The sequence below is a fragment of the Amphiura filiformis genome, chromosome 13, assembly GCF_039555335.1.
Source record: "Amphiura filiformis chromosome 13, Afil_fr2py, whole genome shotgun sequence".
Lineage (NCBI taxonomy): Eukaryota > Metazoa > Echinodermata > Ophiuroidea > Amphilepidida > Amphiuridae > Amphiura > Amphiura filiformis.
In genome coordinates, this window is record NC_092640.1 from 57,838,326 (window position 1) to 57,901,679 (window position 63,354).

The 63,354-nt window shown below is 38.9% G+C and overlaps 3 protein-coding genes across 3 annotated transcripts; all 3 read left to right on the forward strand.

Annotated features, from left to right (window-relative positions):
* Positions 1-1,348: 1,348 nt before the first annotated feature.
* LOC140167781 (protein mono-ADP-ribosyltransferase PARP4-like) lies at positions 1,349-5,625 on the forward strand. Its single transcript, XM_072191074.1, has 5 exons — positions 1,349-1,405; positions 2,032-2,208; positions 3,580-3,740; positions 5,122-5,259; positions 5,592-5,625. Exons 1-5 carry the CDS (start codon positions 1,349-1,351, stop codon positions 5,623-5,625), a joined length of 567 nt encoding a protein of 188 aa, XP_072047175.1.
* Positions 5,626-11,001: 5,376 nt separating this feature from the next.
* Positions 11,002-17,252, forward strand: LOC140167782 (protein mono-ADP-ribosyltransferase PARP4-like). Its single transcript, XM_072191075.1, has 6 exons — positions 11,002-11,028; positions 11,522-11,736; positions 14,952-15,033; positions 15,607-15,741; positions 16,401-16,587; positions 16,984-17,252. The coding sequence occupies exons 1-6, from the start codon at positions 11,002-11,004 to the stop codon at positions 17,250-17,252; spliced, it is 915 nt and encodes a 304-aa protein (XP_072047176.1).
* A 33,488-nt stretch (positions 17,253-50,740) lies between these two features.
* On the forward strand, positions 50,741-60,588 carry LOC140167783 (protein mono-ADP-ribosyltransferase PARP4-like). Its single transcript, XM_072191076.1, has 6 exons — positions 50,741-50,857; positions 53,176-53,349; positions 55,456-55,551; positions 56,362-56,544; positions 58,557-58,667; positions 60,403-60,588. The coding sequence occupies exons 1-6, from the start codon at positions 50,741-50,743 to the stop codon at positions 60,586-60,588; spliced, it is 867 nt and encodes a 288-aa protein (XP_072047177.1).
* Positions 60,589-63,354: the final 2,766 nt, after the last annotated feature.

Sequence of the window (63,354 nt, forward strand, 5' to 3'; positions counted from 1 at the left end):
TGAAATACACAGGAAGTCCACCCGCTGTGCCAAAGGTCACTTGTCTAGATGCTGTAATGTCAGCACCCATCTGGTCACGTGGGCATTAAATTAAGTGCCTTTATTTAAATGCCCTAAGACGACTGATGAAAAGCGAGCGTGACATTGAACAACGCGAGCTCAGTGGAGTCATGCTAAAAATAGATCGTATAGTCTACGCAAAGTCTACGCTTGGTCGCATTTCACTGTAATGCGAATTATGCTGTGCCATATAGACTGTGACTAAGACTAGCAGACCCAGCGAGTTATCGAAGGGACTAGAATTGACTTCTGATTAGGGGTACCCATAGTTTTTGTATGCGGCGAGACTAAATTCAGGTCTATCATAACCATTTTTAGATGACCATTAGGGAAAATGTCTATACAGTCGATTAACCCGAGGACATTTTTAATAGTGTAGCGCTATTTCGTAGAGTGACTGTTGGAACAGGGCAGGTTTGACAGGAAAACCCACAAAAACTTGATTCCACGCAGGGAAAGGAACACAATTTAGTGAAAACATGGAATAAATAAAAATTCAGGCGGGTTCATGGAAGCACCTACAGCTTCAAAAAAAATAATTTTAGGGTTAAGGAATATCTCAAGGTAATATAAACGTGGGAACAGAATTCTGAGTTCACTAGTTCGAAATTGATGGCGATTTAAAGAAAAATTTGGCCATTTTTAGCCAGTTTTCTGTTGCGTTTTGAATGGCCAAGTCTGTCGTGGATTCACTGATTCTGAAATGTTACTAAAGGTTTTGATATGATCCTTTGATATCCATGATTTATCCTTGCAAATTTATAGCATCGAACCTTCAGCCAATGTTCCTTACCAGTGCTAGCCACGAAACAAGGTCACAACTGTAGCCACTCCTTCAATGGTCGCCATTTCAGTGATTGACAGTGATGTAATGCAAATATGGCGCTGGCCATCTGGTCACGTGCGCATTTATAAAAGCGCATTTATATATACAACCGAAGTCTACTGGTTACTATGATTTCAAAGTTGATGGTTTTGCTCACAGGAGCATAAAGGTACATCCATAATATTATACCCCCTGCACAATATTGATTTTAATTGCTATTACATTGGTAATTTCGCATGGTTTATTTTAGCACATAAATTTATACTTCTTCCATCCCCCCCCCCAAGAAAAAGCTAAAATGTGATGGTTTTTAACAAATTACTGAATGTCCCTATTAATTTTTGGTAATGAGAATAATTAGTACATTATTTTGTTGTATAGAGGCTGTTGCAGTCTCTTACTCAGACTATGGAGTTATCAGAACAGGTGGAATATTTAGTGGATTATGTGTGGAGAGAGGCAATGGGAACACTGTCAGCAATCTTACGGGTTCCAGTACGGTCTGTGGCAATAGAAAGGGTAAGTATTCAAATACATGCTGGGATTTTTCACATCTGAAACCATACCTCGCGATCGCACTCACTTAAAGTTTTACAATCCAATCACAATCTAACCCTAGACCGGCAAACTACACATATCCTTTGTTACTGGGTGTCCACTGTTTGGTGAAGTGTATTCTTGTTAACATCCTCTGTTTAAAGTTTTTACCAATGCATGGAGGAACCCAGCAAATGCAAAACGTTTTCAACATTATTTGCAAAAGGTTTGTGTTCCCTTCAAGAGAGCCACTCTGCACCGTACCGACCAATCGTTTGACACGTTATAGGTCAATCAGATTATTGGTTTGTTGTTATGACTGTCAGACAATTGAATCGGTCATTCACAATCTGAACCCCACTTATAAGTGTATGTTGTGCACTTTCTCAAAATGTAAACATGTGCCGTCTTCTCTGCCGGCAAATATAGTACAACACAACATTAGTCTAACATAGGATTACTGCTGAAGAATGCTGAACATCAGGCCCAAGGTAGATCGGATTGGAGACTTGGAGGAGGTCGAAAGGTCAAATGCACACTGGCTTGTGGAGATAAGTCAAGTTACATTCCAATTCATTCTAAATTGTTGGGATTCTTTTAAATTCTAGGTAGAGAAAGCAGAAGCCATCTTGTTGGAAATCAGAAAGGCCATTGACAGCAACCGTGATGAAGACTACATCAAGACTAAATCGGACATGTTCTTCAATCTCATCCCTCATAGACTAGGATATGATAAGCCTATCTTGACCAAACAGATTATAGCGAGGAAACAGGATGTTTGTCAGGTGGGTAATTAGTGTACACACTAAAAACTACGGGGTTATATTTTCCGTGGTCATTTTGAATTGACCACGTTTGGGGTTGTTTTGACCCTTCAAGGGGGTTGTACTGTTTTAATTTGACCACATTCACGAGGTCATTTTAGCCACGACGAACGTGGTCAAAAACTTAGTGGTCATTTTGCCGATACCGTCGCGCATTGATATCAGTTTCAATCTTCCGCTTTGAAAATCTCAATTCATAAATGAGTTTAAACATGAGCTGCAATTAATGTTTGTTGATTAATAAATAAAACTAATTTTTTGACCGAAGTTACCCAATTTGTCAACTTTATAATGACTTGCATTTCGGAACTATTTGCACACACGGTGTGCATCGGCTCACATGGTCACATCAGCGCCATATTTGTTCTGATTGTGCAGCTCAGCGGATTGTCGTGTGTGCTTGTCTGCATGATGGAATATGAAAAGTTAGTTGAAAAGTGAGACTGCAAGGATGCATAGACCCTTGTCTATGCACGCAGATTCATTCCAATTTCATGCTGTCGTGGCTGGTGTCTTGGCTGCAGTTGTTATAAGCTTATATCATGTAAGCTTATAATACGTGAACTGTCATAGGCGATGACTGACTGTGTGTGAGTGTGATACACAGATGCATTTTGCAGTTTGCTGTTTATGTAATGCTTTCTCTGTGCAGAAACACACTTATGTCCTGGTGGGACCAGCATGACCATAGGCCTACTAAAAAAATCCAAACAACCCCTAAATGTGGTTATTGAGTAACCCTATAAAATAACCCTTTCAAATGGGTCATTTCATTTGACCCCGAAATGAGGTCATTAAGTAACCCAATAAGGCAACCCTTTTGAAGGGGTCATTTCATTTGACCCGAAATGTGGTAATATTTTGACCCCAATGGGGTTACTATTTGACCCAAATACGTAGTCATTGCAATGACCCCGACCAATGGGGTCAAAATGACCCCGTTAGTGGTATGGTGTTTAGTTCATAACTATGCTGGGGTCAAAAATGACCCCGTTTGGGTCATTTTTTGACCCCGTAGTTTTAAGTGTGTAGCAACTGAATGGATGCAGCCTGGAAATTGCACTGATCCTTCAGAATAATGACAACAAAAGGGATGATGACAGTTTTGATGGTGATGATGATGACAATGGTTGTGACTTCAATAGTGATGTTGAACATGAAGATGATAATGATGACAATAATGACAATAATAATGATGATGATATTTATAAGAGGAATGATGATTATGATGATGGTGAGGACAATGCGGGATCAGAAGATGAAGACAAGGAAGATGAGGATAATAAATACATGTTTTGTGTTATACCTATTGATCTCATTCTTATACCATAGCTGATCAAAGACATTGTCAATGCTAACGAGTCAACCGGTTGGTCCCAGTTATCGGATGCTGCATCCAAATATAGAGCACTGAATTGCATGATAGATTGGTTGAAACCTGGCCATGTGGAGCGAGAACAGGTTGAAAAACTTGTCATATCAACTCAAGATGAGTAAGTAAATGCAGACATCCCAGCAAACACAAAACGTTTTTAAAACGTTTTAAATAAGTTATATTTTGGGTTTTGGTTTAGGTAAAAACGTTTTAATAACATTAAAATGTCGGGTTATATAAAGGTCATGAAATCGTTTTAAAACGTTTTGTATGAAAACACACTACAACAATATTTTTAAAATGTTTTCGAAATGTCATTGTAAACTATTTTTGCAAACATTTTTGGCCAAATATTTTGTCAACACTTAAATAACATGTTAAAATATTTGCACCCAGCAAACACAGAAATGTTCTTAAAATGTTTTTTACAAAACGTTTTAATAACATTTAAATGTCGGGTTATATAAAGGTCGTGAAAACATTTTAAAAACGTTATCGTAAATATTTTGTGCAAACATTTTTTGCAAAATATTTTTTCAACCCCAAAATAACATTCTGTTTAGAATGGTTTGTACCAAGTTTTCAAAAATGTTTTTGGAATGTTATTAAAACATTTTTATACCCTTTATATAACCCGACATTTAAATGTTTTCTGTAAAACATTTGTGTTTGCTGTGCAGTAAATTACCAACAAATGTTTTTTAATGTTATGAAAACGTTTTCTACCATTAATGTACCCTTTATATAACCCGACATTTAAACGTTTTCTGACAACCTTTTATAACCTTTTGCGAATGATGTCGAAAACGTTTTGTGTTTGCTGGGATGCGATACAATAATAGTAAATTACAATTTACCATAGTCTTTTGTACATCATAATAATAATAATGGTCCATACTTGGAGCAATTAATGCAGGTATTTTGCCATCGTAGTGAATACGCCTTACCTTAGTTACTGGGTCTGGGTCATGCTTAGTTTGTACACATGTTAGCAACCCATTGACTTTGTGCCCGGGACTTTGTGTTGTGATCATTTTGACTGTGGTTCCAAAAGCTTCCAAACACAGATAGTATGAACCAGGTGACCTGGCAAGAATCATTTTTGACACCACAGTAGGATGGTGAATTCCCGGGTGAATTACCATCAAGTAAGCATGTACATAAATTCTACACTGATTGCTATAGAGGCCATCAGCCTTTTCCGCGGGAATCGCCATCTTGTGGGTACTGCCGTTCTGCATGTCATGTGTTAGACATTACGCCCCCGATTAGCCGGACGCACCTCTTCAGTCAAGTGTCAACGTGGTGATCTTAGCAACAAGGCACTCCATACCTACAAGATGGTGGCGTTGACGTCACAATGACTACCTCACTACCATCACTCTGAAGATGACCATCGTCCAAGATGGTCGAAACTGTCAGGTCTGTAAATCAAATTGGTTTTGTGAAGATGAAATATTGTATTCAAGTGTAAATTGTTTGAAAATTTCCCATTTCAGAGATTGTCCTGTAACAATTCACAATGTATTTGCTGTGAGTCGTAGCATTGAGGAGGCTGGATATAACCATTCTGTAGGCAATGATAAGCTGCTACTACACTGCTCAAGACCAGCTAACTTCCTTGGCATTCTCTCACGGTATAAATATTTTTTTCCTTGGGGATATGGGGCAGGTGGGGTTTACAATACAATTTCATACACTTTTAGATAGCGATAACCAATCAGAGCAAGCGTTAGAAAAATCCAAACCATGCATTGATTGTGTCTAATGTGCACTCCGCACAGTGCTTTTGCACACGTTCGCATCGCGTAGGCTTGATTCATTTTTCGGCAGGTTGATGCATTTATATTTGGTTCTATTTTCCAATATTTTTAGTGATAATTTTGTTATAAAAACATCCAAAATCACATGTATTTTTCTTCTCATGTATGAAATAGATTAATGAATGCGTATTACTCTTTTGCTCCAGCATCCATTTCAATAAGTTGATATACATTCCATGATGCATTGACAAATAAATCATTTTCCAAAAGATTTTTCATGTAAAAATGACATTTTTTGGTCAAAACTGCACAAAAATCTCCAAAATAACATTTTGACTCATGAATCAAATGCATTGAATGAAGTTATGATTTTGTTTTCACATTTAATTCAATGCTATCAACAAGCTCAGTTGTGAATCAGTGGATCACTGATCAGTGGCTCAGTAGCAGAAAGATGTATCTCCATTAGCTGTGGCATGATCCACCTACAATGTGTGCCAAAAGTGTTAGGACTCTTTCAACAGGGTAATATAAATGACCCTACCACACTTGCGGAACACCTTCAATGTGTCCGAATGCTGTTGTTCAAAATGTGTTCTATAATATTCTAGAACAGGCCTTCTCAACTAGTTTATTTGAAGTGCCAACTGGAAATTTTTCGTGATCATGAAGTGCCAACATGTCAAGGGAGGGCTCTTCGAGGTAGCGAGTGTGCATAGCGGGTAAGGTGCAGTGGTGCTTTATCAGGGGTGCAGGGGGCAGCGCCCCCGGAAGCTCATGGATTTTAAGGGACCGTTCACAAACACTTGTAAGGGGGGCCTGATGCAAAAAAAATTTATCGTGAACATTTTTCGGGCCCCCCCCCCCCTTTACAGGTCTCAAAAATTTTAGGGCCCCCCTTTTTGACATTAAAATTATCGGTCAACCGCATAGAAAAGCATATAAACTCAATTTTTCCAGGAAAATTTGTGGTCATTTTTTCAGGACCCCCCTTAGGCGGGTAAAAAGTTTTCAGGGCCCCCTTTTTGCATCAGGCCCCCCCTTACAAGTGTTTGTGAACGGTCCCTAAGGTTTTTAAGGCCCAGATTTGGTATTTTTCACCCCTTTTTTTTTTGTTCAAGATTTATGTGAAAAAAATATTAAAATTCCCGTGCGCCACTTTGTGCGCCACTTCGACATACTCCAAGCGCCACAAGTGGCGCGCAAACCGCCAGTTGAGAAGGCCTGTTATAGAACATTCAGAATCAAATTTTAACAATGTTTTACTAATTTTTTTATCAATACAACTGCAGAGGTTTACTCCTTCCCAAAATTGTAACAAGTGAGCTTGGTATCGGACGACGTGATGCTGGATTGCTGGGCAGCGGATTGTATTTTGGTGATAGAATAAGGTAAAGTGGCAAGTTTTCTATTGCATAATATGCTAAAAAATATTTATATTTAAATGGCTCAAGCACACATGTGAACTCCTTGCCAGGGAATTTGGATGTGCTTTATTCTATGAGTAGGCCTATGCACCGGTTTCAATCTCAGTGGGTGTACATGGTGTATGACAGGTGTGTCATACCAGATTCTAAACTACACCAGTTCTTGTTAACAAACAGATGGCCGGTTCAAGGTAGAAATCAACTTCTGAGAATATGAAGAATGCGGGGATGTGCTGCCCAAATGAGTCTGTTTTTCACAACAAATTCAAAGATAAGGGGACAGACTTTTTTGACAGAAAATTCCTAGACCTGTCTATGTTTTGCAACATTGTATCATTCACAAATGGCAAAAATCGATTTGATTTTTACAAAAAAAATCCTTTAAAAATGGGTCTATATTTGTCAAAAAATCACCCAAAAAGAGCAAAAGTTAGCTGTGGAGTAAAATTACCTTTAGAAATGGGGTATAAGGTTTTGATCTCAGGCAGCACACCAAGTCAAATAATAATTCAATCAAGCACCCCTCTGGGGGAGCTTTTGGGCTAGCTGAAGTTGAATTTAGTTCAGTCTTTTTTTTTTGGGGGGGGGGAGCCCCTGTTCCAGCCTCATTACAAGAATATTTCAACAAAATTAAACTTCTTTTGTAACCTATTTCATGAATTGCAAGCGTTTTGTAACACATTCAGGCATGGACGAAAGAGAAACAGACCGCGTACCATCAGTCAAAGTCCCCGTGTATTGTATGGTACCAGTTCTCGCATATTCATGAGGGCCGATTGTTCGATCGTGCTGTGTCAAACAATCACGCCAGCGCTATGTGCGTGCTTCAGCGTATACGATAGAGCGTTGCGTGCTTTTCGCGATTACGCGATAGACCATGAAAATACTGCTGTAATTGCGTAGCAGTCTCGCCTGTCGCATTTCATGGAACAATCGGCCCTCATTATCGGATGAGGCGGAGACTTTGACTGGTGGTACGCGCTCTGTCTTATCTTACTCCTCTGTGCATTCAGGGCTTTCAACTTTTTGGAATTGCTTAGCGTGAGACAGAGACGTACCGGGATTTGCCGACTCCAATGTTCATTTTATACCATGATTATTTGAGCCACGGCGCTCGAGAATGTGAAAAGCGGGGGGGTTAGGAGCAACAAATTATTCATGACGATGCGTGAGATTTTACTCATTTTTCAGCTTTTTATGTGAGCTTTACTACCTTGGCGTGAGATTATACTACCTTGGCGTGAGACCGTGAGAAAGTGACCCAATGCGTGAGACTCACGGCCAATGCGTGAGAGTTGACAGCCCTGACACATTTCATGTTAGTGACTCGCTTTGTTTTCTTGACACACAGCACAGCCAGCCTGTATTCATCACCAAGTGAACTGACTGGTACCAGACTAATGGTGGTTGCTAAGGTAGCCTTGGGAACCGTCAAGGAGATCTTTGAGCATGATACTTCTATTGAGACACCACCTGAAGGATGCAACAGCACACATGGAGTTGCAAGAGGTGAAGAGGTTCAGTCAGAATTCACAGTAAGTGGTCAATCTGAGGCAGCCTTTGAAAACATGTGTACTACCTCAGTAAGAGGGGATGATGGATGTTCAGTCAGAATGAAAAGTGGTGTCCTGAAGTGTTAGCGCTACAAAGGTTTGCGCATGTAGCATGCATGATCAGCACAATGCTTTCTTGCAATTTATGTGAATTGAAGTTTGCTGGACGCATTGCAAAACTATACGTGAAGCTGCATGCGCGTATTTTGGGGGCTCCGGGGTCAAAGCAGGGGCAAAATCGAGGGCGGCGGGAAGAAGAAGGGCGGCAAAAAGAGGGGCGGAAGAAGAAGAAGGCGGCAAAAAGAATTAGTAAAGAAAAGAGGGCGGAAAATGTGAAAAAATTGTACTATAGGCTACATCAAAATGTGTTGCTTTTGGGGCGGTGCGCCTATAAATCCTTCTATAACGACCGTAAAAAAAATTGGGGCAACCTTTTCGGGCTGTTGAGGAAGGGGCGGCAAAATTGGCTTTTCTTCAGCCCCTCGGGGAAGGGGCGGCCACGGTACGCCACTGAGCTGGGACTCTGGGTACACTATTTTATACTCTATGAGCGATACACAAACATACATTGTAGAGTCAGAAAATTCATAGTTTAATCTATTTGGCACTGCCGGACCTACACATATTACAAAACTTGTTAATAAGACTGTATCATTTTCATCCTGTAGGAAGACGAGTTTGTCATTTATTCTGCTGACCAGCAATGCATCCAGTATGTAGTAGAGTTTACATTTCCTGAGGATACACTGGAGTCATTTGAAAGACAGGTGTCTGTTGAAGAGACTGATTCATACCACCAGAGTATTGTGAAACCAATAACGAAGATAGGTAAGTTTGACCTCTGGTGTCTTTTTGAGAGACTTTCATACTGCCAGAGCATTGGGAAGATAACGGTGAAGATAAGTAAATTTGGAGCTCAGGTTCAGATGTTTGTTGAAGAGACTGCTTGACACCATTAACTACCGTAATATTGAGAAACACTGATTAGAATATATAATGAGAACAGAGCTGTAACCAGCAGAAGTGTAATGCCCCCACCCATGCCAATCCCACGTTAAAAAAACACATTGCAAATCATCTTTTTTTTTTGCAGGCCTCCCCAAAATAAATCTTGGCTATGGGCCTGGACGAGAGGCTAAGTTACGGTAACTCATAAAACTGACAGTTTAGTAATGTTTCATTCAATAAATGTTTTCATCCTATCATAGATGTATCTGATGTGCAATGTTCATTCAATCCTGCTGCCAGGGTCCATTCTGGTTTAGTTGCTGCCAAGGCTGCTAACCAGCAGACTGTAGAGTTACAAGCTGTTCATGTTAGAGCACAGATTCAGGATTTAGCTGCACAAGTAAGTAGAAAGCAGATTAATTTTGTCAGATTCGATGGTGGGTTAGCCCCCCATGGCAGGATCGGGATCCATCCTTGTTTGAACTCATAAAGAACTTATTAATACTAAAACACCTGACCCTAATACTGAATTAGATTTGAAACTGTTTTCTTTATGTAAAATAAAGTCCTCTTACATAAATGGCATATTATTTAATGTTATATAGGACTGCCAGTCTGCCATCATACACAGGTATTTTTTTTTACATTGTTCACTTTTCTCCTTGAAATGAACTTGTGAAACTTTTTCATGTGAAAAGCTCCAAGTCTTTGTTTCCATAAAATGATGTCAACATTGAAATATATTTTTGCTGGCAAAATGAGTCTGTATATTCCTTTTTACAATCGCTGTGTGTCAATTTGAGCCATTTTAATGTGACACTTTTGAACTGAAACTGTAGTCATGTAGTCACAGGCATTGACAGCCACAAGGGGTGGGTATTGGTGAAATGCTTGCTGTACTCTCAGGCTTTGCCCCTCTCCCCATGTTTAAATATAAGAAATTGGTGAATTTCCGCTTTTAAAGCAAATTTGCAGTTTGCCCACGGCCCTGAAATTTACTTTCCCCTCCCCATCTGAAAAAAGTGGTTACACCCCTGATGGTGACACCACTATGATGAAATCTGTAAGTTTGTTTTCAGGCTTGGATTGTGTTTATTTTTCTTCCATCTTGCCAGGTACTAGTATTTCAGTCCTACAAGAACCATAGCAACACCACTATAGAAGCCAAGTATGTGTTCCCACTCAATGACCAAGCAGTGGTGTGTGGCTTTGAAGCTTTCATCAATGATAAACATGTTATCGGAATTGTCAAGGAGAAAGAAGAAGCTAAGCGAATATACAGGCAGGCTATCACAGAAGGACATGGTGCTTATCTGATACATGAAGAAGCTCCAGTGAGTAATGATAGTACTATTATGAATCATCTTTAAAAACACAATCGTCAATTAGTTCTATAGACGAATCCAACGAGCCAAGTCATGGTCAGGATTTGGTCGGCCATCTTTGGGTCCCCACAACACCAAAAAGCCGCTTAAAAATCGATGTTACATTCTTTTGTGTTGTAAACTGTCATCATTCTTTTGTCTACATGTAACACGGGTGATATAATGCAGTTTAAAATGCCCTCCAAGGCTGCATTATTTCACATTTTAGGTAAGACTGAGCGGACGGGGACCCAACTTTGGCAGCCATTGAGGTATAGGACTGCGTGGTATTGGATTCGTCTATAGCCATGATCATGATGAAGAATGGGAGCATTTACTTCTGAAGTGATGGTTAGTGGCTGCCAGCATCTGGAATTGAATATATTTTGGTCGAAATGTTGTGAAAAAAGGGGAGCATAGGTTAGAATTTTGTAAAAGAGGGTCAATTGTTGGGAAAACAGGTGATCATTAGGTAGAAAAATCAAGCTTGTGCTGCAATTTCACATTTACTTTTTAATCTATAATATAAATTTGCTGAAATAAGAGAATTCAAAAGATCAACTGGTGTCTTTTAAAATATTTTAGCATATTATCTGATCTTCGTGATCTTGTTTACTTGTATTGAAATTCTGTAACTCTTGAAGTTGCCTTTAATACCAGAAGAAACAGTAATTGTACAAGACGTTGCATGTGACTATAGGTAAGGTAAATTAATTCTCACAAGCAAAAGTTTCTACTCACAATAAATTTTGAGTCACATCCATGAAACTCTCCTTTAGTTTTTATTGGAGATGTTGGTTGACCAGTCACATAATTGTATAAACTTTTATCTTTTTTTTTTCAGAATGTGTTCTCAGTCAGTGTTGGGAATCTGCCTCCCGATGCTAATGTCCTCATCAAAATCATGTATGTCACCGAGTTGAATGTAGAGGGCGGCAAACTAGCATTCGCCCTCCTAGGAAGCGTTGCACCATGGAAACGAAAGCAAATCAAATCCAAAGATGAATTGGAAAGTGATGTTGCTGCTGCCATCCATGTGGACGCTAGCACACACTCAAGGTAGGCTACAACCTTGGCGAAAAATGTTGCCACACCTGAGCGTTAATTGGCCAACATCCTTCCCCGCTCCCCTATTGCAATGTTGATTTGGACAAAATCGTCATCATTTCTACATTACAGTCTCCCAACATTGGAAAATGGGGGGTGGGGAAGGGGCAAGTGTAATCTGAATGTGCATTTGCAACTATTATACAAAATAATATGGAACTATCACATATTTAGCTTCGATTGCGTGCTTTTAACACCAGAACGTGCTGGTGTGGCAACGAATTTCCACCAGAGTTGTCTCTAATAACATATAAAAAAATCATCTGAAATTACGTTTTCGTTCATATCTTTACTAAATATAATTATTTTCATGTAATTTATACATGGCTTGGTCTATGTGTCCTATTATTTATAAAGATGCCAAAATAATGCAAAATATGTGAAAAATATCAATCGCCATTACATGCTGTCTACTGAAGATAGTACACGCAAAATGTTAAAACTATTTTAATGATGACGAAATAGCGTGAAGTTTAAGTATTAGACCTAATAATAATAATAGCAAGAATCAGAAGAGGAAAATTATAATCATAAAAAAGTCATCAGACGGATTCGAACCCCTGATCTCACTGATCTATAGATTTCAAGGCGGCGACTTAACCGCTGAGCCAAGAAGAAGTCGTTGAATTTGTGAGCATTTCTAATGTATTTTAATATGTTAATTTTAAAGTTATGCAATGCGTATATGTACACTAAAACAGGTGATTTAATTCTCATTCACCTACAATTTCAATTGTTATGCCGTTCTGGTTGGTTTAACCTAATACAGAGATGTTATAACCTCATAGTAGAATTAACATGTCATACGTAAAATGCATTTAAGATCAGTAACCCATTGCACATATGGAGATGAGGTTGATGATTTAACGGTGGACGGTCGACACAAACAAATTAAAAGAAATTTAGATTATTTTCTTTATTTAAGATTTGTCCAACGTGGGGAAAGGTGGTGAATCAAAATTCCAAGTTTATTTTATAACCCTAAATACATTGCCAACATATATAATCGTTGTAAATCGATGAAATTATGTGTATTGGAGACGTTTCAGGTCAATTTGATACCAAATGCATTGCATAATTTTAAACTAACATTAATATATTAGATATGGCTCGGAATTCATTCACTTTGCCGTGGCTCGGCGGTAAAGGCGCCGACTTCTAAACTACAGGCCACGGGTTCGAATCCCGCTGTTAATTTTGTTAAAATTAATATTTTTCCTCTCTGAATCCTTCGTATTATTGTTGGCCTAATAGTTAAACTTCGCGCTATTTCATCATCATTCAAAATTGATGAAATTTTCGGTGTACTATATTCAGTAAGACAGCATGTAATGGCAAATGAGAAGGTTTTTTGACACATTTTGCATTCTTTTGGCATCTTAATAATTAATAATATACATAGGCCGGTCCGCGTGAAAATGATATGAAAAAAGTTATTTACGCTTAATTGTAACATGGATAAAACGGACAGTATCCACTAAAAACCTGTGTGTAGCAGCAACTTGATACGATTTTCCGTTACTGATATTTAACAGAAAATCATGCAGTTTAGAGCCCTAATTACGATATGTGTGTAATTTTGCATAAATGGTGATTTGAGGGACCACTCCCTAAATAAACCAAGTACTTTGTCCAAAATTTTATTATGATTCAAAGAATATTATCTACTCCCAAATCGTGTGCAATATGAAGATCATACGACATTCCGTTTTTGAGTTATGAGACAAAAACGAAATTTAGATGAAATATTTTGCATTCGGCAGAGACAACCTTGGCGAAAAATGTTGCCACACCTGAGCATTAATTGGCCAACATCCTTCCCCGCTCCCCTATTGCAATGTTGATTTGGACAAAATCGTCATCATTTCTACATTACAGTCTCCCAACATTGGAAAATGGGGGGTGGGGAAGGTAATCTGAATGTGCATTTGCAACTTTTATACAAAATAATATGGAACTATCACATATTTAGCTTCGATTGCGTGCTTTTAACACCAGAACGTGCTGGTGTGGCAACGAATTTCCGCCAGAGTTGTAGGTTATGTTTTAATTTAAAACAAATTATCCAATGTCACTTTACAGACCCGATTGGGTTCTATATTACCTCATTTGGTTCTGTCAAGGAAACAAGATGCGTAGTCATAAGGCCAAAAAAAAAAAATTATTGTGTTGCCCTCACCCGACCGGTCCGATTTTTGAAAATTCTGGAAAAGTTTTTTAGTGTACAAAAGAATACCGACCCTAATTTTTCAAATTCAGATTTTTTTTGATTTTTAAAGTCAGATTTTTAACATTTTCAGTCACAACAAAAGTGCATCTTCAACAATTCTTTGGCATTTTAAATGCTCATTCTTTAATTTTTTGTGGAAATTTTAGTGTACAATACTATTAGCCACTCATTGTAACCTTAAAATAGTAGAAATAGCATGTTATAAAATAAAAAATATAATAAAAAAAAAAAAAATCCGACCGTCCGGTCCTCTTGATTTTTGCCTTGTGAGGGCAACACAACAATTTTTTTTTGGCCTAATATGTGTGCAATGCTGCCTTTTGTCATTTAAAATTTGGAGAGACTTTAATCACCTGATGAAGTAGCCCTACCACAGGGCCTTTTTATACAAAGGTCCTCTCCGCCCTTTTTTCTCGGATGGAGCAGTCATTGGGTTTTGGCAGTTCTCAGAGTATAGCATATCTCGAAGTATAACATGTTTAAAAAGGCCCTGTGGTAGGGCTATGATGAACAATCTCAAGGCTATTTGACTAGCAAAATGAGATACATGTAGCACCAACTTGAGGTGCCTATTAATACGACCTTCGTGCACATTTTACACTATTTTACACTATAACTCATAATACAATTTGCCAACTTTACGGTTGGTTTGTAGTGGACAGTCACATTTGAGAAATGTACCCCAATTTGACTGATTTTTCATGTTTTTGATGTTAATTGTAATAATGTCAAGTATGAAATGTACCTGTGCATAAAAATTTATTTTTTTAGTTACAGGCCTTTAAAAAGTATTAATTTTGTGAAAATCACATGCCACAATATGATGGTTTTTTCCAAATAACAATTTGTGTTGTACTTTATGGTAGTACTGTGCATGATGATAGATTTCACAATGGTAACATCATCTGCCCATCTTTAAACTTGTATTTTTATCAAGGGAGGAATCGCTTCAAGTTTCTTTACAAATGGCAAGTGCTATTCGCAGCATAGAATCACCAACACATTCCATTAAAATGAAGGTAAGACATCCTCTAAAGACCGTAATGGATACAAAATATCATGATTATTTTTATACACACACTCAATGTGTGATATTCCAGATGATATTTTGTGTATTTTGTTGTTTACCTCACATAAAGCACAGCAGCCAAATTTGTTAGATCGTGGAATCGACCATTAGTGCAGCTTTGTTACTTAGAAAATAAATGACAGTAACTTAATTTTTGCTAAATAAAGCAGTGTTTAGTTATTAAAATAATATTGATCTGACTAAGAATGAGAATAAATAGAAATTTTTGTTTTTACTATCCTCTCCTGTGTGATAGATGACAGGCAAGTCCAATTTTTTGAGTAGAGGATGCAGGCATCACAAATTGGTATATTTACCATTCCTTTCATGCCCTGTGGGGCTCTTCTATATTGGAACTCCATTAGTTGCAATTCTTTACCATTGAGGTCAGCGGTCTTAGCCTAGCCAGGAGTGCGGCTTTTATTTTAGGATGGAGCATTAAGACATAGTGGGCTGTAACAGGGTTTTCCCACACATAACACAATAATTCTATAATAGGACATCAACATAATTCTATTTATAGTACCAAGACACACATGGATGTGTGAAGCTATCAGATGGTGCAGGACTTGGAGATAGTTTCCAACTTCTCATTGGATTAGCAGAGATTCATTCACCAAGACTTTGGCTGGAAACTGACCCAGAAAGAACAAGACAAGTGAGTAGACCATTATATTGGTGCAATTTTAAGGCATGAGAATCCAGGTATCATTTTAATTGATCAAAAGGGCGTTGGCTTTCATTCAAGTTGTTCCTTGTTATGCAAATGAGACAATTCATGCTCCATAGCTTTTACACTGAGATTTTGTTAGGGACCAATCGTTATTTACGGCAGGGGGGGATGGGCATTTTGGAAAAAATATGGACAAAAAAATTTGCGTTCCCCCTTCGCATCCGCTCAACATTTTCGGATTCCTCCCTTGTTTTCCCGAATTTCTCCATTTAAAATTCAACAATCCCCCCTCCTGGTTCAAACTAAAATTTTTGTGTTCCCCCTCAAAATTCCCATTCCCTCTTGTCGTAAATAACGACCGCTCCCTTATATCAAATCATTTCCCTGTTTTATGTGCTCAAGGTGAATGAGCATGAAAAAGTCTATCGCACGACTATTTGGTGCCAACTTAATGTCACATTAATGTACTCAGGGAATGTAATGGACAGCGCAGGGGAGTAAAGATAACTTTTTCAATAACATTATAATATGATCAGTGAAGCATCATGCTTCAATTCTACTCTAAATTCTAAAAACAGTAAGCTTACAGGTTAAAAATATGTAGAACTATATGTTACTGTTTATTTGATTTGGTATGATTTCAGGCAGTCATGCTGGTATTCTACCCAGATTTTGTCACCCATGTCATCCGTGATCCTGAGATCATCCTCATGGTAGATCTGTCCAATTCTATGCAAGGAAATAACCTACGCGAAGCAAAGACACTGTCACAGCTCATACTCAGACAACTACCTGCTGCATGCACATTCAATGTGATCATCTTTGGCACAGGTGAGATTGATTGGTTGGTTGATCGAGTGAGTGATTGGTGAATTGCAGGGGGGGGGGCTTTGTTAAAAATCATGTAAAATCAGCCGTTTTGGGCGATTTTAGCCTTTAAGCCCCCCGCATAATTCTGGAAGCCCCTCTGAGCCCCCTGCAGGAACAGATCCTGGACACACCGGTGAATTGGGTGAGTAAGTGAGTGAGTGAGTGGTGGATTACTGAATTGATTGTTGCTTCATTTATTGATGATTGGTTTATTGATTGGTGGTTGATTTGTGGATGGATACCTGTTAATTGATTGATTAATTGATAGATTGATTGTGGATATCAATTAGAATATGTATTGATAGGTTGTAAATAAAGAGTAATCATTCTCTGTTTGATTTCTGTTTTTTCTTACAGAATATGAAGAGCTGTTTCCATCCAGCCGAACCAAAGCAAGATCCACCTTGGACAAAGCCCTAGAATTCATCCAAAAAGCTGAAGCCAACCGAGGCAGCACAGAAGCCTGGAATCCCCTGCATGCATACTTCCTACTCAAGCAAGGAAATACTAAACCTTGTAATATCTTCTTAGTTAGTGATGGTCATGTGTCTAATGAGACGGCTACACTGATGGCCATTAGTCAGTATAGAGAGACATCAAGGATCTTTACATTTGGAATAAGGTAACAACATATGACCTGTTCCTGTTAAACCTATAGAACATGTCCGTAGACCTAATTTTGAGATAAAGGAAACATACAATAAAAAATGTGTGAAGTGGTTTGGGGGCCCTTAAGCTCTCGTCACACGGTCAATCTTTACATCAAACTTGGCTTTAAATTTCGTTTTGACAGATATTTGATGATCCTAACCAAACCCAGTCACACTATCAAATATTTGCATCAAATGTTTTTGAACTATTGTGGTATTAGCAGGGCCACTGTATTAAGAGAAAGGGACAATATGTCTTTATATACTCATACTGTTGATTTTGCCTTTATGTCTTGTTCTGTAAAATTAAATTAATATTATAGGCCTATTAGATTAAAAAAAGAAACATGTTAAAATAAAACATTTTAAAAAACCATTAAAATATACAGTTTCCTTTCTGTTAAAAATCTAACTATTAAAGTCGAAGGGCCTATACAATGTATTAGTATTAGGTTTTACATTGTTTTTCATACAGATGTTTACGCATAGCCCTTAGCATAATGCTATACCATCAAATTAGGCCTACACTTTAAAAATAAAAACGTGTGGATCCTGAGGAGGATCTTTTTATTTTTTATCAAAAGATAAGAGTAAATAGCCATATAGGTGATATAGGCCTATGATTTGAACATATAGACATATAGCCCGAGTTTAAGGAGGAGGCCTTTTTACAAGCCGACGTCAAACGTCGGCTTGTGCTGTCTCTTTCCAATTCTTCTTCTTACAAGCCGACGACGAACGTCGGCTTGTTCTGTCTTCTTCTAATTCTTTCTTTCTTTCTTTCTTTCTTTACAAGCCGACGACGGATGTCGGCTTGTTCTGTCTCTTCTCAATTCTTACAAGCCGACGACGAAAGTCGGCTTGTTCTGTCTTCTTCCAATTCTTTCTTTCTTACAAGCCGACGACGGATGTCGGCTTGTTCTGTCTCTTCTCAATTCTTCTTTCTTCTGGCAACTCGTGACATTTTGCGTGACTTGCCACGTTTCGCCCTAGCTCTCTTATGCTTCGACAGATTTCAACCATACTTGAGTCAAATGACCACTGGACTAGGCCAAACCTTACATTTGACTTTGACCTGACTGTGACCTTTGACCTTGACCTTATGGCCAAAAATGTTGATTTCACAAAAATGCTACTCCTTCCACAAATTACATGCAATGATCATGTGACTCATGCATATGAATCAACATGTGGCAGTGCTTAAAACTTCCTAAAAAGAATTGAGGTCAAAGGTCATTAAGGGGTCATTTCCGGTCAAAATCTGAAAAATTTGTAAAAAATATTCAAAAAATCACTGTCTTTACAAATTACATTGCAGAGAGTCGCCATTAGCACACATGCATTGCTACTAGCCAGGGTCTTTAGGATGCCTACAGTTTTGGGGTCAAAGGTCATTAAGGGGTTACTTCCGGTCAAAAACCAAAATTATCAAAAATGTTCAAAAATTTTTTATCTCAAAATGTAAACAGACCAGAATAATATAACCAACATACATAAATTAGTGTTCCCTGATGTATGCATGGTATTTTTTATTTTGGGGGTCAAAGGTCATTAAGGGGTCACTTCCTGTTTTTAGCTGAATAACTTCAAGAATTTTTATCTCAAGAACTGAACATGTTAGAATTTTTTATTTAAAATTGGAACAATACATTTTGTCGGTGTACATAAGGTTTTTTTTTTCATTGAGGTCAAAGGTCATTAAGGGGTCAAAAGGTCAATCAAAATTTTCAAAAATCAAAATCCATGTATAAGTTCCGATTAAGCTGAAATTCACCAGGAATATTTCTTATGACATCCTAAGCACAATGTAAGAGCAGTTGACCCCATCCGTAACCCAGGGGTCAAGTTATAGGGTCAAATTATGGCTTGTACTCAGCGCCTGTTGACTCTAGTTTCTTTCTTTCTTTCTGGCAACCAGCTTCTTCTCTTGCATGTTACATGCTACAATGACGTCACTTGCAGATATGCATCGTCTATATCATGTGTCTATAGGGTGTTCACAGATTTGGGGTCAAAGGTCATTAAGGGGTCATTTCCGGTGCATAAGCAAAAAAACCTTCAAAATGCCTCTAACACGTGACATTTTGCGTGACTTGCCACGTTTCGCCCTAGCTCTCTTATGCTTTGACAGATTTCAACCATAGTTGAGCCAAATGACCACTGGACTAGGCCAAACCTTACATTTGACTTTGACCTGACTGTGACCTTTGACCTTGACCTTATGGCCAAAAATGTTGATTTCACAAAAAATGCTACTCCTTCCACAAATTACATGCAATGATCATGTGACTCATGCATATGAATCAACATGTGGCAGTGCTTAAAACTTCCTAAAAAAGATTAAGGTCAAAGGTCATTAAGGGGTCATTTCCGGTGAAAGTCTGAAAAATTTGTAAAAAATATTCAAAAAATCACTGTCTTTACAAATTATATAGCAGAGAGTCGCCATTAGCACACATGCATTGCTACTAGCCAGGGTCTTTAGGATGCCTACAGTTTTGGGCTCAAAGGTCATTAAGGGGTTACTTCCGGTCAAAAACGAAAATTATCAAAATGTTTAAAAAATTTTATCTCAAAATGTAATCAGACCAGAGTAATATAACCAACATACATGAATAAGTGTTCCCTGATGTATGCATGGTATTTTTATTTTGGGGGTCAAAGGTCATTAAGGGGTCACTTCCTGTTTTTAGCTGAATAACTTCAAGAATTTTTATCTCGAGAACTAAACATGTTAGAATTTTTTAATTAAAATTGGAACAATGCATTTTGTCGGTGTACACAAGGTTTTTTTTCCATTGAGGTCAAAGGTCATTAAGGGGTCAAAAGGTCAATCAAAATCTTCAAAAAATCAAAATCCATGTATAAGTTCCGATTAAGCTGAAATTCACCAGGAATATTTCTTATGACCTCCTAAGCACAATGCAAGAGCAGTTGACCCCATCCGTAACCCAGGGGTCAAGTTATAGGGGTCAAATTGCGGCTTGTATCAGCGTCTGTTGACTCTAGTCTTCTTCTTTCTTCTGGCAACCTCGTGACATTTTGCGTGAATTGCCACGTTTCGCCCTAGCTCTCTTATGCTTCGACAGATTTCAACCATACTTGAGCCAAATGACCACTGGACTAGGCCAAACCTTCCATTTGACTTTGACCTTGCTGTGACCTTTGACCTAGCTATAATGGTCAAAAGTGTGATTTCACAAAAAATGCTACTCCTTCCACAAATTTCATGCAATGATCATGTGACTCATGCATATGAATCAACATGTGGCAGTGCTTAAAACTTCCTAAAAAGAATTGAGGTCATGTCTCCCATGACTTTCTAATATAGCTCTTGTTTCTTCTTTCTTCTGGCAACCGCAATTTCCGGTCTGAAAGCTAAAAATATTCAAATAATTGAGGTCAAAGGTCAATAAAGGGGTCAAAAGGTCAATCAAAAATTTTCAAAAAATCAAAATCCATGTATAAGTTCCGATTAAGCTGAAATTCACCAGGAATATTTCTTATGACATCCTAAGCACAGTGCAAGAGCAGTTGACCCCATCCGTAACCCAGGGGTCAAGTTATAGGGGTCAAATTGCGGCTTGTATTCAGCGTCTGTTGACTCTAGTTCTTTACCTAGCCGGGACACCGGCTAGGTCTTGAAATGCTACCGGATCTTTAAGTTAGGCGTGCAGCCTAACTTATTTCTTTCTTGCCATTTCTTTGTTTCTTCTTCTTCTTCTTTCTCACAATTTGCTACTACTCCCACATCCTTGATCGGATTTCGTCCAAACTCAGTCACAAGCAGTATTGGGTAGCTGGCTACAAAAGTTATGGATTTGTTTAACGTCCGAGGTCATCCAGGGGTCACAGGGGTCAAAAAAGGTCATTTTAACCGAAAATGCTCCAATTGAGCTGAAATTTAAATGCAATGATCCTTATGACATTCTAACCATGTTTAAAACATTTATAATTTATTTAAGGTCATTAAGGGGCCATAAAGGGGTCAAAGGTCAAGTTATTCAAAATGCTCCAATTGAGCTGAAATTTAAATACAATGATCCTTATGACATTCTCAAGATATATAAAATATTTTTAAATTCATTAAAGGTCATTAAGGGGTCATAAAGGGGTCAAAGGTCAAGTTTTCCAAAATGCTCCGATTGAGCTGAAATTTAAATGCAATTAGCCTTATGACATTCTAAACATGTTGAAAATATTTTGAAATTCATTTCAGGCCATTAAGGGGGCAATAAAGGGGTCAAAGGTCAAGTTTTCAAAATGCTTCAATTGAGCTGAAATGTAAATGCAATGATCCTTATGACATTCTTAACATGTTTTAAATATTTTGAAATTCATTTAAGGTCATTAAGGGGTCAAAGGTCAAGTTTTCAAAATGCCAGCTTTCCACGATCAAGGTATATTAAAACGGCAATTAATGAAACAGTCTTATTAATTAAAATTAATACTATCCAGCACAGTATTGCTGCTTGATCAGATCGTCACAATCATCCGCCTAACTTACCTCGTGCCCTTGCAAAGGGCACAGTTGCTCTAGTTCTTTCTTCTTTCTTTCTTCTTTCTGGCAACAAATTTCAAAATGCTTCTTCTCTTACATGTTACATCGTACAATGACGTCACTTGCACATATGCATTGTCTATATCCAGTGTCTATAGGGTGTTCACAGATTTGGGGTCAAAGGTCATTAAGGGGTCATTTCCGGTATAAAACCAAATATCTTCAAAATGCTTCTTCTTCCACAAATTACATGTGATGGTGACATGCTTAGGTCATGTGACTTGACTTTGGTTGGTGTCTATAGGGTGTTCACATATAAGGGGTCAAAGGTCATTAAGGGGGTCAGAATGCTAAAAATATTCAAAAAATCACTGTCTTTACAAATTACATAGCAGAGTGTTGTCATTAGCACACATGCATTGCTACTAACCAGGGTCTTAAGGGTGTCTACAGTTTTGGGGTCAAAGGTCATTAAGGGGTCGCTTCCGGTCAAAAACCAAAAATCATCAAATATGTTCATTTTTTTATATCTCAAAACGTGACCAGACCAGAGTGATATAAACTTCATATATGCATTAGTGTTACCCGATGTATGCACGATATTTTTATTTTTTTTGGTCAAAGGTCATTTAGACGTCATTTCCGGTTTTAAGCTAAATAACTTCAAGAATTTTTTTCTCCATAACTAAGCATAGCAGATTTTTTTAATTTAAACTGTAACAATGCATTTTCTCGGTGTATATAAGGTTTTTTTTTATTGGGGTCAAAGGTCATTAAGGAGGTCAAAACGTCAAATTTGCAAAAAAAATGTTTAAAATTACGGAAAAGTAGCTGTATCTCAGCCTGTGGAAGACGGATAAAGCCCCTACATGCTACAGTGATGCACCATTATGTGAGATGTCCATAATAGCCGGTCAAAGGTCAAACTTTAAGTCAAGACTGGCATTTCCGGCCCCGGCTAGGTCCAGATCTGTAACCAGATCTAGTTCTTACAAGCCGACGACGATTGTCGGCTTGTTCTGTCTCTTCTCAATTCTTTCTTCTTCTGGCAACTCGTGACATTTTATGCGACTTGCCACGCTTTCGCCCTAGCTCTCTTATGCTTCGACAGATTTCAACCATAGTTGAGCCAAATGACCACTGGACTAGGCCAAACCTTACATTTGACTTTGACTTGACTGTGACCTTTGACCTTGACCTTATGGCCAAAAATGTTGATTTCACAAAAAATGCTACTCCTTCCACAAATTACATGCAATGATCATGTGACTCATGCATATGAATCAACATGTGGCAGTGCTTAAAACATCCTAAAAAGAATTGAGGTCAAAGGTCATTAAGGGGTCATTTCCGGTCAAAATCTGAAAAATGTGTAAAAAATATTCAAAAAATCACTGTCTGTACAAATTACATAGCAGAGAGTCGCCATTAACACACATGCATTGCTATTAGCCAGGGTCTTTAGGATGCCTACAGTTTCGGGGTCAAAGGTCATTAAGGGGTTACTTCCGGTCAAAAACCAAAATTATCAAAAATGTTCAAATCATTTTTATCTCAAAATGTAAACAGACCAGAATAATATAACCAACATACATGAATTAGTGTTCCTTGATGTATGCATGGTATTTTTATTTTGGGGGTCAAAGGTCATTAAGGGGTCACTTCCTGTTTTTAGCTGAATAACTTCAAGAATTTTTATCTCAAGAACTGAACATGTTAGAATTTTTTAAATAAAATTGGAACAATGCATTTTGTCGGTGTACATAAGTCTTTTTTTTCATTGAGGTCAAAGGTCATTAAGGGGGTCAAAAGGTCAATCAAAAATTTAAAAAAATCAAAATCCATGTTTAAGTTCCGATTAAGCTGAAATTCACCAGGAATATTTCTTATGACATCCTAAGCACAATGCAAGAGCAGTTGACCCCATCCGTAACCCAGGGGTCAAGTTATAGGGGTCAAATTGCGGCTTGTATTCAGCGTCTGTTGACTCTAGTTACAAGCCGACGACGGATGTCGGCTTGTTCTGTCTCTTCTCAATTCTTTCTTCTTTCTTCTTTCTTTCTTCTGGCAACCAATCAACTGCATCTAGCTTCGTAAAGGATTGACAGATTTCAACCAAAGTTGACCCAAATGACCACTGGGCTAGGCCAAACCTTCCATTTGACTTTGACCTCGCTGTGACCTTTGACCTAGCTATAATGGTCAAAAATGTGATTTCACAAAAATGCTACTCCTTCCACAAATTTTATGCAATGATCATGTGACTCATGCATATGAATCAACATGTGGCAGTGCTTAAAACTTCCTAAAAAGAATTGAGGTCAAAGGTCATTAAGGGGGTCATTTCCGGTCTGAAAGCTAAAAATATTCAAAAAATCACTGTCTTTACAAAATATATAGCAGAGAGTCGCCATTAGCACACATGCATTGCTACTAGCCAGGGTCTTTAGGATGCCTACAGGTTTGGGGTCAAAGGTCATTAAGGGGTTACTTCCGGTCAAAAACCAAAAATGTTCAAAAAATTTTTATCTCAAAATGTAAACAGACCAGAATAATATAACCAACATACATGAATTAGTGTTCCCTGATGTATGCATGGTATTTTTTTATTTTGGGGTCAAAGGTCATTAAGGGGTCACTTCCTGTTTTTAGCTGAATAACTTCAAGAATTTTTATCTCAAGAACTGAACATGTTAGAATTTTTTAATTAAAATTGAAACAATACATTTTGTCGGTGTACATAAGGTTTTTTTTACATTGAGGTCAAATGTCATTAAAGGGGTCAAAAGGTCAATCAAAAATTTTCAAAAAATCAAAATCCATGTATAAGTTCCGATTAAGCTGAAATTCACCAGGAATATTTCTTATGACATCCTAAGCACAGTGCAAGAGCAGTTGACCCCATCCGTAACCCAGGTGTCAAGTTATAGGGGTCAAATTGCGGCTTGTATTCAGCGTCTGTTGACTCTAGTTCTTTCTTTCTTCTTCTGGCAACCGCAATCAACTGCATGTAGCTCCGCAAGGGATTGACAGATTTCAACCAAAGTTGACCCAAATGACCATTGGGCTAGGCCAAACCTTCCATTTGACTTTGACCTCGCTGTGACCTTTGACCTAGCTATAATGGTCAAAAATGTGATTTCACAAAAAATGCTACTCCTTCCACAAATTTCATGCAATGATCATGTGACTCATGCATATGAATCAACATGTGGCAGTGCTTAAAACTTCCTAAAAAGAATTGAGGTCAAAGGTCATTAAGGGGGTCATTTCCGGTCTGAAAGCTAAAAATATTCAAAAAATCACTGTCTTTACAAAATATATAGCAGAGAGTCGCCATTAGCACACATGCATTGCTACTAGCCAGGGTCTTTAGGATGCCTACAGGTTTGGGGTCAAAGGTCATTAAGGGGTTACTTCCGGTCAAAAACCAAAAAAAAAAAAAAAATTTTATCTCAAAATGTAAACAGACCAGAATAATATAACCAACATACATGAATTAGTGTTCCCTGATGTATGCATGGGATTTTTATTTTGGGGGTCAAAGGTCATTAAGGGGTCACTTCCTGTTTTTAGCTGAATAACTTCAAGAATTTTTATCTCAAGAACTGAACATGTTAGAATTTTTAATTAAAATTGGAACAATGCATTTTGTCGGTGTACATAAGGTTTTTTTACATTGAGGTCAAAGGTCAATAAAGGGGTCAAAAGGTCAATCAAAAATTTTCAAAAATCAAAATCCATGTATAAGTTCCGATTAAGCTGAAATTCACCAGGAATATTTCTTATGACATCCTAAGCACAGTGCAAGAGCAGTTGACCCCATCCGTAACCCAGGGGTCAAGTTATAGGGTCAAATTGCGGCTTGTATTCAGCGTCTGTTGACTCTAGTTAAGTTAGGCGGGCAGCCTAACTTATTTCTTTCTTGCCATTTCTTCTTTCTTTCCTCTTTCTTCTTTCTCACAATTTGCTACTATTGCCACATTCTTGATCGGATTTCGACCAAACTCAGTCACAAGTAGTATTGGGTAGCTGGCTACAAAAGTTATGGGTTGTTTAACGTCAGAGGTCATCCAAGAGGTCACAGGGGTCAAAAAAGGTCATTTTAACCGAAAATGCTCTGATTGAGCTGAAATTTAAATGCAATGATCCTTATGACATTCTAAACATGTTTAAAACATTTTGGAATTTATTGAAGGTCATTAAGGGGTCATAAAGGGGGTCAAAGGTCAAGTTTTTCAAAATGCTCCAATTGAGCTGAAATTGAAATGCAATGATCCTTAAGACATTCTAAACATTTGAACAATATTTTAAAATTCATTTAAGGTCATCAAGGGGCCATAAAGGGGTCAAAGGTCAAGTTTTTCAAAATGCTCCAATTGAGCTGAAATTTAAATGCAATGATCCTTAAGACATTCTAAACATGTTGAAAACATTTAAAAATGCATTTAAGGTCATTAAGGGTTCATAAAGGGGTCAAAGGTCATGTTTTCAAAATGCTTCAATTGAGCTGAAATTTAAATGCAATGATCCTTATGACATTCTTAAAATGTTTTAAACATTTTAAAATTCATTTAAGGTCATTAAGGGGGTCATACAGAGGTCAAAGGTCAAGTTTTCAAATTGCAAGCTTTCCACGATCAAGGTATATTAAAACCGCAATTAATGAAACAGTCTTATTAAAATTAATACTATCCAGCACAGTATTGCTGCTTGATCAGATCGTCACAGTCATCCGCCTAACTTACCTCGTGCCCTTGCAAAGGGCACAGTTGCTCTAGTTCTTTCTTCTTTCTTCTGGCAACCGCAATCAACTGCATGTAGCTCCGCAAGGATTGACAGATTTCAACCAAAGTTGACCCAAATGACCACTGGGCTAGGCCAAACCTTCCATTTGACTTTGACCTCGCTGTGACCTTTGACCTAGCTATAATGGTCAAAAATGTGATTTCACAAAAATGCTACTCCTTCCACAAATTTCATGCAATGATCATGTGACTCATGCATATGAATCAACATGTGGCAGTGCTTAAAACTTCCTAAAAAGAATTGAGGTCAAAGGTCATTAAGGGGTCATTTCCGGTCTGAAAGCTAAAAATATTCAAAAAATCACTGTCTTTACAAAATATATAGCAGAGAGTCGCCATTAGCACACATGCATTGCTACTAGCCAGGGTCTTTAGGATGCCTACAGGTTTGGGGTCAAAGGTCATTAAGGGGTTACTTCCGGTCAAAAACCAAAAATGTTCAAAAAAATTTTATCTCAAAATGTAAACAGACCAGAATAATATAACCAACATACATGAATAAGTGTTCCCTGATGTATGCAAGGTATTTTTATTTTGGGGGTCAAAGGTCATTAAGGGGTCACTTCCTGTTTTTAGCTGAATAACTTCAAGAATTTTTATCTCAAGAACTGAATATGTTAGAATATTTTAATTAAAATTGAAACAATGCATTTTGTCGGTGTACATAAGGTTTTTTTTACATTGAGGTCAAAGGTCATTAAAGGGGTCAAAAGGTCAATCAAAAATTTTCAAAAAATCAAAATCCATGTATAAGTTCCGATTAAGCTGAAATTCACCAGGAATATTTCTTATGACATCCTAAGCATAGTGCAAGAGCAGTTGACCCCATCCGTAACCCAGGGGTCAAGTTATAGGGGTCAAATTGCGGCTTGTATTCAGCGTCTGTTGACTCTAGTTACAAGCCGACGACGCATGTCGGCTTGTTCTGTCTCTTCTCAATTCTTCTTTCTTCTTCTGGCAACCTCGTGACATTTTGCGTGAATTGCCACGTTTCGCCCTAGCTCTCTTATGCTTCGACAGATTTCAACCATACTTGAGCCAAATGACCACTGGACTAGGCCAAACCTTCCATTTGACTTTGACCTTGCTGTGACCTTTGACCTAGCTATAATGGTCAAAAGTGTGATTTCACAAAGAATGCTACTCCTTCCACAAATTTCATGCAATGATCATGTGACTCATGCATATGAATCAACATGTGGCAGTGCTTAAAACTTCCTAAAAAGAATTGAGGTCAAAGGTCATTAAGGGGGTCATTTCCGGTCTGAAAGCTAAAAATATTCAAAAAATCACTGTCTTTACAAAATATATAGCAGAGAGTCGCCATTAGCACACATGCATTGCTACTAGCCAGGGTCTTTAGGATGCCTACAGGTTTGGGGTCAAAGGTCATTAAGGGGTTACTTCCGGTCAAAAACCAAAAATGTTCAAAATAATTATATCTCACAATGTAAACAGACCAGAATAATATAACCACCATACATGAATTAGTGTTCCCTGATGTATGCATGGTATTTTTATTTTGGGGGTCAAAGGTCATTAAGGGGTCACTTCCTGTTTTTAGCTGAATAACTTCAAGAATTTTTATCTCAAGAACTGAACATGTTAGAATTTTTTAATTAAAATTGGAACAATGCATTTTGTCGGTGTACATAAGGTTTTTTTTACATTGAGGTCAAAGGTCATTAAAGGGGTCAAAAGGTCAATCAAAAATTTTCAAAAAATCAAAATCCATATATAGGTTCCGATTAAGCTGAAATTCACCAGGAATATTTCTTATGACATCCTAAGCACAGTGTAAGAGCAGTTGACCCCATCCGTAACCCAGGGGTCAAGTTATAGGGTCAAATTGCGGCTTGTATTCAGCGTCTGTTGACTCTAGTTTCTTCTTTACCTAGCCGGGACACCGGCTAGGTCTTGTGATGCTATCGGATCTTTCTTCTTCTTTCTTCTGGCAACACGTGCGTGACTTGCCACGTTTCGCCCTAGCTCTCTTATGCTTTCACAGATTTCAACCATACTTGAGCCAAATGACCACTGGACTAGGCCAAACCTTACATTTAACTTTGACCTGACTGTGACCTTTGACCTTGACCTTATGGCCAAAAATGTTGATTTCACAAAAATGCTACTCCTTCCACAAATTACATGCAATGATCATGTGACTCATGCATATGAATCAACATGTGCCAGTGCTTAAAACCTATTTTAAAAAATTGAGGTCAAAGGTCATTAAGGGGTCATTTCCGGTTAAAGTCTGAAAAATTTGTAAAAATATTCAAAAATCACTGTCTTTACAAATTACATAGCAGAGAGTCGCCATTAGCACACATGCATTGCTACTAGCCAATGTCTGTAGGATGCCTACAGTTTTGGGGTCAAAGGTCATTAAGGGGTTACTTCCGGGCAAAAACCCAAACTTATCAAAAATGTTCAAAAATGTTTTATCTCAAAATGTAAACAGACCAGAGTAACATAAACTTCATATATGCATTAGTGTTACCCAATGTATGCACGGTATTTTTATTTTTTTTGGTCAAAGGTCATTTAGACGTCATTTCCGGTTTTAAGCTAAATAACTTCAAGAATTTTTATCTCCATAGCTAAGCATAGTAGATTTTTTTTTATTTAAACTGTAACAATGCATTTTCGCGGTGTGTATGAGGTTTTTTTTTATATTGGGGTCAAAGGTCATTAATGAGGTCAAAACGTCAAATTTGCAAAACAAAAGTTTAATATTACGGAACAGTAGCTGTATCTCAGCTTATGGAAGACGGATAAAGCCCCTACATGCTACAGTGAAGCACCATTAATGGTGTGAGATGTTCATAATAGCCGGTCAAAGGTCAAACTTTAAGTTAAGACTGGCATTTCCGGCCCCGGCTAGGTCCAGATCTGTAACCAGATCTAGTTCTTCTTTCTTTCTTCTGGCAACCGCAATCAACTGCATGTAGCTCCGCAAGGGATTGACAGATTTCAACCAAAGTTGACCCAAATGACCATTGGGCTAGGCCAAACCTTCCATTTGACTTTGACCTCGCTGTGACCTTTGACCTAGCTATAATGGTCAAAATGTGATTTCACAAAAATGCTACTCCTTCCACAAATTACATGCAATGATCATGTGACTCATGCATATGAATCAACATGTGGCAGTGCTTAAAACTTCCTAAAAAGATTGAGGTCAAAGGTCATTAAGGTGTCATTTCCGGTAAAAGTATGAAAAATTTGTAAAAAATATTCAAAAAATCACTGTCTTTACAAATTATATAGCAGAGAGTCGCCATTAGCACACGTGCATTACTACTAGCCAGGGTCTTTAGGATGCCTACAGTTTTAGGGTCAAAGGTCATTAAGGGGTTACTTCCGGTCAAAAAACCAAAATTATCAAAAATGTTCAAAAATTTTTTATCTCAAAATGTAAACAGACCAGAGTAATATAACCATCATACATGAATCAGTGTTACCTGATGTATGCATGGTATTTTTATTTGCGGGTCAAAAGTCATTAAGGGGTCACTTCCTGTTTTTAGCTAAATAAAATTCAAGAATTTTTATCTCGACATCTGAACATGCTAGAATTTTAAAAATAAAATTGGAACAATGCATTTTGGCGGTGTACAGGTTTTTTTTTTCATTGAGGTCAAAGGTCATTAAAGGGGTCAAAATGTCAATCAAAAATTACAAAAAAATCAAAATGGTTGTCTTTTTAAAGACATTTCTTGCCCGATTTTTTGTTTATCATCGTATGTGGTTGTGTTGCCGTACGTGTGCTTTACACCGGTTTCTGCAGTACTGGGAAAGAGGCTACATTGTTTTCCGACCATTTTTGTGTGCATGTAAGTGTAGCAAAATTGGATTTGTGCTACGCCACCGTAAAAACGATCTACTGCCCTCACATGACGAGATTGAAATGGGAGACAGGCGGCCGATTGCGATATTTCGCATGGTTTTCCTTAGAGAGAGTGTGTGCCCCCGATCTACGAAAATGCGTGTTTTGATTGTTTTGGACACCAGAAAATGGCCTGATTTTCCGCCGAAACTATATCTGCCAGAGTAAAACTTATATACAATTGGTATGGAGACTCCAGTGAAGTGCCTCATGGAACCTACGGTCATGACAGTGTAGTAAGAGGGTCGAAATATCCAGAAATAAGAGTGTTGATATTTGTAAACAGTGCTTAAAAATATTCATGGTGCAATTACATTGAACTTGTTATGATTTAGAACTCATACACATGGGAAATCATGTACTCATTCTTATGAATATGAAACAGGTTGATTGCCATCTTTTATATCGACCAACAGCTTAAATAACACAACGTCAAGCAAGGGAGCATTAAATCAATAACCTAAACTCTGCCTCTCTGTGTTGACACATGTACTGAGCTGTGGGAAATAATGTGCTACAAGCCTGTAAATAAGCCGGAATCATGATTGCACTAACAATGCAAGAGCAGTTGACCCCATCCGTAACCCAGGGGTCAAGTTATAGGGGTCAAATTGCGGCTTGTATTCAGCGTCTGTTGACTCTAGTTTCTTTCTTTCTTCTGGCAACCAATGAAAATGCTCTAGCTCCGCCAGGCATTGACAGATTTCAACCATATTTGACCCAAATGACCACTGGGTTAGGAAAAACCTTCCATTTGACTTTGAGCTGGCTGTGACCTTTGACCTTGACCTTATGGTCAAAAATGTTGATTTCACAAAAAATGCTACTCCTTCCACAAATTACATGCAATGATCATGTGACTCATGCATATGAATCAACATGTGGCAGTGCTTAAAACCTATCAAAAAGAATTGAGGTCAAAGGTCATTAAGGGGTCATTTCCGGTAAAAGTCTGAAAAATTTGTAAAAAATATTCAAAAAATCACTGCCTTTGCAAATTATATAGCAGAGAGACGCCATTAACACACATGCATCGCTACTAGCCAGGGTCTTTAGGATGCCTACAGTTTTGGGGTCAAAGGTCATTAAGGGGTTACTTCCGGTCAAAAACTAAAATTATCAAAAAAGTTCAAAAAAAAATTATCTCTTAATGTAAACAGACCAGAGTAATATAACCATCATACATGAATCAGTGCTACCTGATGTATGCATGGTATTTTTATTTTGGGGGTCAAAGGTCATTAAGGGGTCACTTCCTGTTTTTAGCTAAATAACTTTAAGAATTTTTATCTCAATAACTAAACAAAGTAGAATTTTTTAATTAAAATTGGAACAACGCATTTTGACAGTGTACGAAAGGTTTTTTTTTCATTGAAGTCAAAGGTCATTAAGGGGGTCAAAAGGTCAATCAAAAATATAAAAAAATAAAAATCCATGTATAAGTTCCGATTAAGCTGAAATTCACCAGGAATCTTTCTTATGACATCCTAAGCACAATGCAAGAGCAGTTGACCCCATCCGTGACCCAAGGGTCAAGTTATAGGGGTCAAAGGTCAAATTTCCTGACCCATTAACAGGTCGGCTTGTACTCAGATTCTGTTGACTCTAGTTCTTTCTTTACACAGCGGTGACGTTAGTCACGGCTGTGTCTTTTTTCTTACAGGTTCTTTCTTCTTTTTTTCTTCTTTCTTCTTTCTTTCTGCCGACCACTACATTTGCTCTAGCACTTACATGCTTTCACCGATTTTGACCTAACTTGGTCACAACCATCATTGACCATGCCCCTACATGTCATATGAAACTTGTGGGATCAAAGGTCACGTAGGGGTCATAGAGGTCAAAAACGTGATTTCAACTCAAAATGCTTCTTCTCTCACAGATTACGTAGGACCGTGACACCACTTGCACACATGCATTGTTATTATCCAGTGTCTATGGGGTCCTCACAGATTTGAAGTCAAAGGTCATTAAGGGGTCACTTAAGAAAAAAAACGAAAAACCTTCAAAAAATTTTATTTGCTAAGAAAAACATAGGACAGTAACGGTATGTTCACACATAAATTGCAGTTACCCTGTGTATATATGGTATTTTTTATTTAGGGTCAAAGGTCATTAAGGGGCCACTTCCGGTATAAAACGAAATACCTTTAAAATGCTTCTTCTCCCACAAATTACGTAGGACAGTGACACCAGTTGCACACATGCATTGTTATTACCCAGTGTTTATGGGGTCCTCACAGATTTGGGGTCAAAGGTCATTAAGGGGTCACTTCCGGTATAAAACGAAAAACCTTCAACAATTTTTATATGCTAAGAAAAACATAGGACAGTATAACGGTATGTACACACATGAATTGTGGTTACCCAATTCATATGTGGTATTTTTTATTTGGGGTCAAATGTCATTAAGGGGTTACTTCCGGTCTGAAACGAAAAACCTTCAAAATGTCCCTTCTGCCACAAGTAACATAGCAAAATGGTTCCACGTGCACCCATGCATTGACATTAGCCAATGTCAATCGGCATTTTCATATATTTTGGGGTCAAATGTCATTAGGGGTCACAACACGGCTGTGTTCGTGGGTTATACCACAGCTAAGTCTAGTTCTTTCTTTCCTCTGGCAACCTCGTGACATTTTGCGTGACTTGCCACGTTTCGCCCTAGCTCTCTTGTGCTTCGAAAGATTTCAACCATACTTGAGCCAAATGACCACTGGACTAGGCCAAACCTTACATTTGACTTTGACCTGACTGTGACCTTTGACCTTGACCTTATGGCCAAAAATGTTGATTTCACAAAAAAAATGCTACTCCTTCCACAAATTACATGCAATGACCATGTGACTCATGCATATGAATCAACATGTGGCAGTGCTTAAAACTTCCTAAAAGAATTGAGGTCAAAAGGTCATTAAGGGGCCATTTCCGGTCAAAATCTGAAAAATTTGTAAAAAATATTCAAAAAATCACTGTCTGTACAAATTACATAGCAGAGAGTCGCCATTAACACACATGCATTGCTATTAGCTAGGGTCTTTAGGATGTCTACAGTTTTGGGGTCAAATGTCATTAAGGGGTTACTTCCGGTCAAAAACCAAAATTATCAAAAATGTTCACAAAATTTTTATCTCAAAAGATAAACAGACCAGAATAATATAACCATCACACATGAATCAGTGTTCCCTGATGTATGCATGGTATTTTTATTTTGGGGGTCAAAGGTCATTAAGGGGTCACTTCCTGTTTTTAGCTGAATAACTTTAAGAATTTTTATCTCGACAACTAAACATAGTAGAATTTTTTTTTTTTTAATTGGAACAATGCATTTTTTTGGTTTACGTAAGGTTTTTTTTTCATTGAGGTCAAAGGTCATTAAGGGGGTCAAAAGGTCAATCAAAAATTTAAAAAAATCAAAATCCATGTTTAAGTTCCGATTAAGCTGAAATTGACCAGGAATATTTCTTATGACATCCTAAGCACAATGCAAGAGCAGTTGACCCCATCCGTAACCCAGGGGTCAAGTTATTAAAGGGTCACTTCCTGTTTTTAGCTAAATAACTTCAAGAATTTTTATCTCAACAATTAAACATAGTAGAATTTTTAAATTAAAATTGGAACAATGCATTTTGTCGGTGTACATAAGGTTTTATTTTCTTTGAGGTCAAAGGTCATTAAGGGGGTCAAAAAGCACTATGTAATATTTTTGCGGGGTGAAAGGTAATTAAGGGATCACTTCCGGTTCTCACAGATTCATTTGTCACTGCTGGCTGTGCATGCTCGCGGTCGCAGGCGAACGCAATCAGATCTCGTTCTTAAGTTAGGCGTGCAGCCTAACTTATTTTTTTCTTGCTGTTTGTTTCTTTAAGTTAGGCGTGCAGCCTAACTTATTTTTTTCTTGCTGTTTAAGTTAGGCGGGCAGCCTAACTTATTTCTTTCTTGCCATTTCTTTCTTCTTTAAGTTAGGCGGGCAGCCTAACTTATTTCTTTCTTTGCATTTCTTTCTTTAAGTTAGGCGTGCAGCCTAACTTATTTCTTTCTTGCCATTTCTATGTTTCTTCTTCTTCTTCTTTCTCACAATTTGCTACTACTCCCACATCCTTGATCAGATTTCGACCAAAATCAGTCACAAGCAGTATTGGGTAGCTGGCTACAAAAGTTATGGATTTGTTTAACGTCCGAGGTCATCCAGGGGTCACAGGGGTCAAAAAAGGTCATTTTAACCGAAAATGCTCTGATTGAGCTGAAATTTAAATGCAATGATCCTTATGACATTCTAACCATGTTTAAAACATTTATAATTTATTTAAGGTCATTAAGGGGCCATAAAGGGGTCAAATGTCAAGTTGTTCAAAATGCTCCAATTGAGCTGAAATTTAAATGCGATGATCCTTATGACATTCTCAAGATATAAAAAATATTTTAAAATTCATTTAAGGTCATTAAGGGGTCATAAAGGGGTCAAAGGTCAAGTTTTTCAAAATGCTTCAATTGAGCTGATATTTATATGCAATGATCCTTATGACATTCTATACATTTTAAAAATATTTAAAGATTTATTTAAGGTCATTAAGGGGTCATAAAGGGGTAAAAGGTCAAGTTTTCCAAAATGCTCAGATTGAGCTGAAATTTAAATGCAATTAGCCTTATGACATTCTAAACATGTTGAAAATATTTTGAAATTCATTTCAGGTCATTAAGGGGCAATAAAGGGGTCAAAGGTCAAGTTTTCAAAATGCTTCAATTGAGCTGAAATGTAAATTCAATGATCCTTATGACATTCTTAACATGTTTTAAATATTTTGAAATTCATTAAAGGTCATAAAGGGGTCAAAGGTCAAGTTTTCAAAATGCCAGCTTTCCACGATCAAGATATATTAAAACGGCAATTAATGAAACAGTCTTATTAAAATTAATACTATCCAGCACAGTATTGCTGCTTGATCAGATCGTCACAATCATCCGCCTAACTTACCTCGTGCCCTTGCAAAGGGCACAGTTGCTCTAGTTCTTTCTTTCTTTCTTCTTCTTTCTTCTCACAATTTGCTACTACTTCCACATCCTTGATCGGATTTCTACCAAACTCAGTCACAAGCAGTATTGGGTAGCTGGCTACAAAAGTTATGGGTTGTTTAACGTCAGAGGTCATCCAAGGGGTCACAGGGGTCAAAAAATTTAAACTGAAAATGCTCCGATTGAGCTGAAATTTAAATGCAATGATCCTTATGACATTCTAAACATGTTTAAAATATTGTAAAATTTATTTAAGGTCATTAAGGGTCATAAAGGGGTCAAAGGTCAAATTTTTCAAAATGCTCCAATTGAGCTGAAATTTAAATGCAATAATGCTTATGACATTTGAAACATTTGAAAAATATTTTAAAATTCATTTAAGGTCATTAAGGGGTCAGAAAGGGGTCAAAGGTCAAGTTATTAAAAATGCTCCAATTGAGCTGAAATTTCAATGCAATGATCCTTATAACATTCTAAACATTTTAAAAACATTTTAAAATTCATTCAAGGTCATTAAGGGGTCATAAAGGGGTCAAAGGTCAAGTTATTAAAAATGCTCCAATTGAGCTGAAATTTCAATGCAATGATCCTTATGACATTCTTAACATTTTAAAACATTTTAAATTCATTTGAGGTCATTAAGGGGCAATAAAGGGGTCAAAGGTCAAGTTTTCAAAATGCTTCAATTGAGCTGAAATTTAAATGCAATGATCCTTATGACATTCTTAACATGTTTTAAATATTTTAAAATTCAGATGAGGGGGTCATACAGAGGTCAAAGGTCAAGTTTCCAAAATGCCAGCTTTCCACGATTAAGGTTTATTAAAACGGCAATTGATGAAACAATCTTATTAAAATTAATACGATCTAGCACAGTGTTGCTGCTTGATCAGATCATCACAGTCATCCGCCTAACTTACCTCGTGCCCTTGCAAAGGCACAGTTGCTCTAGTTCTTCTTTCTTTCTTTCTTTCTTCTCACAATTTGCTACTACTTCCACATCCTTGATCGGATTTTGACCAAACTCAGTCACAAGCAGTATTGGGTAGCTGGCTACAAAAGTTATGGGTTGTTTAAAGTCAGAGGTCATCCAAGGGGTCACAGGGGTCAAAAAAGGTCATTTTAACCCAAAATACTCCAATTGAGCTGAAATTTATATGCAGTGATCCTTATGACATTCTAAACATGTTTAAAATATTTTAAAATTTATTTAAGGTCATTAAGGGGTCATAAAGGGGTCAAAGGTCAAGTTTTTTAAAATGCTTCAATTGAGCTTAAATTTAAATACAATGATCCTTATGACATTCTTAACATGTTTTAAATATTTTAAAATTCATTTAAGGTCATTAAGGGGTCATAAAGGGGTCAAAGGTCAAGTTTTTTAAAATGCTTCAATCGAGCTGAAATTTAAATGCAATGATCCTTATGACATTCTTAACATGTTTTAAATATTTTAAAATTCATTTAAGGTCATTAAGGGGTCATAAAGGGGTCAAAGGTCAAGTTTTTAAAATGCTTCAATTGAGCTGAAATTTAAATGCAATAATCCTTATGACATTCTAAACATTTCAAAAATATTTTAAAATTCATTTAAGGTCATTAAGGGGTCATAAAGGGGTCAAAGGTCAAGTTTTTAAAATGCTTCAATTGAGCTGAAATTTAAATGCAATGATTCTAATGACATTCTTAACATGTTTTAAATATTTTAAAATTCATTTAAGGTCATAAAGGGGTCATAAAGGGGTCAAAGGTCAAGTTTTCAAAACCAGCTTTCCACGATCAAGGTATATTAAAAAGGCAATGAAACAGTCTCATTAAAATTAATCCTATCCAGCACAGTATTGCTGCTTGATCAGATTGTCACAGTCATCCGCCTAACTTACCTCGTGCCCTTGCAAAGGGCACAGTTGCTCTAGTTGTTAAGTTAGGCGTGCAGCCTAACTTATTTTTTTCTTGCTGTTTGTTAAGTTAGGCGTGCAGCCTAACTTATTTTTTTCTTGCTGTTTGTTTCTTTCTTTCTTTCTTTCTTTCTTTCTCACAATTGACTACTAGTGCTACATCCGTGATCGGATGTGGACCAAACGCATAGCCAAGCCGTATTGGGTAAGTGGCTACAAAAGTCTTAAAATGTTTTAATATCGGAGGTCATCCAGGGGGTCACAGGGGTCAAAAATGGTCATTTTTGCCTCATATGTGCCGCACCCCCATTATAATTAGGGGCAAAACATGGAGACATCTAGTCTAGTGTTTTGATAAACAAGCAATGGTTCTGCTGTCTGTGCTTCAAAACTTGTAAAACTTCGTCTGGATTCGTCTATTGCCAGGTGGTGAGTGCCGTGCATTCTCTAAATTCAGTATATTTCCATCGTCAACCGGGTGGAAAATGTCATACGGCCGGGCGGTTTCACAAGTTGCCGGCTCTATCATACCAGTCGCTGCCTGGCTATTGCAGCTGCAATCCATACATCAAAACGTGTAAATTTTGGCTATTCCAACTGCAATCCATACACCCTTCATGCAAGACATGACTGGAATCGTCCACACAGGGAGTGAATATTACAAATGGAGTCACCCATTGAGGTAGGCCCATTCGAAATTCACACGCCCTGTGTGGGAGATTAAGATAATGTCTTCCGGAGAGGTTGTATGAATTTCAACTGGAACAGCCCAGTTGGGGTGTATGAAACCCCAAGTGGGCGATTCACACGAAACAAACTGAGGTATGTTCAGATGCCAATTTTGTTACATATCTTGAGTGTAACTTGTGATGTGATGCCTGTATGCTAGATATAAACAGCTACATCATTTCCACTGATGGCTATAGGGTGTGGGTGTGTGTGTGTGTGTGGGGGGGTGATATCTTGGCTAAAACTGCATCACGCCTTCCCATGATGCATTTATGAAAATCAATAATCCCACTATATAGTTTCTACAGATGACGCAATAATGGAGAATAAGGGGGAGAGGGGTAAGTAAAATGTTGAAATATGACCGCATTAAACCACAAAGGTCATGTGAGGTCAAAGGTCAGGTCAAATTTAAAGTTGCTCCGATTGGGCTGTAACTCGGGGAAAATGATCCCTGACACTTAGGGAGTATAAAACCACAAAGGTCAAGTGAGGTCAAAGGTCAGGTCAAATTTGAAGTTGCTCCAATTAGGCTGTAAGTCGGGGAAAATGATCCCTGACACTTTGGGAGTATAAAACCACAAAGGTCATGTGAGGTCAAAGGTCAGGTCAAATTTAAAGTTGCTCCAATGGGGCTGTAAGTCGGGGAAATGATCCCTGACACGTGGGGAGTATAAAACCACAAAGGTCAAGTGAGGTCAAAGGTCAGGTCAAATTTGAAGTTGCTCCAATTAGGCTGTAAGTCGGGGAAAATGATCCCTGACACTTTGGGAGTATAAAACCACAAAGGTCATGCGAGGTCAAAGGTCAGGGCAAATTTGAAGTTGCTCCAACGAGGCTGTAAGTCGGGGAAAATGATCCCTGACACTTTGGGAGTATAAAACCACAAAGGTCAAGTGAGGTCAAAGGTCAGGTCAATTTTGAAGTTGCTCCAATTAGGCTGTAAGTCGGGGAAAATGATCCCTGACACTTTGGGAGTATCAAACCATAAAAGGTCAAGTGAGGTCAAAGGTCAGGTCAAATTTGAAGTTGCTCCAATTAGGCTGTAAGTCGGGGAAAATGATCCCTGACACTTTGGGAGTATAAAACCACAAAGGTCATGTGAGGTCAAAGGTCAGGTCAAATTACAAGTTGCTCCGATTGGGCTGTAACTCGGGGAAAATGATCCCTGACACTTGGGGAGTATAAAACCACAAAGGTCAAGTGAGGTCAAAGGTCAGGTCAAATTTGAAGTTGCTCCAATTAAGCTGTAAGTCAGGGAAAATGATCCCTGACACTTGGGGAGTATAAAACCACAAAGGTCATGTGAGGTCAAAGGTCAGGGCAAATTTGAAGTTGCTCCAATTGGGCTGTAAGTCGGGAGAAATGATCCCCGGGAAGTATTAAACCGCAAAGGTCATTCGAGGTCAAAGGTCAGGTCAAATTTAAAGTTGCTCTGATTGGGCTGCAATTCGGGGAAAATGATCCCTGACACTTGGGGAGTATGAAACCGCAAAGGTCATGTGAGGTCAAAGGTCAGGTCAAATTTAAAGTTGCTCCGATCAGGCTGCAACTTGCGGCAAATGATCCCTAACACTTGGGGAGTGTAAAACCGAAAAGGTCATCCGAGGTCAAATTTAACGTTGCTCAGAATATGAAACCGAAAAGGTCAACCGAAGACAAAGGTCGGGTCAAATTTAACGTTGCACAGTATTGCTGCGTGATGATGTCATCACAGTCATACGCCTAACTTACCTCGTGCCCTTGCAAAGGGCACAGTTGCTCTAGTTTCTTTCTTTCTTTCTTTCTTTCTTTCTTTCTCACAATTGACTACTAGTGCTACATCCGTGATCGGATGTAGACCAAACGCATAGCCAAGCCGTATTGGGTAAGTGGCTACAAAAGTCTTAAAATGTTTTAATATCGGAGGTCATCCAGGGGGTCACAGGGGTCAAAAATGGTCATTTTTGCCTCATATGTGCCGCCCCCCCCATTATAATTAGGGGCAAAACATGGAGACATCTAGTCTAGTGTTTTGATAAACAAGAGATAACCACAGGCAATGGTTCTGCTGTCTGTGCTTCAAAACGTGTAAAATTTCGTCTGGATTCGTCTATTGCCAGGTGGTGAGTGCCGTGCATTCTCTAAATTCAGTACATTTCCATCGTCAACCGTGTGGAAAATGTCATACGGCCGGGCGGTTTCACAAGTTGCCGGCTCTATCAATCCAGTCGCTGCCTGGCTATTGCAGCTGCAATCCATACATCAAAACGTGTAAATTTTGGCTATTCCAACTGCAATCCATACACCCTTCATGCAAGACATGACTGGAATCGTCCACACAGGGAGTGAATATTACAAACGGAGTCACCCATTGAGGTAGGCCCATTCGAAATTCACACGCCCTGTGTGGGAGATTAAGATAATGTCTTCCGGAGAGGTTGTATGAATTTCAACTGAACAGCCCAGTTGGGGTGTATGAAACCCCAAGTGGGCGATTCACACGAAACAAACTGAGGTATGTTCAGATGCCAATTTTGTTACATATCTTGAGTGTAACTTGTGATGTGATGCCTGTATGCTAGATATAAACAGCTACATCATTTCCACTGATGGCTATAGGGTGTGGGTGTGTGTGTGTGTGTGGGGGGGGGGTGATATCTTGGCTAAAACTGCATCACGCCTTCCCATGATGCATTTATGAAAATCAATAATCCCACTATATAGTTTCTACAGATGACGCATAATGGTGAATAATGGGGGGGGGGGGGTAAGTAAAATGTTGAAATATGACCGCATTAAACCACAAAGGTCATGTGAGGTCAAAGGTCAGGTCAAATTTAAAGTTGCTCCGATTGGGCTGTAACTCGGGAAAATGATCCCTGACACTTGGGGAGTATGAAACCGCAAAGGTCATGTGAGGTCAAAGGTCAGGTCAAATTACAAGTTGCTCCAATTAGGGCTGTAAGTCGGGGAAATGATCCCTGACACTTTGGGAGTATAAAACCACAAAGGTCATGTGAGGTCAAAGGTCAGGTCAAATTTAAAGTTGCTCCAATTGGGCTGTAAGTCGGGGGGAAATGATCCCTGACACCTGGGGAGTATAAAACCACAAAGGTCAAGTGAGGTCAAAGGTCAGGTCAAATTTGAAGTTGCTCCAATTAGGCTGTAAGTCGGGAAAATGATCCCTGACACTTTGGGAGTATAAAACCACAAAGGTCATGTGAGGTCAAAGGTCAGGTCAAATTTGAAGTTGCTCCAATTAGGCTCTAAGTCGGGGAAAATGATCCCTGACACTTTGGGAGTATAAAACCACAAAGGTCATGTGAGGTCAAAGGTCAGGTCAAATTTGAAGTTGCTCCAATGAGGCTGTAAGTCGGGGAAAATGATCCCTGACACTTTGGGAGTATAAAACCACAAAGGTCAAGTGAGGTCAAAGGTCAGGTCAATTTTGAAGTTGCTCCAATTAGGCTGTAAGTCAGGGAAAATGATCCCTGACACTTTGGGAGTATAAAACCACAAAGGTCATGTGAGGTCAAAGGTCAGGTCAAATTACAAGTTGCTCCGATTGGGCTGTAACTCGGGGAAAATGATCCCTGACACTTGGGGAGTATAAAACCACAAAGGTCAAGTGAGGTCAAAGGTCAGGTCAAATTTGACGTTGCTCCAATTAGGCTGTAAGTCGGGGAAAATGATCCCTGACACTTGGGGAGTATAAAACCACAAAGGTCATGTGAGGTCAAAGGTCAGGTCAAATTTAAAGTTGCTCTAATTGGGCTGTAAGTCGGGGGAAATGATCCCTGACACTTGGGAAGTATTAAACCGCAAAGGTCATCCGAGGTCAAAGGTCAGGTAAAATTTAAAGTTGCTCTGATTGGGCTGCAATTCGGGGAAAATAATCCCTGACACTTGAGAAGTATGAAACTGGAAAGGTCATCCAAGTTCAAAGGTCAGGTCAAATTTAAAGTTGCTCCGATCAGGCTGCAACTTGCGGCAAATGATCCCTAACACTTGGGGAGTGTAAAACCGAAAAGGTCATCCGAGGTCAAATTTAACGTTGCTCAGAATATGAAACCGAAAAGGTCAACCGAAGACAAAGGTCAGGTCAAATTTAACGTTGCACAGTATTGCTGCGTGATGATGTCATCACAGTCATACGCCTAACTTACCTCGTGCCCTTGCAAAGGGCACAGTTGCTCTAGTTTCTTTCTTTCTTTCTTTCTTTCTTTCTCACAATTGACTACTAGTGCTACATCCGTGATCGGATTTCGACCAAACGCATAGGCAAGCCGTATTGGGTCAGTGGCTACAAAAGTCTTAAAAAGTTTTAATATCGGAGGTCATCCAGGGGTCACAGGGGTCAAAATGGTCATTTTTGCCTCATATGTGCCGCACCCCCATTATAATTAGGGGCAAAACATGGAGACATCTAGTCTAGTGTTTTGATAAACAAGCAATGGTTCTGCTGTCTGTGCTTCAAAACTTGTAAAACTTCGTCTGGATTCGTCTATTGCCAGGTGGTGAATGCCGTGCATTCTCTAAATTCAGTATATTTCCATCGTCAACCGTGTGGAAAATGTCATACGGCCGGGCGGTTTCACAAGTTGCCGGCTCTATCATACCAGTCGCTGCCTGGCTATTGCAGCTGCAATCCATACATCAAAACGTGTAAATTTTGGCTATTCCAACTGCAATCCATACACCCTTCATGCAAGACATGACTGGAATCGTCCACACAGGGAGTGAATATTACAAATGGAGTCACCCATTGAGGTAGGCCCATTCGAAATTCACACGCCCTGTGTGGGCGATTAAGATAATGTCTTCCGGAGAGGTTGTATGAATTTCAACTGGAACAGCCCAGTTGGGGTGTATGAAACCCCAAGTGGGCGATTCACACGAAACAAACTGAGGTATGTTCAGATGCCAATTTTGTTACATATCTTGAGTGTAACTTATGATGTGATGCCTGTATGCTAGATATAAACAGCTACATCATTTCCACTGATGGCTATAGGGTATGGGTGTGTGTGTGTGTGTGTGGGGGGGGGGGTGATATCTTGGCTAAAACTGCATCACGCCTTCCCATGATGCATTTATGAAAATCAATAATCCCACTATATAGTTTCTACAGATGACGCAATAATGGTGAATAAGGGGGTGGGGTAAGTAAAATGTTGAAATATGACCGCATTAAACCACAAAGGTCATGTGAGGTCAAAGGTCAGGTCAAATTTAAAGTTGCTCCGATTGGGCTGTAACTCAGGGGAAAATGATCCCTGACACTTGGGGAGTATGAAACCGCAAAGGTCATGTGAGGTCAAAGGTCAGGTCAAATTACAAGTTGCTCCGATTGGGCTGTAACTCGGGGAAAATGATCCCTGACACTTAGGGAGTATAAAACCACAAAGGTCAAGTGAGGTCAAAGGTCAGGTCAATTTTGAAGTTGCTCCAATTAGGCTGGAAGTCGGGAAAATGATCCCTGACACTTTGGGAGTATAAAACCACAAAGGTCAAGTGAGGTCAAAGGTCAGGTCAAATTTGAAGTTGCTCCAATTAGGCTGTAAGTCGGGGAAAATGATCCCTGACACTTTGGGAGTATAAAACCACAAAGGTCATGTGAGGTCAAAGGTCAGGTCAAATTTAAAGTTGCTCCAATTGGGCTGTAAGTCGGGGAAATGATCCCTGACACGTGGGGAGTATAAAACCACAAAGGTCAAGTGAGGTCAAAGGTCAGGTAAAATTTGAAGTTGCTCCAATTAGGCTGTAAGTCGGGGAAATGATCCCTGACACTTTGGGAGTATAAAACCACAAAGGTCATGCGAGGTCAAAGGTCAGGTCAAATTTGAAGTTGCTCCAATGAGGCTGTAAGTCGGGGAAAATGATCCCTGACACTTTGGGAGTATAAAACCACAAAGGTCAAGTGAGGTCAAAGGTCAGGTCAATTTTGAAGTTGCTCCAATTAGGCTGTAAGTCGGGAAAATGATCCCTGACACTTTGGGAGTATAAAACCACAAAGGTCAAGTGAGGTCAAAGGTCAGGTCAAATTTGAAGTTGCTCCAATTAGGCTGTAAGTCGGGGAAATGATCCCTGACACTTTGGGAGTATAAAACCACAAAGGTCATGTGAGGTCAAAGGTCAGGTCAAATTACAAGTTGCTCCGATTGGGCTGTAACTCGGGGAAAATGATCCCTGACACTTGGGGAGTATAAAACCACAAAGGTCAAGTGAGGTCAAAGGTCAGGTCAAATTTGAAGTTGCTCCAAGTAGGCTGTAAGTCGGGGAAAATTATCCCTCACTTGGGGAGTATAAAACCACAAAGGTCATGTGAGGTCAAAGGTCAGGTCAAATTTAAAGTTGCTCCAATTGGGCTGTAAGTCGGGGGAAATGATCCCTGACACTTGGGGAGTATAAAACCAGAACGGTCATGTGAGGTCAAAGGTCAGGGCAAATTTGAAGTTGCTCCAATTGGGCTGTAAGTCGGAGAAATGATCCCTGGGAAGTATTAAACCGCAAAGGTCATTCGAGGTCAAAGGTCAGGTCAAATTTAAAGTTGCTCCGATCAGGCTGCAACTTGCGGCAAATGATCCCTAACACTTGGGGAGTGTAAAACCGAAAAGGTCATCCGAGGTCAAATTTAACGTTGCTCAGAATATGAAACCGAAAAGGTCAACCAAAGACAAAGGTCGGGTCAAATTTAACGTTGCACAGTATTGCTGCGTAATGATGTCATCACAGTCATACGCCTAACTTACCTCGTGCCCTTGCAAAGGGCACAGTTGCTCTAGTTCTTTCTTTCTTTCTTTCTTTCTTTCTCACAATTGACTACTAGTGCTACATCCGTGATCGGATGTGGACCAAACGCATAGCCAAGCCGTATTGGGTAAGTGGCTACAAAAGTCTTAAAATGTTTTAATATCGGAGGTCATCCAGGGGGTCACAGGGGTCAAAATGGTCATTTTTGCCTCATATATGTGCCACACCCCCATTATAATTAGGGGCAAAACATGGAGACATCTAGTCTAGTGTTTTGATAAACAAGAGATAACCACAGGCAATGGTTCTGCTGTCTGTGCTTCAAAACGTGTAAAATTTCGTCTGGATTCGTCTATTGCCAGGTGGTGAGTGCCGTGCATTCTCTAAATTCAGTAAATTTCCATCGTCAACCGTGTGGAAAATATCATACGGCCGGGCGGTTTCACAAGTTGCCGGCTCTATCATACCAGTCGCTGCCTGGCTATTGCAGCTGCAATCCATACATCAAAACGTGTAAATTTTGGCTATTCCAACTGCAATCCATACACCCTTCATGCAAGACATGACTGGAATCGTCCACACAGGGAGTGAATATTACAAACGGAGTCACCCATTGAGGTAGGCCCATTCGAAATTCACACGCCCTGTGTGGGAGATTAAGATAATGTCTTCCGGAGAGGTTGTATGAATTTCAACTGGAACAGCCCAGTTGGGGTGTATGAAACCCCAAGTGGGCGATTCACACGAAACAAACTGAGGTATGTTCAGATGCCAATTTTGTTACATATCTTGAGTGTAACTTGTGATGTGATGACTGTATGCTATTTTTAATAGATATAAACAGCTACATCATTTCCACTGATGGCTATAGGGTGTGTGTGTGTGGGGGGGGGTGATATCTTGGCTAAAACTGCATCACGCCTTCCCATGATGCATTTATGAAAATCAATAATCCCACTATATAGTTTCTACAGATGACGCAATAATGGTGAATAAGGGGGTGAGGGGTAAGTAAAATGTTGAAATATGACCGCATTAAACCACAAAGGTCATGTGAGGTCAAAGGTCAGGTCAAATTTAAAGTTGCTCCGATTGGGCTGTAACTTGGGGAAAATGATCCCTGACACTTAGGGAGTATAAAACCGCAAAGGTCAAGTGAGGTCAAAGGTCAGGTCAAATTTGAAGTTGCTCCAATTAGGCTGTAAGTCGGGGTAAATGATCCCTGACACTTTGGGAGTATAAAACCACAAAGGTCATGTGAGGTCAAAGGTCAGGTCAAATTTAAAGTTGCTCCAATTGGGCTGTAAGTCGGGGAAATGATCCCTGACACCTGGGGAGTATAAAACCACAAAGGTCAAGTGAGGTCAAAGGTCAGGTCAAATTTGAAGTTGCTCCAATTAGGCTGTAAGTCGGGGAAATGATCCCTGACACTTTGGGAGTATAAAACCACAAAGGTCATGTGAGGTCAAAGGTCAGGTCAAATTTGAAGTTGCTCCAATGAGGCTGTAAGTCGGGGAAAATGATCCCGGACACTTTGGGAGTATAAAACCACAAAGGTCAAGTGAGGTCAAAGGTCAGGTCAATTTTGAAGTTGCTCCAATTAGGCTGTAAGTCGGGGAAAATGATCCCTGACACTTTGGGAGTATAAAACCACAAAGGTCAAGTGAGGTCAAAGGTCAGGTCAAATTTGAAGTTGCTCCAATGAGGCTGTAAGTCGGGAAAATGATCCCTGACACTTTGGGAGTATAAAACCACAAAGGTCATGTGAGGTCAAAGGTCAGGTCAAATTTAAAGTTGCTCCAATTGGGCTGTAAGTCGGGGAAATGATCCCTGACACCTGGGGAGTATAAAACCACAAAGGTCATGTGAGGTCAAAGGTCAGGTCAAATTTGAAGTTGCTCCAATTAGGCTGTAAGTCGGGGGAAATGATCCCTGACACTTTGGGAGTATAAAACCACAAAGGTCATGTGAGGTCAAAGGTCAGGTCAAATTTGAAGTTGCTCCAATGAGGCTGTAAGTCGGGGAAAATGATCCCTGACACTTTGGGAGTATAAAACCACAAAGGTCAAGTGAGGTCAAAGGTCAGGTCAATTTTGAAGTTGCTCCAATTAGGCTGTAAGTCGGGGAAAATGATCCCTGACACTTTGGGAGTATAAAACCACAAAGGTCAAGTGAGGTCAAAGGTCAGGTCAATTTTGAAGTTGCTCCAATTAGGCTGTAAGTCGGGGAAAATGATCCCTGACACTTTGGGAGTATAAAACCACAAAGGGCAAGTGAGGTCAAAGGTCAGGTCAAATTTGAAGTTGCTCCAATTAGGCTGTAAGTCGGGGAAAATGATCCCTGACACTTTGGGAGTATAAAACCACAAAGGTCATGAGGTCAAAGGTCAGGTCAAATTTGAAGTTGCTCCAATTAGGCTGTACGTCGGGGAAAATGATCCCTGACACTTTGGGAGTATAAAACCACAGGTCATGTGAGCTCAAAGGTCAGGTCAAATTTGAAGTTGCTCCAATGAGGCTGTAAGTCGGGGAAAATAATCCCTGACACTTTGGGAGTATAAAACCACAAAGGTCAAGTGAGGTCAAAGGTCAGGTCAATTTTGAAGTTGCTCCAATTAGGCTGTAAGTCGGGGAAAATGATCCTTGACACTTTGGGAGTATAAAACCACAAAGGTCAAGTGAGGTCAAAGGTCAGGTCAAATTTGACGTTGCTCCAATTAGGCTGTAAGTCGGGGAAAATGATCCCTGACACTTTGGGAGTATATAACCACAAAGGTCATGTGAGGTCAAAGGTCAGGTCAAATTTGAAGTTGCTCCAATGAGGCTGTAAGTCCGGGAAAATGATCCCTGACACTTTGGGAGTATAAAACCACAAAGGTCAAGTGAGGTCAAAGGTCAGGTCAATTTTGAAGTTGCTCCAATTAGGCTGTAAGTCGGGGGAAATGATCCCTGACACTTGGGGAGTATAAAACCACAATGGTCATGTGAGGTCAAAGGTCAGGTCAAATTTAAAGTTGCTCCAATTGGGCTGTAAGTCGGGGGAAATGATCCCTGACACTTGGGGAGTATAAAACCACAAAGGTCAAGTGAGGTCAAAGGTCAGGTCAAATTTGAAGTTGCTCCAATTAGGCTGTAAGTTGGGGAAAATGATCCCTGACACTCAGGGAGTATAAAACCACAAAGGTCATGTGAGGTCAAAGGTCAGGTCAAATTTGAAGTTGCTCCAATTAGGCTGTAAGTCAGGGAAAATGATCCCTGACACTTTAGGAGTATAAAGCCACAAAGGTCAAGTGAGGTCAAAGGTCAGGTCAATTTTGAAGTTGCTCCATTTAGGCTGCAACTTGCGGCAAATGATCCCTAACACTTGGGGAGTGTAAAACCGAAAAGGTCATCCGAGGTCAAATTTAACGTTGCTCAGAATATGAAACCGAAAAGGTCAACCGAAGACAAAGGTCGGGTCAAATTTAATGTTGCACAGTATTGCTGCGTCATGATGTCATCACAGTCATACGCCTAACTTACCTCGTGCCCTTGCAAAGGGCACAGTTGCTCTAGTTTCTTCTTTCTTCTGGCAACCGCAATCAACTGCATCTAGCTCCGCAAGAGATTGACAGATTCCAACCAAACTTGACCCAAATGACCACTGGGCTAGACCAAACCATCCATTTGACTTTGACCTGGCTTTGACCTTTGACCTTGACCTTATGGCCAAAAATGTTGATTTCACAAAAAATGCTACTCCCACAAATTTCATGCGATGAGGACATGGTTATATCATGTGACTCGACTTTAGTCGGTGTCTATAGGGTGTGCTCAGATAAGGGGTCAAAGGTCATTAAGGGGTCATTTCCGGTCAAAGTCTAAAAAATATTCAAAAAATCACTGTACAAATTACATAGCAGAGAGTCGCCATTAGCACACATGCATTGCTACTAGCCAGGGTCTTTAGGATGCCTACAGTTTTGGGGTCAAAGGTCATTAAGGGGTTACTTCCGGTCAAAAACAAAAATTATCAAAAATGTTCAAAAAAATTTTGTCTCAAAATGTAGACAGACCAGAGTAATATAACCATCATACATGAATCAGTGTTACCTGATGTATGTATGGTATTTTTATTTTGGGGGTCAAAGGTCATTAAGGGGTCACTTCCTGTTTTTAGCTGAATAACTTTAAGAATTTTTATCTCGAGAACTAAACATGGTAAAAATTTTTTATTAAAATTGGAACAATGCATTTTGTCGGTGTACGTAAGGTTTTTTTTTCCATTGAGGTCAAAGTTCATTAAAGGGAGTCAAAATGTCTATCAAAATTTTCAAAAAATCAAAATCCATGTATAAGTTCCGATTAAGCTGAAATTCACCAGGAATATTTCTTATGACATCCTAAGCACAATGCAAGAGCAGTTGACCCCATCCGTAACCCAGGGGTCAAGTTATAGGGGTCAAATTGCGGCTTGTATTCAGCGTCTGTTGACTCTAGTTTCTTCTTCTTCTGGCAACCGCAATCAACTGCATCTAGCTTCGCAAGGGATTGACAGATTTCAACCAAACTTGACCCAAAAGACCACTGGGCTAGGCCAAACCTTCCATTTGACTTTGACCTTGCTGTGACCTTTGACCTAGCTATAATGGTCAAAAATGTGAATTCACAAAAAATGCTACTCCTTCCACAAATTTCATGCGATGAGGACATGGTTATATCATGTGACTCGACTTTAGTCGGTGTCTATAGGGTGTGCTCAGATAAGGGGTCAAAGGTCATTAAGGGTCATTTCCGGTCAAAGTCTAAAAATATTCAAAAAATCACTGTCTTTACAAATTACATAGCAGAGAGTCGCCATTAGCACACATGCATTGCTACTAGCCAGGGTCTTTAGGATGCCTACAGTTTTGGGGTCAAAGGTCATTAAGGGGTTACTTCCGGTCAAAAACCAAAATTATCAAAAATGTTCAAAAAATTTTTATCTCAAAATGTAAACAGACCAGAATAATATTACCAACATACATGAATTAGTGTTCCCTGATGTATGCATGGTATTTTTTTTTTTGGGGGTCAAAGGTCATTAAGGGTCACTTCCTGTTTTTAGCTGAATAACTTCAAGAATTTTTATCTGAAGAACTGAAAATGTTAGAATTTTTTAATTAAAATTGGAACAATGCATTTTGTCGGTGTACATAAGGTTTTTTTTTCATTGAGGTCAAAGGTCATTAAGGGGGTCAAAAGGTCAATCAAAAATTTTAAAAAATCAAAATCCATGTATAAGTTCCGATTAAGCTGAAATTCACCAGGAATATTTCTTATGACATCCTAAGCACAATGCAAGAGCATTTGACCCCATCCGTAACCCAGGGGTCAAGTTATAGGGGTCAAATTGCGGCTTGTATTCAGCGTCTGTTGACTCTAGTTATTTTATTGTTCTGGTAGGCAAGCCCCCTCTGATTAAAAACCATGCCTAACCTATCTATACCCCCTTATAAGGTATTATTTCTAATATACTGCACAAAAGCAATATCTTTAAAACACTAAGCCTAATTTACCAAATAAATTAGTCAATGGATGGATAACGTTGTTCTATGTATTGATACCGCATTCGACATTATGCGACTTTATTTTCCCAAGTTACACCTATTTGAATAAAAAAGAGAGCATTTAAAAAGTGACAAAATTTACATTATAAACTTTTCTCTTAAAACCACACTAATAATGAGCCCAGTGAGTGAGCGTAGATCTGTCACACTATACTGAGCCTGTTACAATAGCCAGTAGGAATCACCCTGAAGGAGGAAATACTTAGCCCAAATTGGTCACTTTTGAAATGCTCTCTTTTCCATTCAATTCGATATAACTTGGAGATCTGCATTCAATGAAATAATAATGAAACTGTAAAATTGTATGCCTTTTGTCCTTAGCTCAACAGCTGATCATCATACATTGCGTTCAATAAGTCGTCTGGGTGGTGGCGCTTTTGAATATTTTGATATCAAAGCCAAGTCAACATGGGAAAAGAAAGTAGGTGTAATTAACCATATTGTTAATTGAATTTTGGAATTTGTTAAAATGATAATAATTTTCATTAAATAAGGTTATGTTAGTGATATATCAAAACAAACTGTTATTTCACTGTGAGCAGAAGACTGATCCTTTGTTGCTGGTAAATCAGCTTTCTAAAACTGAGTGCCACAAGATGGGCTTTTTTCAACGTATGGTGCCCATTTGGAACCAGCTCCCTAGTATTATCAGATCTACAAATTCTGTTGCTTCATTTAAGCACCAAGTTTTGGAGTTTTACCAGTCCAAATTTGCTCGCACCTTTGATGCAACTTCTGTTTGCACTTGGACCTCTTTTTGTAATTGTCCAAATTGCAGGCAAATGTAACTTGCCTGCATTTTCCCCCTCAAATTTATTGTTCCCTTCCCTTCTTTTTTGGTTTTGGTGGGGCGGTCTTAGAGGTGCCTGGCACCTGTTCGCTCCAGCCATTCACTGGACTTTTAAAACAAATGTTCCTTTCATAATATTGTGTAATTTTTGATGTAACTTATGTGCAATATTATATATTTCTTGTAATTCTGTGCCAGTGATAAAGTGTAATAAATAAATAATAAAAATAAATATACTTGAATTGAATTTTTGACACACTTTGATTTGTACCAGAACAAGTTGCCAGATGTGTTTTTGAGTTATAGGCCTTTAAAAATTACATTCCCATAATAAAAATCAAATTGTGGAATTATTAATTTCATGGTATTTGATTGTGGGACTAAAGTGGACTTTCAAATCTTTGAAAGTACTTATTAAAACGAGGTTTATTTAATCAAAAATTAACAATTGAACTATGATAATCCCTATTCAATCCTGTGTAAGGCAGGAAACTAATTAGCTCATTACTCAGAATAGCAATTTGGCAAAAATATCAAGGTATCATTTACAAACTTATCCATATCTTGAAGAGTATTGATGCTATGTATATAATTTTGGTATCATTTTAAAGCTTATTGTCCCATCCTTACATTTTTATCAAATCATGAAATGTCAAAAATGTGACTTGTTCCTGGTTTTGTCAGAACGGGTCACATATATTTTTATACAAGTATCCTGTAGTATTGTTTGTTGGTTTGATTTTCTTTTTTCACTTAGATTAATAAATTTTGGCATTTCCCTTTCTCAAAATAGGATTCCACAACTTCCTATTTTTAAATTTCATAATTATTGTTATACCACATGATATGCCTAAATATTAAGAATTTCTTATAATACAATCCGTCCAAATAGTAGGCATCCCGATCACCTTATTTTTCACCATCTCAAAGCCAAAACTGATGCTTTTCTTTATCATTCCATCCAACGCTTCCCCAAAAATGGTCTGACCTCCCCGTCACATCACTGATATTTATTTGTGCAATAGTTTTAACTGCTTCAAATCCCACTTGAGAGACTACTTTCAGTCCATTCAAGAAATTTAATCCTTGGTGCCATCTATGTTTTGTTATGGTGGTAGGGTGGAGGGGGGCATTATCTCATTATGTTGTGGTGTGTTTTATCCTGCTTGGCTAAGTGCAATATATTGTGTCTCTTGGGGCTTCATGCTTTTAACATAGTGCTGTTTTTAAAAAATGTTTGTACTTTTAATGTGTTAATAATCTTTGTAATTTTATGTGTATTTATAGTGCAATACTTTGTTTATTTTCATGACCAGCTTGCAAGGGTGGGGTCCACTCATCTTTTAGATGTCAGTGCTTTATTCGCCACGTTTGTTGGGCCCTGGCAGCCCTTGCTCGCTGGTCTAATTTTGCTGTATAGTTTTGTTGAAATGCCTAATGAATAATAAATAAATAAATAAATAACCTGTTTTTAATCTCATATCAAAAGTGGCAAATGGCTATTCTAGAAAATAAGTGCATACCCTCTATAGAGGAGTAACTTTTCCAAGTTTGCTTTCTGCAAATGACTGGAATTCTAGTTGCCAAAGTTACTAGAAAAAGCTTGGAAATGCAATTAAATTAATGAAAAATCACAGAAATGTTAGCTCTCAAATTGAGTCCAATTTTGAACTATATTCTGCTGGGTTTTTTTCACCTTTGGACACTTGAGTCTGGATTTCCAACAATCATGACTGGATAAAAAGGTCTGGAAATCCAAACTCCTCTATAGGGGGTTGTGCATCTATATAGCCCAGTTCAGATCCACAAAATTGGAAGAGGGTCCTTGGAATTTGAGATTTCAGTGCCCAAATTAATTGAATGGCCTTATGGTGCTGAAATAGATATATAGACTCAGCTGAAAATCATTGAATTTATATACTTTGAGCCCTTTTGGTTTTTTATTGAAGCTGAACCGCCAAATCAGCCGCTGCTGTCAACCAGCTGTAAGTAATATTCGCTTAGAATGGGGAGATGACAAATCATCTGACGGTAGTGACAACATACAAGCTCCAGCACAGATTACAACGGTATTCAGTGGCTCACGTCTTGTGGTCTATGCACTTGTCAACTCATGTTCACAGGTAAATATCATTTGCCCAGGGAGGCCGGGGTATTCAAGATTATGTACGGGCGTGCCTCCGAGAATAATATGAACTTATATGTGACCAGCTCCAACAAAACCCGGAACAAGTCGCCAGACATGTTTTTGAGTTGTAGGCTTTTAAAGATGACATTCCCATCAAAAAAAAATCAAATTTTGGAATTCTTAATTTCATGGTATTTGACCTTGGAACTGAGTGGACTTTCAAATACTTGAAAGTACTTATTAAAAAGAGCTTTAATCAATCAATTCAATCTTGTGTAAGGCAGGAAACTAATTAGCACATTACTCGGACTAGCAATTTGGCAATAACTTGATATCAATGTATCATTTACAAAGTTATCCATATCTTGAAAAGTATTGATGCTATGTATATAATTTTGGTATCATTTTGAAGCTTATTGTTCCCCGCTTACATTTTTATTCAAATCGTGAAATGTCAAAAATGCGACTTGTTCCTGGTTTTGTCGGAACGGGTCACATATTTATACCAATCATGATCCATTTTTGGGTCAGATTTAACACAATTTTGCGTAATTTGTGCAAAAGTTCCTTTAATTAAGTTAGGTGAAATTGGAAACTTTTGGCCACAAAAAATCCTGAAGAATCACACCCTGTTATACATGTGAGTTGATTTTTTGTTGCTTGTAACATTTACCACACTTAAACCTTGATCCCCGGACCACCAGCCCTGCCACCTCTCCACTTCAGCAGCTCATGTATCTCCTGTATGTCCTGAAGCTCTCACATAACATCCCCAGTTCTTAATACGAGGGCCGGTCAAAAAGTTCGTAGAACTCGGTATGTTACTTTGTCGCACGGTATTGAATTTGGTCTCATTTGAAAGCTTGTTCCTTCAAAACATGACTGCAAAGATAATATATTTTTGCATCACTGTATATGGGCAGGACACTCTTCAGAGGAAGCCTACCTCTATGAATTCACAGGTACTACCAGAAGTGAATACAGGGTCATCATGGAAATTTCTCCAGACGGTGGTGAAAACTCAAATAAACTTTAACAATGTACAGTTGTTGTAAATGGCAATGAAGTCCTTGGTATTCAACAGCAACGAAATGGCTCTTAGAGTTCAAGAATGGAATAAGCGTCCTTGAAGATCATCCAAGGTCCAAAAGACTTGCTGACGTCACCACTAATGATATACGCGCTGGTACAGTGGCATTGATAATGAATAAAGAGCCAAATAAGAAAGATGAGATAGCCACAAAATATGACAACTCTGATGAATGTGTTTTCAATATTAATCCATCAACATTTGGGTATCCCAGGGTGTATTCTAGATGGGGTCCCAGAATCTTTGTGTACAAAATTGATACCAATTGACATATTAAGGTCCACACCTTCTATACACTTAGAATGAGGACCAAGGCAAGTTTAATCTATATGTGGCTAAAGGTGATAAGGCATACATTAATCACTGGAATTATGAGTGAATTTAGTGGAAGCACCTGGATCTCACACCCCTAAGAAGATCATCACTCGGTCACCGTACTGCAAGGTCTTCATCGCTGTTTCTGAGATCCAGGGATAGTCTTGATGACAGAGCATTTGCCAAATGAAAGTACAATTATAGGCATATATCATACTATTTTTATAGCAAAATTGAGGCAAGCCATCGTGTGAAGAAGGTTGATGGTAGGAATGTGGCTCTTCTCGGATTGTGTCCTGTGCGCTATTCTTAGTTTGTCAAGCTGCCATTCACGATAGAGGGGTCAGCTAATTAAACTAATCATATTGTGGTTCAGGCATGGCCTTCAGTTAGTGAAACCTATTTTAGAATTGTAAGTCGTACCTTCATAATACCAGGTTTGCTGGTGATCAATGCTGGTGAGCCTTCACGGAAGAGTGGCTCAAGGAGCTATCGGAAGACTTCCATTTTGTTGACATAGAAGGTTTCAAGAAAAATTGCGACGGGTACATTAAGGTATGTATTGACCATGAGCTACCATGCTCAAGGGAGAGATAGAAAGAAATTGGCTAGTACTCTTTCAAGTACCTTGTTCTACGAACTTATTGACCGCCCCTCGTACTACTGTATACTGATAAACTGTCAATCTCTTTTCAGGTTGTTTTGAAGGCTGCTGTTCCTTCTATGCCATCTGGCAGCAAGGAGGTCATCACCAAATTTGCAACTGAAGATGTCAAGAAATCACAAGGAATGGTAAGTTAATACGTAATAATTGTCTTTGTTTTAACAAACATAACAAGTTGAATAAACCCCTGCCAGACATGGTGGCTTGTGTTGCATCCTACAGGGTCAGATTATATGTTATTTTTGAGTCTGTGACATCAGTCTGCATTTTCATTGGGCGCAGCTTCAAATTGCAAGCATTCCCTCAAAGAACTGGCATACACTTGCACATATATGTGCCTACCCACCACAAACTGGTCGTAAAGTCTGCATTTTCCATTTTGAGATACAATCAAAAACATATGGATTTCTATGTAAAATATACTAGAAATTTGACCTTTGATGAACCATAACTTCACTTCCAGATGTCCGATGAAGCTGGTTGAGGTGCCATTTCAAAGCTGAAAGTGCATTCTTTCAAAATCTGCAATAAACAGAAAATGATCTAGAGCCGACTTTACTACCACTTCGGGGTGGATGGTCACATATCAAGATGCCACATATATGTGCATGTATAACAGTTGCAGCAATACTGCAATGTGTTGGTGTCACTGATTTGCCAAAACAAAATTTAGTATAGTTCGATGTTTTCAAATGGTTGGCTGTTACAAAATATGCAGCAGTAATTTTGCTCTGGCGTTATTCATTTGCTGTACCAATTCCCACAATGACAAATGCAGAGAAGAGAAACACTTGAGTGTAAAATCATAGCAAGAACTGAAAATCACAACGGAAAATCAAAACTGATGTTAAAGAACCCACATGGTGGAACAACTGACTAATATACTAGTCTTCTGTTAATATATGGTTAATTTTAATTAATTTTATTATTAAACACAGATAATTCATCGTCTTGCAGCAAGAGCCATTGTACAAGATTGGGAAGAGGGCGCCCTTCATTCAGATCGCTTACATCATGAAGTCAAGAAGATGGAGATCCAGTCCTCCATTGTTCCTCTTAGCATGGAGTACGACATCATTACTCCATTCACCAGTTTTATTGCAGTGGAAGAAAGGCAGGAGGTATAATGTTCAAATTTTGTACATAAGGCTATAAGTAAATAAAAAACAAGTTTCACGTCAGAGTTTTCGAAAAAAAGGAGGAAAGGGGGCTTTTTATTTTTATTTTTTATCACAAGATCAGTGTAAAAACCCATACTTAAAGCTGTTTTAGCATATACAATAATACCTGAAAAGAGGAGGCCTTTTTATTTTGTTCAGAGAGGTAGGACCCTTCAAACCTTCCAAAGTGTTTCTAGTATATTAGCAAGACAATAGAAAGCATCTCAACTTCCTAGACATATTTTTTGAAAAGTTATAACTGAATTTCAAAAAATATAATTGAAGAAACCTCAAAAAAAGGAAGCGGTAGGGGATGTGAAACATGTATATTTTCTTATTTGGCCTAATGTATAACTTGCCATGCATCCAGCAAACTTTGATTCAAAGTGCATTCTTGTGTGTCTTCTGGGTAGAAACTGTTGTGCTTTGACCAAATGGGAATGTCCCCTGTTGATGCTACCTAATAATACTTTAAAAATTGCATTGCAGAGGAAAAAGTGAAAAAATGACAATTATTGTGCACGGTATGGGAAAACAATACCACGGAGTGTCATCATGGTTGTGAAGTGGTGTATAACCAGGAAGGGGGTAAAATTTAATGAAAATGGTCAAAAAAGGCAAAAACATCTAATATATCATGGTGGTGAAAATCCATGCACACTTAAAACTACGGGGTCAAAAAATGACCCAAACGGGGTCATTTTGACCCCAGCATAGTTATCAACTAAACACCATACCACTAACGGGGTCATTTTGACCCCATTGGCCGGGGTCATTGCAATGACTACGTATTTGGGTCAAATAGTAACCCCATTGGGGTCAAAATATTACCACATTTCGGGGTCAAATGAAATGACCCCTTCAAAAGGGTTGCCTTATTGGGTTACTTAATGACCTCATTTCGGGGTCAAATGAAATGACCCATTTGAAAGGGTTGTTTTATAGGGTTACTCATATAACCACATTTAGGGGTTGTTTGGATTTTTTTAGTAGGCCTATGGTCATGCTGGTCCCACCAGGACATAAACTTGTGTGTTTCTGCACAGAGAAAGCATTACATAAACAGCATGCAGCAAACTGCAAAATGCATCTGTGTATCACACTCACACACAGTCAGTCATCGCCTATGACAGTTCACGTATTATAAGCTTACATGATATAAGCTTATAACAACTGCAGCCAAGACACCAGCCACGACAGCATGAAATTGGAATGAATCTGCGTGCATAGACAAGGGTCTATGCATCCTTGCAGTCTCACTTTTCAAATAACTTTTCATATTCCATCATGCAGACAAGCACACACGACAATCCGCTGAGCTGCACAATCAGAACAAATATGGCGCTGATGTGACCAATGAGCCGATGCACACCGTGTGTGCAAATAGTTCCGAAATGCAAGTCATTATAAAGTTGACAAATTGGGTAACTTCGGTCAAAAAATTAGTTTTATTTATTAATCAACAAACATTAATTGCAGCTCATGTTTAAACTCATTTATGAATTGAGATTTTCAAAGCGGAAGATTGAAACTGATATCAATGCGCGACGGTATCGGCAAAATGACCACTAAGTTTTTGACCACGTTCGTTGTGGCTAAAATGACCTCGTGATGTGGTCAAATTAAAACAGTACAACCCCCTTGAAGGGTCAAAACAACCCCAAACGTGGTCAATTCAAAATGACCACGGAAAATATAACCCCGTAGTTTTTAGTGTGTGGGGAAGTTGGGGCATGCAGTTGTTCCACAGGAGTTGCACCATCGTGGTCGCTTGTCCCTAATTGTCAGTGTTCCTTAGTGCAGGTTATTGTGTTTGTGCATGGTGAATGGATAGATATAGTTCAAATACATTCCTTCAGTTGTAACTGCAACATCCCAAAGATAACAAGATGTTTAATTAGCTCCTGCATATTAAAAAAATAACTTCTGCTGAATACTTATCACAACCATTCCATTTCACTGTTTGTCTGCAGGGAGAGGACTTGACTACAAATACAGGACCAACTGTAGCTGAATTAGTTGCAAAGGAAGATGTTGATAACTTGGCATTTTTAGATTGGCAGGATGGAATTGCTCAAATAGAGGTAGGTTAAAAGTTCCTTATCATCATCATCAGTATCAACAGCAGGATCATCCTCGTTATCAGCTGCATGCAGCCTCCTCTACTTCCTCCTCTCCATCTTCCTTTTTTCCTCTTCTTCCTATTCCTCTTCCTCAATTGTGTTGCATCTCCTCTTCTAGAGGAAGAGTACCCTGATAACACAATGCCGTCGGCCCGACGTTGGCGACTGGTCGGCGAAGTCGGCAAGGGGTCGGGGTCCTGCTGAAGTAGTCGGGCGGACATCGGCCCTACGTCACTAAGTGAACGTCGGCCTGCTGACTTTGGGGCGACGTCGGGTTGAGGTCGGCCCTACATCACTAAGTGAATGTCGGCTCGCTGACTTTGGGGCGACGTCGGGTTGAGGTCGGTGAAATTCCGGTGAATGAGTGCCGACCTATAACGTTGTATGGACGTCGGCACGACGTCCATGACAGAAGCAAAGATGATAGGGGCCTATATTTATTTATTATTATTATTATTATTATTATTATTATTGTTCTTTAATAATTAATGTTATTATTATATTAGTGTTAATTATTATTATTTTTAATTATTATCGTTGTTGTTTTTCTTGTGAATTGTTCTCTTATTTTTTTTATTGACCTTAAAATTGCGTGTGATATGATTATACGTGTTGGGCCAATGTTATTAATCCATCCATTGACCAAATTTTTTATTTTTACAAGTATATTACTTTATAAAGAAAACAAATCAACAAATTTAGTAAATGTTATCAATATTTACAGTAAATTTGATCAAAATATTGCTTATATTAACTTAAAACACTTCATCAAATATAGAAACCTCGGTAGCTCAATCGGTAGAGCACCAGGTTTGTAAACCGAAGGTCCCTGGTTCGAATCCCGGTAGGTCCATTAAGGTAAGTGACTTGTGTAAATTAAGCTAGAAAATTTGTGTTCGTTGTAAAATAGAGAGTAGGTAAGTGTAAGACTCGGTGTAAGCAGAGTATACGCTACTAAATAATATTTTGATTTTTTTCATGATTTTTCGTCTCATTGGGCTAACTTGCCAATCGTTGGATCGACGTTGGATAATGATTGGTCCAACGTAGTTCCAAGGTCGGGCCGACGTTGTTGAAGTCGGGTTAGGGTCGGCACCGGCTTTTAAGCAGTCGGCATTACGTCGGCCGGTGGTCGAACCGAAGTCGGGCCGACCTCGTCGGCAGGACATATACCCAATGAGCAGCCGACATCTGAGCCGACGTTCAGCCACCGTCCATGGCGACCAATACCCGACATCGGGCCAACTTCTTTGTGTTATCAGGGTAGGACTCCTCTTCTTCATCTTCCTATTCCTCTTCCTCTTCCTCAATTGAATCACATCTCCTCTTCCTTATAAAGGAAGAGTAGGACTCCTCTTCATCTTTTTCCTCCTCATCGTCTTCCTATTCTTCTTCCTCAAGTGTTCTTCAATTTGGAAGAGTAGGACTCCTCTTCTTCTTAGAGGAAGAGCAGAACTCCTCTTTTTCATCATCTTCTTCCTCCTCTTCTTCTTCCTGCTCTTCCTCATCCTCAATTGTGGCACATCTGATTTTGGTCAAAGTACCAGGTAGAATGGATATAATTAAATATACACAATCCTAAAAACTAAACATAAGTTGCATTCTTTTTTTCAATTTTGGTTTAATTAAAACCTTCTGTGTAAAATAGCACAATGGTCTTACACTAAGGATAAATAAACCCTGATTTTTTTTCAAGGCAAACCCTGAGAAGCATGTGGCAAATCTTCTGCATACAGCTAACACTGCAACAGAGACCCTGTCATTTGATGCTGCAGAGAAATACTATGAGGATGCACATAAGATGGCAGAAGAGAAACTGAAACCTGAGAGTTCTCTGGCATTAGAGGTGAGTGAAGGATATGAGAAGGGTTGTGGAACATGAGGAAGGAAGTGAGACAGACAGATAGACAGACTGAGGGATGGAGAGGAGATGGGGATAAAAGGGTAGACTGCTGTCCTCGTATGTTAACTGTCTGGGTTGACAACTGAAAAACACCACAATAATTGCTAACTGTAAGTGCTGTAGATCGATAATACAGCCAGGGACGTGCGAAAGAGGGTGGTCATGTAGTGGTGGTGCGCTAGGCTTTCGGTCAGAAGGTTGTTAGACACAAGCTTTCTCATTTCTATCCCACTCATGTGACTCTAAACATGCAGATACCACACTAGTGGGAGCATGGCGTGCTGTGGTTTGGAGAGTCACATAAAATGGTTGGCCCATGTACCAGACAAGCAATCTGGACATGTAAAAGTTGTAGGTGGGCCTTTTCGTAATAAGCAGGGGATCAGCCCGAACCTGTTGTCTGTCACACTTAGCCCTTAGAGCTTGGCAGCATATTGGCCCTAATCATGCGAATGTGGCCTGGTTTGATGTAAAAAATGTGTATGTCCCCGGTTGTATGATGTTTTTCAGACACATCTCAGATGTCCCCGGTTGGTTGCCAGTGTTTACAAGTATTAGGGCACATATGTTGTCAGATGTCCCCGGTTGGTTGCCAGTGTTTACAAGTATTAGGGCACATATGTTGTCAGATGTCCCCGGTTGGTTGCCAGTGTTTACAAGTATTAGGGCACATATGTTGTCAGATGTCCCCGGTTGGTTGCCAGTGTTTACAAGTATTAGGGCACATATGTTGTACAGTTACTGTTGTCCCATCAGGGTGGGGGACACTTGATGATCTTTAATTCTCAGCCATGATATTTGCAGGTAGCTGACAAGCTGTCCAAGTTTTATTTCCGTGTCAGACGCAGTGCCAAGGCGGCTTTTTCTGTGATTGATAAGGTATATAAAAAGCAACAAGAAATCATGCAACCAGTACCTACAGAACAAGGTGAGCATTATAGAATGCCAAGGCAATTGCATACGGGTCAAATTATTGAAGGGGGCAAAGGTGCAAAGTAGTCCTGATGACCTCCTCCTAGAATGGCTTTACCAGGAGTCATTTTGTCTATTTACAGACCGATCAGTAATAGCACTGTCTTATTACATTTTTTGACACAACTATCGTGATATTTACATAGCACGTTATAACCGTGTGATATACTCTTTTCATGTGCATTCACCTGTATAGGAACGACCTTGTGCACAGAAAATAGGGAAAGGATTAAGCATAACAATGGAACAAGCTCCGAGATCCAGCGTGAAAGTCATGGAGCGTGAAATTGTCTTATTTACATAACAAGGCCTAACATTTTTAGAGCCAACACCCTTAATATCAATTTATTTGAGAGCGGATTTCTCATGTCCTTATTCAGGGGCCAAAATGTTAATTTTCATTATTGAAGGGATTTGTTGTATTGTGCTGACATCCATGCACTGCTCAATTTTGGCTTTATGAAATGATTGCAGATCGATAAAGTAGACATAAAAACTTTAATTTGTTTTCCAGTAGCCGAGTCAGAGAAGGTGGATCACTTAGATCAACTGGACAAGGCAGCAGAATGGGCCCAACTGTAAGTTTATACACAGAAGTGGTGTAGCCAGGGGGCAAGAGTGTAGCTCCCCCCTGTTGGATGCTGGTCGTTTGAATATTTTCCTATTTTTGACACTTTTCTCCAAATTTTTGAAATGAAAGTCAACTCTTCCCCCCAACTCTGAAAATAATAGCTGGTTATGTCACTGAGATACACAGTACCTTTCTGGTTTGTTTTACTGTATTTTACTTTGGGGTTAGACAGATTATATAACATATCAATAATCCTACTATAATTCACCAGAATCTGTTTGTGTATCTGTTTGTCTGTCCGCCTCTTTTCTCGGAGACTGGGGGTCGCACGTTCGTCAAACTTGGTGGGTGGGTGCAGCTTGGTATGAGGAAGAACGAGTTTATATTTTTTAAGGTCAAAGGTCAAGGCCGGGGTCAAGTCCAATTGAAGTCTAATTTCAAATTGCCCCTTTGGAGCTCAAACTTGGTGGGTGTGTTGACCTTGGACTAACAAACAAAAGTTTCCACGGTGACCTTTTCGTCAGACCTACGGTTAAGAGGTCATAGGTCAAAAAAGGTAGAAATTTCAAATTGCCCCTATGGAGCTCAAACTTGGTGGGTGGGTGGATCTTGGACTAACAAACAAAAGTTTCCACGGTGACCTTTTTGTCAAACCTACGGTTAAGAGGTCATAGGTCAAAAAAAAAGGTAGAAATTTCAAATTGTCTCTATGGAGCTCAAACTTGGTGGGTGTGTTGACCTTGGACTAACAGACACAAGTTTCCACGGTGACCTTTTCGTCAGACCTACGGTTAAGAGGTCATAGGTCAAAAAGGTAGAAATTTCAAATTGTCTCTATGGAGCTCAAACTTGGTGGGTGTGTTGACCTTGGACCAACAGACACAAGTTTCCACGGTGACCTTTTCGTCAGACCTACGGTTAAGAGGTCATAGGTCAAAAAAGGTAGAAATTTCAAATTGTCTCTATGGAGCTCAAACTTGGTGGGTGTGTTGACCTTGGACTAACAGACACAAGTTTCCACGGTGACCTTTTCGTCAGACCTACGGTTAAGAGGTCATAGGTCAAAAAAAAAAAAGGTAGACATTTCAAATTGCCCCTATGGAGTTCAAACTTGGTGGGTGGGTGGATCTTGGACTAACAAACAAAAGTTTCCACGGTGGCCTTTTTCGTCAGACCTACGGTTAAGAGGTCATAGGTCAAAA

Bases quoted from the DNA above. Each gene is read 5' to 3' on its own strand.
- LOC140167782 (XM_072191075.1), top strand. From the start codon at position 11,002: ATGGGAGCATTTACTTCTGAAGTGATG. The intron at 15,034-15,606 runs GTAAGACATCCT...TTCTATTTATAG, and splicing joins CACATTCCATTAAAATGAAG to TACCAAGACACACATGGATG. The intron at 15,742-16,400 runs GTGAGTAGACCA...GTATGATTTCAG, and splicing joins ACCCAGAAAGAACAAGACAA to GCAGTCATGCTGGTATTCTA.
- LOC140167783 (XM_072191076.1), top strand. From the start codon at position 50,741: ATGCCTTTTGTCCTTAGCTCAACAGCTGATCATCATACATTGCGTTCA. The intron at 50,858-53,175 runs GTAGGTGTAATT...TTTTTATTGAAG, and splicing joins AGTCAACATGGGAAAAGAAA to CTGAACCGCCAAATCAGCCG. The intron at 53,350-55,455 runs GTAAATATCATT...ATCTCTTTTCAG, and splicing joins TTGTCAACTCATGTTCACAG to GTTGTTTTGAAGGCTGCTGT.
- LOC140167781 (XM_072191074.1), top strand. From the start codon at position 1,349: ATGGGAACACTGTCAGCAATCTTACGGGTTCCAGTACGGTCTGTGGCA. The intron at 3,741-5,121 runs GTAAGTAAATGC...TTCCCATTTCAG, and splicing joins GTCATATCAACTCAAGATGA to AGATTGTCCTGTAACAATTC. The intron at 5,260-5,591 runs GTATAAATATTT...CTTTTGCTCCAG, and splicing joins TTCCTTGGCATTCTCTCACG to CATCCATTTCAATAAGTTGA.